General features: G+C 59.5%; 6 protein-coding genes across 12 annotated transcripts in view; 3 read left to right on the plus strand and 3 right to left on the minus strand.

Annotated features, from left to right (window-relative positions):
- The first annotated feature begins 1,103 nt into the window (after window positions 1-1,103).
- Window positions 1,104-6,764, plus strand: LOC102938145 (E3 ubiquitin-protein ligase TRIM69). 3 transcript variants are annotated; one of them, XM_037898695.2, is made up of 6 exons: window positions 1,104-1,677; window positions 1,981-2,076; window positions 3,447-3,680; window positions 4,177-4,199; window positions 4,293-4,441; window positions 4,610-6,764. In XM_037898695.2, the coding sequence occupies exons 1-6, from the start codon at window positions 1,273-1,275 to the stop codon at window positions 5,149-5,151; spliced, it is 1,449 nt and encodes a 482-aa protein (XP_037754623.1). In that variant the 5' UTR covers window positions 1,104-1,272; the 3' UTR covers window positions 5,152-6,764. The 3 variants fall into 3 exon arrangements, with proteins under 3 accessions (XP_037754623.1, XP_037754624.1, XP_037754625.1); XM_037898696.2 differs by having other exon boundaries at window positions 4,317-4,441; XM_037898697.2 differs by having other exon boundaries at window positions 1,292-1,677; window positions 3,421-3,680.
- Window positions 6,765-9,042: 2,278 nt separating this feature from the next.
- LOC102937918 (zinc finger protein 345) lies at window positions 9,043-12,683 on the plus strand. Its single transcript, XM_037898694.2, has 2 exons — window positions 9,043-9,197; window positions 10,126-12,683. Exon 2 carries the CDS (start codon window positions 10,134-10,136, stop codon window positions 12,567-12,569), a length of 2,436 nt encoding a protein of 811 aa, XP_037754622.1. The 5' UTR covers window positions 9,043-9,197; window positions 10,126-10,133; the 3' UTR covers window positions 12,570-12,683.
- An 11,116-nt stretch (window positions 12,684-23,799) lies between these two features.
- On the minus strand, window positions 23,800-29,823 carry LOC114018206 (zinc finger protein 497). The gene is made up of 2 exons (XM_037898690.2): window positions 29,685-29,823; window positions 23,800-26,156 (listed from the first exon to the last, which is right to left on the minus strand). Exons 1-2 carry the CDS (start codon window positions 29,752-29,754, stop codon window positions 24,274-24,276), a joined length of 1,953 nt encoding a protein of 650 aa, XP_037754618.1. The 5' UTR covers window positions 29,755-29,823; the 3' UTR covers window positions 23,800-24,273.
- Window positions 29,824-39,117: 9,294 nt separating this feature from the next.
- Window positions 39,118-67,125, minus strand: part of LOC114022270 (zinc finger protein 420) — a 48,282-nt gene continuing 20,274 nt past the window's right edge. Inside the window, exons 1-3 of one of the 5 annotated variants that reach the window (XM_037898684.2) lie at window positions 47,097-47,208; window positions 42,345-42,446; window positions 39,118-41,808 (exon numbers count right to left, since the gene is read on the minus strand). In XM_037898684.2, the coding sequence (XP_037754612.1) occupies window positions 39,182-41,808; window positions 42,345-42,411 (2,694 nt within the window). In that variant the 5' untranslated portion in view covers window positions 42,412-42,446; window positions 47,097-47,208 and the 3' untranslated portion in view covers window positions 39,118-39,181. Of the gene's footprint in view, window positions 41,812-42,344; window positions 42,447-43,246; window positions 43,739-47,096; window positions 47,252-57,467; window positions 57,471-67,125 lie in introns of those variants that run through there. The other 4 variants (XM_037898682.2, XM_037898681.2, XM_037898680.2 and 1 more) reach the window with 4 other exon arrangements.
- BCL7C (BAF chromatin remodeling complex subunit BCL7C) lies at window positions 54,156-61,230 on the minus strand. The gene is made up of 6 exons (XM_043550166.1): window positions 60,682-61,230; window positions 59,414-59,492; window positions 59,165-59,273; window positions 55,526-55,687; window positions 55,133-55,218; window positions 54,156-54,694 (listed from the first exon to the last, which is right to left on the minus strand). The coding sequence occupies exons 1-6, from the start codon at window positions 60,771-60,773 to the stop codon at window positions 54,548-54,550; spliced, it is 675 nt and encodes a 224-aa protein (XP_043406101.1). The 5' UTR covers window positions 60,774-61,230; the 3' UTR covers window positions 54,156-54,547.
- The window catches only part of CTF1 (cardiotrophin 1), a 4,808-nt gene continuing 1,263 nt past the window's right edge, over window positions 63,581-67,125 (plus strand). The window contains exons 1-2 of the mRNA XM_037898691.2: window positions 63,581-63,867; window positions 66,616-66,752. Coding sequence (XP_037754619.1) covers window positions 63,852-63,867; window positions 66,616-66,752 — 153 coding nt within the window. The 5' untranslated portion in view covers window positions 63,581-63,851. The remainder of the gene's footprint in view (window positions 63,868-66,615; window positions 66,753-67,125) is intronic.

Here is a 67,125-nt window from a genome sequence, read left to right on the forward strand (position 1 = left end):
GAGATTCTGGCTATTAGCCTGTGTGTGTGTGAGAGATTCTGACTGTTAGCCTCTGTGTGTGTGTGTGTGTGTGTGTGTGTGTGTGAGATTCTGGCTGTTAGCCGGTGGGGGTGGGTGTGTGTGTGTGTGTGATTCTGGTTGTTAGCCTGTGGGTGTGGATGTGTATGTGTGTGTGTGTGTGTGTGTGTGTGAGATTCTGGCTATTAGCCTGTGTGTGTGTGAGAGATTCTGACTGTTAGCCTCTGTGTGTGTGTGTGTGTGTGTGTGATTCTGGCTGTTAGCCGGTGTGTGTGTGTGTGTGTGAGATTCTGGCTGTTAGCCGGTGGGGGTGGGTGTGTGTGTGAGATTCTGGCTGTTAGCTGGGGTGTGTGTCTGTGTGTGTGTGATTCTGGCTGTTAGCCAGGGTGTGTGGGTGTGGGTGGGTGGGTGGGTGGGTGGGTGTGATTCTGGCTGTTAGCCTGTGGGTGTGTGTGATTCTGGCTGTTAGCCGGTGTGTGTGTGTGTGTGTGTGTGTGTGTGTGTGTGTGTGATTCTGGCTGTTAGCCAGTGGGAGTGGGGGAGGTGTGTGATTCTGGTTGTTAGCCTGTGGGGGGGGGGTGTATGTGAGATTCTGGCTGTTAGCCAGTGTGTGTGTGTGTGTGTGTGTGTGTGATTCTGGGTGTTAGCCAGTGTGTGTGTGTGAGTGTGTGTGTGTGTGAGATTCTGGCTGTTAGCCGGTGTGTGTGTGTGTGTGTGTGTGTGTGTGTGTGTGTGATTCTGGCTGTTAGCCTGTGGGTGTGTGTGATTCTGGCTGTTAGCCGGTGGGTGTGGGGGTGGGTGTGATTCTCGCTGTTAGCCTGTGGGGGTGTGTGTGTGTGTGATTCTGGCTGTTAGCCGGTGGGGGTGTGTGTGTGTGTGATTCTGGCTGTTAGCCGGTGTGTGTGTGTGTGTGTGTGTGATTCTGGCTGTTAGCCGGTGTGTGTGTGTGTGTGTGTGTGATTCTGGCTGTTAGCCGGTGGGGGTGGGGCGGGTGTTTTCTTGGCCGGGCTCTGTGTCTATCTCTGAGCATCTCTCTCTGGCTGGGTGTGTTGAGCAGAGATCTGGGGCACACACCCTGTGAGTGAGAAACTCCCTGTGGGGAGAGCAAAGGGAGCCTGGGCCGCACCTTTCCCTGGGCCGGCCTGCAGCGCGCACAGGCACGGCACCTCCTGGGATCTCCCCCGGCCCAGGGCGGGCAGTGGGGTCTACTGGTTAGAGCAGGGGGGCTGGGAGCCAGGATCTGCCCCCTACCCCATGGCCTCTTCTGCCCCCCAATTGGGGTCTCTCTCCAAGGACTTCTCCTGCCCCGTGTGCCTGGACTGGCTGCAGGATCCCGTCACCCTGCCCTGCGGCCACGTCTACTGCCAGGGCTGCATCGAGACAACGTGGGGCACCCTGGGCGTCCCCCCTGCCTGCCCTGAATGCCGGGAGCCCTGCCCCGACAGGAGATATGCCCCCTGCAGGCTGCTGAGGAAGCTGATCGACCAGGCCAGGGGCCTGAGCCCTGGTGGGGCAGAGGAGGGGGCGTGCCCAGGGGGCAGGTGCCCGGAGCACAGCGAACCCTGGGGGGTGGAGGGCGGGGAATTCGCCGCCAGGCAACCAGCCACATCCGAAAACCTCCCGTTCCTCCCCATCCACCAGGCCACTGGGCAGCATCAGGTGAGACCGGGAAGCCCCAGGACTCCTGGGTTCTCTCCCCAGCTCGGGGAGGGGAGTGGGGTCTAGTGGGTTAGAGCAGAGGGTGCTGGGAGTCAGGACTCCTGGGTTCTTTCCCCTGCTCTGGGAGCCCCAGGGGAGTGGGATTTAGTGGGTTAGAGCAGAGGGTGCTGGGAGCCAGGACTCCTGGGTTCTGTGGGCCGCTCTGGTTGGAGAGTGGGGTCTGGTGGGGTAAAGCTGGGGACGCTGGCCTGTGACCCCCCCCCCCGCCCCACCCTCGCCTCCAGCCTGTTTGCTGCCCCGCAGGAAGAGCTGCCCTCAGCCATTGCCCAGCTGGAGTCCAGCCTCGCTCGGCTCCGGACGCTGAAGACGGAGGAGGAAGAGAGGATTCGGAACCACCAGGTACCCGGGGCTGGGTGGATCGAGGAAGGGCGGGATCCCCGACCCCACCTCCCACCCCCACGCCGCTACCCGAGGGACTCTGGGGAGGAGGCAGGCAGCCCTCTGGGGGACAGCACGGCTGAGTCACCTGTGAGGGGTAAGGGTAGGGCTGGGGTGGGGTACCTTGAGTCTTACCATAGCTGGGAGAGAATGTGAGGTACTTGGTGTATAGTGAAGTTACTTCCTGGTTACCTGGGAGTATTAGCTCCATGGAGATATTGGGTACCTGGGGGTATTCGCCATGCACAGGGGTAGGTACCTGGGAGTATTAGCTCCATGGAAATATTGGGTACCTGGGGGTATTCGCCATGCACAGGGGGTAGGTACCTGGGAGTATTAGCTATATGGAGATATTGGGTACCTGGGGGTATTCGCTATCCACAGAGGGTAGCTACCTGGGAGTATTAGCTCCATGGAAATATTGGGTACCTGGGGGTATTCGCCATGCACAGGGGTAGGTACCTGGGAGTATTAGCTATATGGAGGTATTGGGTACCTCGGGGTATTCGCTATGCACAGAGGGTAGCTACCTGGGAGTATTAGCTATATGGAGATATTAGGTACCTGGGGGTATTCGCTATCCACAGAGGGTAGCTACTTGGGAGTATTAGCTCCATGGAGATATTGGGTACCTGGGGGTATTCGCCATGCACAGGGGGGTAGGTACCTGGGAGTATCCTGGGAACATTAGCTCTAGAAAGTTGCTGGGTACTCGAGTAGCTGGAGCAATGTGGGTACCAGGGAGTATTCGCTGTAGAAGGGTGTCTGGGGTATTCGCCATGCACAAGGGGGTAGGTACCTGGGAGTATTAGCTATATGGAGATATTGGGTACCTCAGGGTATTCGCCATGCACAGGGGTAGGTACCTGGGAGTATTAGCTATATGGAGATATTGGGTACCTGGTGGTATTCGCCATGCACAGGGGGGTAGGTACCTGGGAGTATTAGCTCCATGGAGATATTGGGTACCTGGGGATATTTGCCATGCACAGGGGGGTGGGTACCTGGGAGTATCCTGGGAGCATTAGCTCTAGAAAGTTGCTGGGTACTCGAGTAGCTGGAGCAATGCGGGTACCAGGGAGTATTCGCTGTGGAAGGGTGTCTGGGGTATTAGCTCAGGAAATGTTGGGTATCAGGGAGTATTAGCTGGACAGATGCTGCATCTCAGAGAGTACTGGCTATAGAAGGATCCTGGCAGGTACCTGGGAGTATTAGCTCAAGGGATGCTGGGTCCCAGGGAGTATTAGCTATCGACGATGTCCGGTACCTGCAGTACTAGCTCACGCGATGCTCGAGGGTACCTAGGGGGTGTTCGAGCTGCTGTTTTCCAGGTGACGGTGCTCAGCCTGGAAGATCACATCTCCACGGAGTTCGGGACGCTGCGGGGCTGGCTGGCCGCCCGGGAGGGGGAGTGGCAGGAGAGGCTGCGGCGGGCGGGCAGCGCCCAGCTGCGGGCGATGCAGAGGAACCTGCAGGAGCTGGCGGGGAAATGCCAGGCAGCCCAGGAGATGCTCACCGAGGCCCAGGCCCACCTGCCCCAGCAGAACACGGTGGAGTTCCTGACAGTGAGTCCAGCGCCCCCTAGTGGGGAAAGGCCCCGTCTCCCATTCCCCATCCCGCTGATCCAGCCAGCCCCCTGCCTTGGGGCCAGATGGGAGTCGGCGCCCCCTAGAGGGGAAAGGCCCCAAGTCCTGTTCCCCACCCCACTGATCCAGCCAGTCCCCCACTGTGGGGCCAGATGGGAGTCGGCGCCCCCTAGAGGGGAAAGGCCCCATGTCCTGCTCCCCACCCCACTGATCCAGCCAGTCCCCCACCGTGGGGCCGGATGGGAGTCGGCGCCCCCTAGAGGGGAAAGGCCCCGTCTCCCGTTCCCCATCCCGCTGATCCAGCCAGTCCCCCGCCGTGGGGCCGGATGGGAGTCGGCGCCCCCGAGCGGGGAAAAGCCCCGTGTCCTGTTCCCCACCCCACTGAGCCAGCCACTCCCAGCACCCCACAGTGTCTTAAAGAGACAGAATTCTACTAATTCCTTGTTTCTCTCTCTCCGTGTCCGTCCCCTCGCAGGACATAAAATCCTTCCTGGACTGGTAAGTCTGCCACTGCAGTAGCAGCTTCATTCCCTAATTCCCCCACACCTCCATCCCCATTGCTCAGTCAGTAACACACGCTATGGGGGGGGGGCACGGTTCTTCCCTCTCATATAGGGCGAAGAAGCAACCGGCTACCCCTTGTGGGCCGAATACAGGGTCCCGATCACAGACTCTGGGGCAATTCAAAGGGCCGATCCAGTATACGGCCTGGAAGGACATGAAATCCATCCTCAACATAGGTAAGAGATGGGGATCAGCAGGGGGCGCTCTCCCCTGGGAGTCAGGGCTGGCCCAATGCCCCAGTGCGGCGCTAGGGGGCGCTGTGCTGCAGGGAGTGGGGTGGGGCAGGGGGCCCCATGTTAAACCAACCCTGCCCCCCTACACCTCTGCTCCTTTTCCCTCCCCAGATCTCCCCCGGGTGACGCTGGATCCCGCCACGGCTCATCCCTGCCTGGTTCTCTCGGAGGACCGCACCCGGGTCCGGGACGGCCACGTCCGCCGGCCTCTCCCCGACACGCCCGCCCGCTTCGATTTCTGCGTGGCCGTGCTGGGCGCGGGGGCGTTCACCTCCGGGAGGCGCTACTGGGAGGTGGAGGTCGGGGAGAAGCCGGCGTGGACGCTGGGCGTGGTCCACGCCTCCATCAGCCGCAAAGGGAAGATCCATGCCTCCCCCAGCAAGGGATTCTGGGTCATTCGGCTCCGGGGCGGGGCCGAGCTCATGGCCAAGGACACGCCCCCAGTGGTGCTCCGCCCCCAGGCCCTGCCCCACAGGATTGGGGTGTACCTGGACTACGAAGGGGGCCAGGTTTCCTTCTATGATGCCCGGGGCATGTCCCACCTCTATACGTTCAGTGCCCGGTTTGCAGAGAGTGTGTATCCCTATTTCTGCCCCGGGCTCTATGATTCGGCGGGGAACACTACCCCCCTGAAAATCTGCCCCTTGCCCTGAGCCAGCCAGTCCTCTGCCCTGGGGTCGGATCAGAGCCGGCGCCCCTTAGAGGGAAAAGCCCCGTGCCCCATTCCCTGCCCCCATGAGCCATCCAGTGGTTTTATAAGCACCACCTTACCCATAGAAAAAAAAAACTCTCAAACCCCTCAACCCCAGCTATTTCATGCTCCAAAGCAAGAAGGAGCCGAGCGCCAGGCCACACTGTATCCTGCCAAGCGGGGACTCTGAAAAGGATCTAAAGATCCAGCTAGTGTGATCCTGGGATGCGCAAACAGGGGAATGGCGAGTAGGAGCAGAGAGGTTTATTTCCCCCCTGGATTTGGCCCTTGTGCGACCGCTGGTGGAGCCCTGTGTCCGGTTCCGGTGCCCACGCTTCAAGAAGGACGTGGATCGATTGGCGAGGGGTCAGAGAAGAACGGTTAAAGGACTGGACAACCTGCCTTAGAGAGAGAGACTCCCGGAGCTCAAGCTGTTTAGAGGAACAAAGAGACGGCTGCGGGGTGACTAGATCATGGTCTACAAGTACCTCCGTGGGGAACAGATGTGACCGTGGGCTCTTCAGTCTAGCAGAGAAAAGTCTAACATGATCCAACGGCTGGAAGTTGAAGCTAGACCAGTTCAGACGGGAAATAAGGTGCAAATTTGTAACAGGGAGGGGAATTCACCATGGGAACAATTTCCCGAGGGCCGTGGTGGAGTGTCCATCACTGGCAAATTTTCAATCAAGAGTGGATGGGGTCCTGGTGGCATCTTGGACTCCAGCCGCAGATTAGCCATCCTTGGTGGTAGGCCCTGGATCCTCTGAAACAATGCTGCAGACACTGGTCCTCACAGGAGACCGATTTCCATGTTGCCCCATGATCCATAATCGGTGGGCGAGTGATAAGAGGCGAAGACGCACTTGAGTTGAAGGTACCGGCGTGGGAGCCAGGACTCCTGGGTCCTGGCTAGAGGCGGTGGGAAAGTTTCCAAAGAGGGACCATGTTTGCGTAGGGAAAAAATGCCATGGAAACATTCTGATGACATTTCGGGGCGGAGGGAATGGCAGGGCCGGGGGAGAATCAGATCAGGGCATTTTGGTTTTTTTGCTTCAACGTGATGGTTCATTTTGATTTTTTTTTAATTTTACATTTATCATAATTCTCAACCCGACACTGTTTAGGCCTGGAAGGATTGGATTTGTATCTGCTCATTTGTATCCGTCAATGTCAATGTCACCCTCCACCATGGAAAAATATTTCCATTCGTAATCATTGAAATGGACAGATAATCAAAGAAGCGTTTGGCTTTGATGAGACGATCATTAAAGAACTAGCGGACTCTCCCAGAATTTCCTGCAACTCTGAAAGTTTTAAGTTGATAAAAATATCAAAAAGCTGACAAATAAACGTCACGATCAGTCCAAATTATAAATGACAAAGCTAGTTCTCCCAAGCCGAATATTCATAGAATATAAATTGAAGTGAAAACTAAATTGAGACCAGTGTGTGCTAGATAGAATACTTAAATACAATGATATATGTATACGTATACAATTAATATTTCATATGCAATATTTCATAGTCTGGCTTTTAAAAAATTATATAAAGAATTGTCTATTTAGTAGAACTATACATAAGTGTTTATAGGACATAATTTTTGGTAAAGGTTGAAATTGGAACATAACATTTTGATTGATGCAAAGTGATTCCCCCCTCCCCCCACACACACACGTCATTTTTCAAGACATTTCCCCAAAAAAGAATGGTTTGGGAACTGAAATGTTTTTGAAATCTTGGTGTTTCCTGCTCAACACAAAAGCTACTTCTTGCCCAACTTTTGTTCTCTCCCTAGGTGGAGGGGAGCGGGGTCAAGTAGGTTAGAGTCAGGGGAGCGGGGGCTGGGAGCCAGGACGCCTGGGTTCTATCCCCAGCTCTGGGAGGGGAGTGAGGCTGGTGGGTTAGAGCAGGGGGGGCTGGGAGCCAGGACTCCTGGGTTATATCCCCAGCTCTGGAATGGGAGTGGGGTCTGGGAGCCAGGACTCCTGGGTTCTCCCCGCAGCTCTGGGAGGAGAGTGGGGTCTGGTGGGTTAGAGCAGTGGGGGCTGGGAGCAAGGACGCCTGGGTTCTATCCCCAGCTCTGGGAGGGAAGCAGGGTCTAGTGGGGACTGGGAGTCAGGATGCCTGGGTTCTATCCCTGGCTTTCTCACAGACTCCCCATGTGACTTCTGGGGAGTCACTGAATTGGTTTGGGCCTCAGTTTCCCCATGTGTAAAATGGGGGAATGATCCTGGCTTTGTCTATTTGGACTGTGAGCTTTCAGGGGCAGGGGCTGTCTCTTTTGGCCTTGGTGTCTTCATCTAAACTGATTTTGCGGGGGGGGGGGGGGGGGGGGGGAGGGGGGTCAAGGAAATGTCTGCTCTAGCTAAAGTGATTGATTTTTCCATCAAACAAATTCAAAACATTGTGAATCTTTACAAAAAAAAACCCAACAACCCCAAAACCCTGACCTGCACTTTGTGTTGAGTCCGAAGGAAAATTGCTTTGAATTGGGAAAAGCTGAAATTTCAGTTAATTCAAAAGCCGGTTTTCTTTCGTTTGTGATCAGAAAGTCAAAATGTTTCCCTTTCTTGTAAAAAGGGCGCTGATTACCATGTTCACTTCGCGACAGAGAGGCCAAGTCCAGTATTTAACCATGTAAAAAGAGAAGGATTTCATTTAGTTTCATTTAGTCATCTCACTTTGTTTCCCCATTAATTTCCAGTCAATCGCCACCCGAAAAAGTGAGAGTGTTTCACTTTGTGCTTAAAAGACAATACATTCATCGCCATTTTCTGGGAGGAACAATGGAAGTGTAAAAATCTTTCCTCGTTACAGCAATATGAACTGGCATCTAGGTTGGCTCAGACAATGGCTTATATCTTGCAGACAGTGGGAAACAACTTCAGGGTGATCAGAATGAAATAAAAAACTTTGTTTTCTGTTCAGAGGGTGGGTGTTTTGTGTGGTTCCATTGGGTCAAAGGCTCCTTATGTTAAAAAAAAGCCCAGATCTGTTCGTTTTAATCCGGAATATAATCAAACTGGACGAGTTTTGCCTAGTTCTGAGTGGGGAAAGCGGAAATGTTTTGTCTCCTACCAGCTGTACTTGGCGAATATCCCTGCAAGGGAGCTTGTGTCTCTCCTGCCAACCCTCCGGGATTATCCTGGACTCTGCAGGAAGTAAAGATTAATCTTTAATGAAAGATGGTCCTCCAGGAATACCTCCAACCGAAACGGGCACCTCTAGCTATGGGGTGTGTGTGTGTGTGTGTGTACACACCTGGGCATAGAGGGGCTGTGTGTATGTATAGGGGGTGCAGAGAGGGACTGCATGTGTGTGTGTGTGCCGGTTGGAGGGGGCCATGGGGGTGCAGGGTGCATGCAAGGGGAGGGGGATGTCTGGGGGGGTTGTAGAGACTGTCGGGGGTTGCATGGGGGGCTGTGTGTAGGGGGCCGTGGGTGGGGGGCCCAGAGGGCTATGGGGCAGATGGGTGTGGGGGGGTGCAGAGGGGGGTGCTGTGCATGCATGAGGGGCCTGGGGGTGTGGGGCCCAGAGGGCTACAGGGCGGATGGGTGTGAGGGGTGCAGAGAGGGGCGCTGAGCATGGATGGTGGGGCCCAGAGGGCTATAGGGCGGATGGGTGTGGGTACAGAGGGGGGCGCTGTGCATGCATGAGGGGCGCAGGAGGGTGGGGCCCAGAGGGCTATGGGGCGGACGGGTGTGGGGGGTGCAGAGGGGGTCCCTGTGGGTCTGGGGGTGGCCCCTCCCGCTGGGGAAATCCGCCCCCCCACATCTCTGGGCGTGACTCCCCGCCCATCGCCCTGGCTTCGGGGCTCCGGCTCCAGCCCTCCCGGGCGCCAGTTCAAACCCCCCGCCTAGGAAGTGCGTAACCGGGAGCCGCTTTCACGCCGGGACCTTCCTGTTACCGGCCCCCGCCCACCCCCGGCCCTGGGCTCGGCGCCGGCTGGGCCCCAGGGGCCGGATCGGGGCCCCCAGCGGGGATCCAGCCCCCACCCTCCCGGCGCGGGTGAGTCGGGGCCGCCCGGGATCCAGGCAGGGAGCCGAGCCCAGCAGGGGCCCCCCAGCCCGGCCCGCTCGGGGGGTGCACGGGGAGGGGGGGCGGTGCAGGGCCCCCCCCCCCAGCCCGGCCCGCTCGGGGGGTGCACGGGGAGGGGGGGCGGTGCAGGGCCCCCCCCCCAGCCCGGCCCGCTCGGGGGGTGCACGGGGAGGGGGGGCGGTGCAGGGCCCCCCCCCAGCCCGGCCCGCTCCAGGGGTGCACGGAGCGGTGCAGGGCCCCCCCCCCCAGCCTGGCCCACTCTGGGAGGGTACACAGGGCGGGCGGTGCAGGGTCTCATCTCTCCCCTCCCCCCCCCCACCCCAGCCTGGCCCGTTTGGGGGTCGGGGTAGTTTTGCCCTTGGATTCCAGCTCGGGGTGTAGTGCTTAGCACCCAGGCTGGGGCTGTTTGGGGGCACCCCCTGGCTCACTTCCCAGCCCTGGTGCAGATTTCTCCTCTTCTTCCCTCCTCACCTCCTGGGCTGTGTGTCCCTTCCCCAATCCCCAGCCCTCCCCCTCGCCTTGTCCTGGGGAGAGCAGCACGGACCCCCCCCCCCCCCCCCCCCCCCCCCCCGTGTGTGTGTGTGTGTGTGTGTGTGAGAGTGAGGGCGCTACTCATGCTTGGCATTCATTGCATCCCCCAGCCTTTGCAGCCCAGGGGGATAGAACCCAGGAGTCCGGGCTCCCAGCCTCCCCCCATTCTACCCACTAGCCCCCACTCCCCTCCCAGAGCCAGGGAGAGAACCCAGGAGTCCTGGCTCCCAGCCTCCCTCGCTCACACACTAGCCCCCACTCCCCTCCCAGAGCCGGGGAGAGAACCCAGGAGTCCGGGCTCCCAGTCCAGGGGGGTCAGGTCCCCTCTTGGCCCGTCACTCCATGAACTCCTCTCTTCTCCCCCCAGTCCCAGCCATGAGCGAGGCAGAAGAGCACAGCCCCTCTCCGTGGGCCGAGGAAGAGGAAAAGCCGCCGAGCCCGGCTGGCTCGGAGCAGGGGATCTCGTGCGACATCCAGTGCTGGTCGGATAACGAGGAGTGGGGACCGGACAGCCCAGCCGGCAGCGGGGCAGTGGGGGACGCCTGCTCCCAGCCGGACAGCAGCCCCGCAGCCTACCGGAGGAGCTACTGTCGTGGCTCGCACGAGGACTGTGAGCTCGGGCTGCACGCCAGCTCGGGGGAAGACGGTGAGCTCGACTTCCAGCGTGGCTCACATGAAGATGGTGGGTTCAGGTTGCACGCCGGCTCGCACGAGGACGGTGAGCTCGGGTTCCACGCCGGCTCGGAAGAAGACATTGAGCTTGGACTTCACACTGGCTCGCACGAGGACGGTGAGCTCAGGTTCCACGCCGGCTCGGAAGAAGACAGTGAGCTTGGGCTTCACACTGGCTCGCACGAGGATGGTGAACGTGGGCTGCACGGCGGCTCAGATGAAGACGGTGAGTTCGGGCTTCACACTGGCTCGCACGAGGATGGTGAGCGTGGGCTGCACGGCGGCTCAGATGAAGACAGTGAGTTCAGGCTGCACGCTGGCTCGCACGAGGACAGTGAGCTTGGGTTGCACACCGGCTCAGATGAAGACAGTGCTTTCAGGCTGCACGCTGGCTCGCACGAGGATGGTGAGCTTGGGTTGAACTCAGACGAAGATGACGAGTTCAGGCTGCACGCTGGCTCGCACGAGGACAGTGAGCTTGGGTTGCACGCCGGCTCCGACGAAGACGGCGAGCTAAACTTCCAGCGGGGCTCCGACGAAGACAGCGAGCGGGGCTTGCCTGCTGGCTCGCACGAGGGCGGGGAGCTCAGCTTCTGCCGTGGCTCGCACGAGGACGGGGCACGTGGGTTGCACGCCAGCTCGGAAACCCCCCCCGCCTTCGACCTCACCGGCAATCCGGGCCCGCCGCCGTCCTCCCGCCCCGCCCCGCCGGCGCGCCCCTTCCAGTGCCCGGACTGCGGCAAGTCCTTCGGCTCCAACTCCACCCTGGCGCAGCACCGCCGCATCCACACGGGCGAGCGGCCCTACAAGTGCGGGGAGTGCGGGCGGGCCTTCAGCCGGGGCTCCACCTTCCTCCAGCACCAGCGCACCCACACCGGCGAGCGGCCCTACAAGTGCCCGGACTGCGGCAAGGCCTTCAGCCGCAGCTCCAACCTGCTGCAGCACCGGCGGGTCCACACCGGCGAGCGGCCCTACCAGTGCCCGGACTGCGGCAAGGCCTTCAGCCTCAGCTCCACCCTGCTTCAGCACCAGATCATCCACACCGGCGAGCGGCCCTACAAGTGCCCGGACTGCGGCAAGAGCTTCAACCGCAACTCCAACCTGCTCAACCACCGGCGCACCCACACCGGCGAGAAGCCCTTCCCCTGCGGCCTGTGCGGGAAGCGCTTCTCGGAGAGCTCCACCCGCACGCAGCACCAGCGCACCCACACCGGCGAGCGCCCCTTCCGCTGCACCGAGTGCGGCAAGGCCTTCAGCCTCAGCTCCACCCTGATCCAGCACCAGACCACCCACAGCGGGGAGCGGCCCTACCAGTGCCCCGACTGCGGCAAGACCTTCGGCCTCAGCTCCACCCTGCTGCGGCACCGGCGGGCCCACGCCGGCGAGAAGCCCCACCGCTGCCCGGACTGCGGCAAGAGCTTCGGCGTCCGCTCCCACCTGGCGCAGCACCGCCGGGTCCACACCGGCGAGCGCCCCTTCCGCTGCCCGGACTGCGGGCGCGGCTTCGGGCAGAATTCCCACCTGGCCCAGCACCGCAAGGTGCACCGGGCCGGCGGGGAGGCCCGCCCGCCCGGCACCCTCTACATCTGCGGCGACTGCGGCAAGAGCTTCCGGCAGAGCTCCCACCTGGCCCAGCACCGGCGCACCCACACCGGCGAGCGGCCCTTCCGGTGCGGGGAGTGCGGCCGGGGCTTCTCCCAGAGCTCCAAGCTGCTGGAGCACCGCCGGACCCACACCGGCGAGCGGCCCTACGCCTGCCCCGACTGCGGCCGGGCCTTCGGCCACAGCTCGGCCCTGGCCCAGCACCGCCGGACCCACACCGGCGAGCGGCCCTACGCCTGCGGGGCGTGCGGGAAGAGCTTCAGCCAGAGCTCGGCGCTGGTCCAGCACCAGCGCATCCACACCGGGGAGAAGCCCTACCGGTGCTCCCGCTGCGGCCTTTCCTTCCGGTACCTCCTGCAGTACACCCGCCACCAGAAGCTGCACGCCCGCGAGGAGCTCCTGGCCCAGGAGAGAGCCGGGGCGGCGCCCCCGGCAGCCGCGGCACCGGCGGCCTCCGCGGCTCTGGAGGTGGCCCCGGGGGCCGGGACGCCGGGGCTCTCCGCGGTGCTCGGGGTGGCGGTCGAGGAAGGGGTGTAGGCGTGGGAGTGGGAGAATCTGCCCCCCCCCGCCCCGGGGGGGGGCGTGGCAATGGGGAGGGGGGAAGCAGTGAGGGAAGGAGGGCTGCGGGGGAGACACACTGGGAACCCTCTGAGGTTGATGCTGATCAGCGTGGAGGGTTTGGGTCTGAACAAAATGTGTCTGTCTTTTGTGTACAGGCGTGGGAGGGGCAGGGGAGCAGTGGGAGCCTGGACTCCTGGGTTCTATCCCTGGATCTTGCAGGGGATTGGGGTCTGGTGGGTTAGAGCAGGGAGGGTTGGGAGCCAGAACTCCTGGGTTCTTTCCCTGGCTCTGGGAGGGGAGTGCGGTGTAGTGGTTAGAGCAGGGGAGGCTGGGAGCCAGGACTCCTGGGTTCTGTCCCTGGCTCTGGGAGGGGAGTGCGGTGTAGTGGTTAGAGCAGGGAAGGCTGGGAGCCAGGACTCCTGGGTTCTGTCCCCGGCTCTGGGAGGGGAGTGCGGTGTAGTGGTTAGAGCAGGGAAGGCTGGGAGCCAGGACTCCTGGGTTCTGTCCCCGGCTGTGGGAGGGGAGTGGGGTGTAGTGGTTAGAGCAGGGGAGGCTGGGAGCCAGGACTCCTGGGTTCTGTCCCCGGCTCTGGGAGGGGAGTGTGGTGTAGTGGTTAGAGCAGGGAAGGCTGGGAGCCAGGACTCCTGGGTTCTGTCCCCGGCTGTGGGAGGGGAGTGGGGTGTAGTGGTTAGAGCAGGGAGGCTGGGAGCCAGGACTCCTGGGTTCTGTCCCTGGCTCTGGGAGGGGAGTGCGGTGTAGTGGTTAGAGCAGGGAGGCTGGGAGCCAGGACTCCTGGGTTCTGTCCCCGGCTCTGGGAGAGGAGTGCGGTGTAGTGGTTAGAGCAGGGAAGGCTGGGAGCCAGGACTCCTGGGTTCTGTCCCTGGCTCTGGGAGGGGAGTGGGGTGTAGTGGTTAGAGCAGGGGAGGCTGGGAGCCAGGACTCCTGGGTTCTGTCCCCGGCTCTGGGAGGGGAGTGCGGTGTAGTGGTTAGAGCAGGGAGGACTGGGAGCCAGGATTCCCGGGTTCTGTCCCCGGCTCTGGGAGGGGAGTGCGGTGTAGTGGTTAGAGCAGGGGAGGCTGGGAGCCAGGACTCCTGGGTTCTGTCCCCGGCTGTGGGAGGGGAGTGGGGTGTAGTGGTTAGAGCAGGGGAGGCTGGGAGCCAGGACTCCTGGGTTCTGTCCCCAGCTCTGGGAGGGGAGTGCGGTGTAGTGGTTAGAGCAGGGGAGGCTGGGAGCCAGGACTCCTGGGTTCTGTCCCCGGCTCTGGGAGGGGAGTGCAGTGTAGTGGTTAGAGCAGGGAAGGCTGGGAGCCAGGACTCCTGGGTTCTGTCCCCGGCTGTGGGAGGGGAGTGGGGTGTAGTGGTTAGAGCAGGGAAGGCTGGGAGCCAGGACTCCTGGGTTCTGTCCCCGGCTCTGGGAGGGGAGTGCGGTGTAGTGGTTAGAGCAGGGGAGGCTGGGAGCCAGGACTCCTGGGTTCTGTCCCCGGCTGTGGGAGGGGAGTGGGGTGTAGTGGTTAGAGCAGGGGAGGCTGGGAGCCAGGACTCCTGGGTTCTGTCCCCGGCTGTGGGAGGGGAGTGGGGTGTAGTGGTTAGAGCAGGGAAGGCTGGGAGCCAGGACTCCTGGGTTCTGTCCCCGGCTCTGGGAGGGGAGTGCGGTGTAGTGGTTAGAGCAGGGGAGGCTGGGAGCCAGGACTCCTGGGTTCTGTCCCCGGCTGTGGGAGGGGAGTGGGGTGTAGTGGTTAGAGCAGGGGAGGCTGGGAGCCCGGACTCCTGGGTTCTGTCCCCGGCTCTGGGAGGGGAGTGCGGTGTAGTGGTTAGAGCAGGGAAGGCTGGGAGCCAGGACTCCTGGGTTCTGTCCCCGGCTCTGGGAGGGGAGTGCAGTGTAGTGGTTAGAGCAGGGGAGGCTGGGAGCCAGGACTCCTGGGTTCTGTCCCCGGCTCTGGGAGGGGAGTGCGGTGTAGTGGTTAGAGCAGGGAAGGCTGGGAGCCAGGACTCCTGGGTTCTGTCCCCGGCTCTGGGAGGGGAGTGCGGTGTAGTGGTTAGAGCAGGGAAGGCTGGGAGCCAGGACTCCTGGGTTCTGTCCCCGGCTGTGGGAGGGGAGTGGGGTGTAGTGGTTAGAGCAGGGGAGGCTGGGAGCCAGGACTCCTGGGTTCTGTCCCCGGCTCTGGGAGGGGAGTGTGGTGTAGTGGTTAGAGCAGGGAAGGCTGGGAGCCAGGACTCCTGGGTTCTGTCCCCGGCTGTGGGAGGGGAGTGGGGTGTAGTGGTTAGAGCAGGGAGGCTGGGAGCCAGGACTCCTGGGTTCTGTCCCCGGCTCTGGGAGGGGAGTGCGGTGTAGTGGTTAGAGCAGGGAAGGCTGGGAGCCAGGACTCCTGGGTTCTGTCCCCGGCTGTGGGAGGGGAGTGGGGTGTAGTGGTTAGAGCAGGGGAGGCTGGGAGCCAGGACTCCTGGGTTCTGTCCCCGGCTGTGGGAGGGGAGTGGGGTGTAGTGGTTAGAGCAGGGGAGGCTGGGAGCCAGGACTCCTGGGTTCTGTCCCCAGCTCTGGGAGGGGAGTGGGGTGTAGTGGTTAGAGCGTGTGGGGGCTGGGAGCCAGGACTCCTGGGTTCTGTCCCCGGCTGTGGGAGGGGAGTGCGGTGTAGTGGTTAGAGCAGGGAAGGCTGGGAGCCAGGACTCCTGGGTTCTGTTCCCGGCTCTGGGAGGGGAGTGCGGTGTAGTGGTTAGAGCAGGGGAGGCTGGGAGCCAGGACTCCTGGGTTCTGTCCCCGGCTCTGGGAGGGGAGTGCGGTGTAGTGGTTAGAGCAGGGAAGGCTGGGAGCCAGGACTCCTGGGTTCTGTCCCCGGCTCTGGGAGGGGAGTGGGGTGTAGTGGTTAGAGCAGGGGAGGCTGGGAGCCAGGATTCCTGGGTTCTATCCCTGGCTCCAGGAGGGAAGTGGGGTCTAGTGGGCTAGAGCCGTGGAGCTGGTGGGGTGAGGATGCCGTAATCCGCTCTGTTGGCAACATTAGCGAGTAGGCAGCGTTCCCCGTTGCCGTGGAGGGTGTTAGTTTAGTAGAGGCCGCGCCGTAGAGAAGCAGCGGAGAGGTGCCGAGATGGGGAATGGGACCGGGGGCCTTTCCCCACTACGGAGCCCCGGCTCTAGTCTGTGGGGTGGGTGGGGACTAAACAGGAAGTGAGTGGAGAGGAGTTTAGCACAACCCCACCACTACAGAGAGAAGAAATCCGAGGGTGTCTGAGTTCCACTGGGAGATTCAATACACCTCTGGGAGGGGAGCCGGGAGTCTAATGGTTAGAGCCGGGGTAGGGGCAGGACTCCTGGGTTCTCTTCCAGCTCTGGGAGGGGAGTGGGGGTCAAGTGGGTTAGAGCTGGGGGGGCTGGGAGCCAGGACACCTGGGTTCTGTCCCCAGCTCTGGGAGGGAAGTGGGGTCTAGTGGTTAGAGCACCAGGAAGGGGGGTTCAGGACTCCTGGGTTCTTTGCCCAGTCCTCCCTCTTTGCTGTCATTATGTAACCGTGAGGTGCATGCCACTCTGTGCCTCGGTTTCCCCATTTTTAGATCGGGGATCCGTAATGCTTCCGGGGGCGGGGCTTCTCCAGTTTAACCCATAAACATCTATGCAGCCCTTGGGGAAAATCTGTTAGTGAAGTCTGGGTGCGGTTGGGGAGTTATTCCCCCCACACACACTTCCTTGTGCGTGGGCAGAGGGGGATTGGGGAGTCATTGTGGGGGTGGGTCCGTATGTGTCATCCCAGCTTGGGGTGGGGGACAGCCGAGCGTGGTGGGGGCTGCTGCGGGTACCTGGGAGCGATCAGGCCCTGCTCTCAGCCGTGGTCCTGTGTTCCTCACCCTTGTAATAAAGACTTATTGGCATAACAGCCGCTGTGTTCTTCTGTCAGACTCTTGGCAGGTTCTCACCCTGCCCCGCTCTATCCCACTAGACCTCACTCGCCTTCCAGCGCTGGGGATAGAACCCAGGAGTCCTGGCTCCCAGCCCCCCTGCTCTATCCCACTAGACCCCACCCCCTTCCCAGAGCTGGGGATAGAACCCAGGAGTCCTGGCTCCCAGCTACCCTGCTCTATCCCACTAGACCCCACCCCCCTCCCAGAGCTGGGGATGGAACCCAGGAGTCCTGGCTCCCAGCCCCCCTGCTCTATCCCACTCGACCCCACTCCCCTCCCAGCCCTGGGGATAGAACCCAGGAGTCCTGGCTCCCAGCCCCCCCTCTAACCTACTAGACCTCACTCGCCTTCCAGCGCTGGGGATAGAACCCAGGAGTCCTGGCTCCCAGCCCCCCTGCTCTATCCCACTCGACCCCACTCCTCTCCCATCCCTGGGGATAGAACCCAGGAGTCCTGGCTCCCAGCCCCCCCTCTAACCTACTAGACCTCACTCGCCTTCCAGCGCTGGGGATAGAACCCAGGAGTCCTGGCTCCCAGCCCCCCTGCTCTATCCCACTAGACCCCACCCCCTTCCCAGAGCTGGGGATAGAACCCAGGAGTCCTGGCTCCCAGCTCCCCTGCTCTATCCCACTAGACCCCACCCCCCTCCCAGAGCTGGGGATGGAACCCAGGAGTCCTGGCTCCCAGCCCCCCTGCTCTATCCCACTCGACCCCACTCCCCTCCCAGCCCTGGGGATGGAACCCAGGAGTCCTGGCTCCCAGCCCCCCTGCTCTAACCCACTAGACCCCACTCCCCTCCCAGCGCTGGGGAGTGAACCAGAGTCCCTGTCCTCTCTCCTCTAACTACTGGGCCATTCTTTACTGAGTTCCACCCTGTATCATTTCCTCCTCTTCTTTCCAAAGTCAGCCTCCAGTTTTTACCACTCCCTGGCCTCAACTGAATCGTCAGTCGCTCGTCAGACCTGTCCTAGTTTGTTACGGGCCGGGGGGTATTTATTAGCCCTCTGAAACCCGCCTTGGGCACCGAGTTTTCTGGCATGCAGGTTCCTTGCTTGGCTTGCGAGGGAATCTCTGTATTTATCTCCTTCCGCCCGGCCAAGCGCTGGGCTCGCCCCTGGAGGGTAGGCGGAGCGGAGAAAACACCGAGGCCGGCGGCTCCGACGGCTAAGGCGGCCTAGTTGCCCGTGACTGGCTCCCCCGAGAGGCACACCCGGAGCCCGACAAAAGCAGCGAGACCTCCAGAACGGTACCGATTCCCAGGGCAGAAGCCACCGCCGTGGATATCTAGTCTGCCCCAGGCCAGAGACCTGCCTCACAATAACTCTTAGAGCAGATCTCGTCAAAAAACCCCATCCTCGCTTGATTTAAAAATGGTCCACTATAAAAACTCTCCTCGTTAAGAACTTACACCTTCTTTCCCGGCTGACGTTGTCTAACTTCAGCTTCCAGCCCTTGGATCGCGTTGGACCTTTTCTCTGCTAGAGAAGCCCCTTATTCAGTATTTGTTCCCGGGGGGGGCGGGGGGGTATTTTTAGACTGGGATCAAGTCACCCTTGGACCTTCTCTTTGTTCAGCGAAATCAACTGACCCCGCGGAGGCGATCCTTGTACAGCAGGTCTTCGAAGCCTTTAATCGTGCCCGGTGCTTTTCTCTAACCCCTCCCCAAATTAGCCGCATCCATAAGCTCTCTGCTCCTCCTTCAGATTCCCCTCTTTAGCCAGCCCGGGCTCGCATTAGCCCCTTTGGCCGTGAGTCACACATGTTGAGCTGCTTTGCCAGGATGACCCCCAAATCTCTCACCTTCTCACTGGCCCCTTTTGCCCCGGGGTCTCCAGTTCTGGGGTTCTCTAACTTCACTGCACTGCGACCCCCGTCTGACAACAAAAATTACTCCACGACCCTAGGAAGGGGGCCTGTCACCTGAGCCCCGCCGCCCAGGGCTGAAGCCTTCGGGCTTCGCTTTCAGCCCTGGGCAGTGGGACGCGGTCTAAGCCAGCCCTGGGCCCCCCAATAAAAAGGGGTCCCAACCCACTTTGGGGTCCCGAGCCGCCGTTGGAGAACCGCTGCTCTCGGGTATGCGGCTTCTTCCTGCGGCGTGAGCCGGTGAGAAACGGCTGGAGAGCCAGAGCCGATTGATTAGCTTCCCGACCCCGCGAGACCGAGCCCCTGCTAAACCTGCCCACCGGGGCAGAGCGCGGCTGTCTGAATTTCAGTTGAGGACCATTCGCTCTGGTCCAGGCTTGGCGGGAGTCGATTTTTTTATCCCTAATGGATTTCACTGGACCCGCGCAAGCCGACAAATCCACCGCTCGTCAAAAATTACAGCAAGGCGCCGTCAGACAAAGGTGCGGGTTGCTTGAAGGCTATTTATTGTGTCTATTTTGACCATTTGTGTTCTTAACAGTTATGAAGCTTGAATCGCGACCTCTCCTGTCATGCCATCATTTGAGTCGGCCGACCCCCGTAACTGCCCGCCATTGTGCCAGTTTACATCGACACACAGGGAACAAAACCCTTAAAATCCAGCGTGTCGCTCCACGGTGAAGCCTTAAGAAGCCAACCAGAGCAGAAATAAAATGCTAAAAAAACATCAAGATGGCTCTTCGCTGTCCAATGGCCACGAGACACGTTGAAGTCCGTCGAACCGAACCGACCGGGCCACGGAGTTTCAGTCCACCGCGGAGAGGAAAAGCTATTCCTCGCCCGGCCCCTACATCCGAAATGCAGCCGGACACAGCGGAGTGGCAACTGAAGGAAGCGTGGACGGGCGTCGTGATCGCCCCCCGGCAAGATCCAAATAGCCCACCGATTATTTCAGAGCCGTGAGCAACGTCTTGCCGGCTGGTTTGGCAACTTCCGACTGCTTAAGGCTGGGCGTATTGGAAAGGCAGGAAATCAGCTCATACCCCCAACCCATGCAGAGAGTGGAGCTGGTGTGATAGCCCCGATTACAAGTAAACGGGTGTGAATCCAGAGTGAGTCCATTAACTACTGTGCAGTTTCCCAGGGGGTAGCTCAAGATTTACAGCAGGGGAACTGAGATGATCTGGCCATGACCCCATTGCAGCCCAGGGGCACCGTTCCCTCTAATTTTTGACAGGCCCTGTGTGCAAATGGTGCTTCTGTGAGCAGTTTTGTGCGTGCGGTGTTTCGCCGTGTGCACGGGGTTTAGGATCTGTTAGAGGAAACAGTGCCCAGGAGTGACTCCCGATTCACCCCGGGGCTGGGGGCTGAGATGAGACTCTAGCTCCCACGGAAAGACCCAGCCCTATAACTCCCCTCAGCATTCTCCAGCCATGAGATCTTTGGAAACCCCTATGGGGCGACAGAAAGGGGGCAGAAAACCCCAGATAACCCAGTCTGATTCCCAAACCCCCTCCCCCCCCTCTAACCACTAGACCCCACTCCCCTCTGAGCTGGGGAGAGAACCCAGGAGTCCGGGCTCCCTGGCATTGCTGCCTTGCAGGCACTAAATACTATTAATTTCAGTCTCTGTTGAAGGAGAAATCCCCGCTCTCCTCCCAGAGCTGGAGATGGAACCCAGGAGTTCTGGCTCTCAGCCCCCACCCCAGCAGGGTGGGCTGAGTGTCCACCAAGGGAATGGGTGGCTGAACATGGGCACAGGGCATTGTGGGAATTGTAGTCCTGACCGCAGAAAGGAGAACAATTAGGATGTTGCCTCATCCCCAGGCCCACCTATGGAACCGCCAGGGATGGGCTGGAGCGAGCCCCCCCCCCCCCATCTAAAGCCCTGCCCCAGCCTAAAAGGAGGAGCCACTCGACCCAGGCACCAAGAGTTGGGGGGGTATTCCCAGGCCCACGTGAGAGACCAGACCCGCCATACGCCTCTGGGGTGACACGTTAATCCTGGAACCTAATAATGGCACCATAAACGCTGGGGTTTTCAATCATATTTCACTTCCAGATAGCCGGGACAGGACTGTGACAGATAGGGCGGGACTGGGAGTCAGGACTCCTGGGTTCTATTCCTAACTCTGGGAGGGGAGGGGAGTCTAGTGATTAGAGCAAACAGTGGCCACTAGAACTTAATTAGGGTTCTATCAGCCCCCCCCCCTGCAACCCACTCGACCCACTCCCCTCCCAGGGCTGGGGCTAGACCCCAGGAGTCCTGGCTCCCAGCTGTCCCTCCCCTGTCCTAACCTAACGTCCGATGGGAACGGTGCTCGCAGACAGGGGGTAGCTGTGTCGTTTCTCATTCCCGTCCCCCATGAGGCAACATCCCTGCTCGTGTCCCGCACTGGGCTCCTGATCCAAAGGCTGGGCAAGCCGGCCCCCCAGCTGGGCGAGTCTGTCAACCAGACTCCCCTGACCCCCAACTCCAGAGCGTGCGGATCCCCCCGGCTCGAGACCCAGAGAGGGGGAGAGCTGGGGTGGGTGGGTGAATGAGGAGCCCCCTGAGATGGGCATTAAGTGGCAGGCTGGGTGAGGGGGACGGGGAAGGGGGTAACTCAAACGGGACATGGACGGGGGGGTGGGGGGAAGAGGGATGATGACCCAGACCCCCACTGCCTAACATGGGCTACGTCATCCAGCGAGGGGAAGCTTCAGATACCACCTAATGGGCTGTGGAGTGTGACACCTGAACGAGAGAGAGAGAGAGGTGTATGGGGATAGATAGATGGATGAGAGTGGTGTATGGGGATAGATAGATAGATAGATAGATGGATGAGAGTGGTGTATGGGGATAGATAGATAGATAGATGGATGAGAGTGGTGTATGGGGATAGATAGATAGATCGATCTATCCATCCCCATACACCCTCATATCGATCGATTGATCTGAGCGTGTACAGGGATGGATGGATGGATAGATACAAGGGGGTATGGGGATGGATGGATGTATCTATCGATCGATTGATCTGAGGGTGTACAGGGATGGATGGATAGATACGAGGGTGTATGGGGATGGATGGATGGATGTATCTATCGATCGATTGATCTGAGGGTGTACGGGGATGGATAGATGGATGGCTGGATGGATAGGAGGGTGTACGGGGATGGATGGATATATCGATGGATAGATACGAGGGTGTATGGGGATGGACAGATAGATACAAGAGCGTATGGGGATGGACGGATGTATCGATTGATCAATCGATCTCAGGGTGTATGGGGATGGATGGATAGATACGAGGGTGTATGGGGATGGATGGATGTATCAATCAATCTGAGGGTGTATGGGCATAGATTGATATGAGGGTGTATGGGGATGGATAGATAGAGAGGGGGGGTGTTTGGGGAGAGATAGAGAGATAAGAAGGGTGTCTGGGGATAGAGAGAGATAGATGGGTGGGTGGGGGGGTGGGGATAGATTACATGGGAGGGGTGTACAGGGATGGACAGACAGACAGCCCATTAATCTCAGTGTAATTTACCCTTAGGCCCAGAACCTCAGAGCTATGCAGGCACCGAAATCCCATGGATGTCACTCACCCCAGGGGAGTTAGGTGCCTACACAACGCCGGGGCGCGACCCCAGAGGACAGGTTCCCAACGTGCCAATGGGAGTTGGGCACTCCAGGGCCCACGTGAGACCGGGCCAGTTCGAGGGCGTGGCCTGCTAGGCCAGGGGTGGGAAACCTTTTTTCTATCAGGGGCCACTGAGTCACAGAAAAAAAATCAGGCCCCACACAGCCCCGCGCGGGGAGCGGCACAGGGGCTCGGGGCTTTCCCGAGGGTTGCCAACTTTCTAATGGTACAACACTGAACATCCTTGCCCCGCCCCTCCTCAGAGGCCCCGCCCCTTCCCTGAGGCCCCGCCCCCCACTCACTCCAGCCCCCCCCTCACTGTCCTCCACCCTCACTCACTTCCACTGGGGTGGGACGGGGGTTGGGATCTGGGAGGGGGTGAGGGCTCCAGCTGGGGGTGAGGGCTCTGGGAGAGAGTTAAGGTGCGGAAGGGGGTTCCGACCCTGGGCCGGGTAGGAATTTGGGGTGCAGGCTCGAGCCGGGCAGCACTTACCTCAAGTGGCTCCCGGACGACGGCGCAGCAGGGCTAAGGCAGGCTCCTTGCCTGCCCTGGCTCCGCACTGCTCCCAGAAGCGGCCGCTATGTCCAGCCCCTCGGCGGAGGCGCCACCCCACTGCTCCCATTGGCCCCGGTTCCTGGCCAATGGGAGCTGCGGAACCGGCACTGGAGGCGGGGGCAACATGCGGAGCTTCCCCGATCGCCCCTGCGCCTAGGGCCCACAGGGACACGCCGGCCATTTCCGGATGCTGCACAGAGCCAGCTAGACTTCTGACGGGCTGGCAACCCTCGCTTCCCCCCGCAGCGGGGTGAGCCGGCGCTTGTGGCTACAGCCCCACGGAGGAGCGGGGGGCGACGAGGCTCGGGGCTTCCGGCCCACGGAGTGGAGACTTGCCGCGGGCCGGATTAAATTAAGCAGAGGGCCGGATCAGGCCTTCGGGCTATAGTTTCCCCACCCCTGTCCTAAGCCCTACAGTAACACAAACACTAAGAATACTGATTTTGAAACTGAGGCTTCTAAATCCCCTAGGCCAGTCTGCCACTGTAGCCTGGGCACCTCAGCATTTGGGGCAGTTTGCTGGGCGAGGGGAGGGGGGGGATTCCACTAGGGTGGCGCCTGGCTGCGGGGAGCCCAAGTCTGGACTGACTGCATCCCTTGGTGCATCTCAGGGACTGTCGCCCACGTCCCGCAGGGGCAATCCGAGCACGTATCACCATTTTACATTAGTATTCTGTTCCAGTCACGCCGGGCGCGGCCCAGGCCCCGGCCGAGCGCCGGGCCCCCCGAGTGCCGGGTGCGGCCCAGGCCCCGGCCGAGCGCCGGGCCCCCCGAGCGCCGGGCGCGGCCCAGGCCCCGGCCAAGCGCCGGGCCCCCCGAGCGCCGGGCGCGGCCCAGGCCCTGGCCGAGCGCCGGGCCCCCCGAGCGCCGGGCGCGGCCCAGGCCCCGGCCAAGCGCCGGGCCCCCCTCGTGCCGGGCGCGGCCCAGGCCCCGGCCAACAGTGCTCCACAGTGAGAGACCGGCCATGCCCTGCAGAGCCCACACACTAAACAGACCAGACAAAGAGCGGGAGGGAACCAGAGGCACTGACGGGAGAAGCTACATGCCCAAGGTCACCCAGCAGGACAGTGGCAGAGCCAGGGACAGACCCCAGGAGTCCTGGCTCCCAGATCGCCCCTATCCTTGCGCTAACCCACTAGACCCCAGTCCCTTCCCAGAGCCAGGGATAGACCCCAGGAGTGCGGGCTCCCAGCCCCCTTGCGCTAACCCACCAGACCCCACTCTCCTCCCAGAGCCAGGGACGGAGCCCACGGTCTGTATTTTTACGCCAGGCTCCTCATTAACCGATGGAGCCGCATGCCAGGGGCGCTGGTGGATTCTCTGGCGTGTGGAGGCCTTCAGTGCCAACCCGGCGTCTCGCTCTAGCTCGACCACCCGCTACGGGCTGGCAGCGGGAACCGCTGGGCGAGGGTCTCTGCTCTGCAAGTCAGATCGCGACGGTCCCTTCTGGCCGTGTAATCTCTGAACCCGCCATCGGTGCCCGGAGGGTCTCTGTGGCTCATACTCAGCTGCGGGAAGGTTCGACTCCATCTATGAACCCCCCGAACCCCCACCCACAGCTACGACCCACCCCCACTCATCGCCCCTTCGGAGCCTCAAGATCCATGAAACCGCCACCCCCCTGGCTCTGAAGACCCAGGACCCCCCCCCCCCGTCCAATACTTCCCCACTGCCCCACAGAGCCATGCTTCCTAAGCTACAACTCCCCCGCCTCCTGCCGTCCCCCTCTACCGCCGGGGCCGCCCGCTCAGGCGTGGAGCTTCTGGTGGGCCCGGAGGTGAGTCCGAGCCCGGAAGCTCTTCCCGCACTGGGCGCAGGGGTAGGGGCGCTCCCCGGTGTGGATCCGCAGGTGCTGCCGGAGGTTGGAGCTGACGGTGAAGCCTTTGCCGCAGTGCGGGCAGGGGAAGGGCCGCTCCCCGGTGTGGGAGCGCTGGTGGATGAGGAGGTGGGTGCTGACGGCGAAGGCCTTGCCGCACTGGCCGCACCGGTAGGGCTTCTCGCCGCGGTGGGTCCGCTGGTGCTGGGCCAGGTTGGAGGCGCGGCCGAAGGCCCGGCCGCACTGGCCGCAGCGGTGGGGCTTCTCGCCGGCGTGGGCCCGCTGGTGCCGCATCAGGTTGGAGCGCAGGCCGAAGCGGCGCCCGCACTCCCCGCACTGGTGGGGCCGCTCCCCGGTGTGGCTGCGGCGGTGCTGGGCCAGCTTGGCGGCCTCGGCGAAGCCGGCCCCGCACTCGCCGCAGCGGTACGGCCGCTCCTCCGTGTGCCCACGCAGGTGCACCAGCAGGTGGGAGCTGACGCCGTAGGCCTTGCCGCAGACGCCGCAGCGGTAGGGGCGCTCGTCCGCGTGCCGGCGGCGGTGCCGGGCCAGCTGGGAGCGGGCGGCGAAGGCCTGGCCGCAGTCGGCGCAGGCGTGGGGCTCGCCGGGTGCGTGGCAGGCCCGGCGGTGCTGAGCCAGCCGGCGGGCGTGGCGAAAGGCCCGCCCGCAGTCGGCGCACCGGTGCGACTCCGCACCGCCGTGGGTCTCCTGGTGACGTCGGAGGTTGGCCTTCTGGCTGAAGCCGCGGCCGCACTGGGCGCACCGGTGGGGCCGCTCGCCCGTGTGGGTCAGCAGGTGCTTCGCCAGGTTCGACCGCTCGCAGAACCCTTTGCCGCACTGCGGGCACCGGTGGGGCTTCTCGGCCAGGTGACTCTTGCCGTGCTGGGCCAGGGCCGAGGCGGTCCCGTAGGCCTTGCCGCAGTCAGCGCAGCGGTGCGGCCTGTCTGCCAGGTGGGCCTGGCGGTGCCGGTTGAGGGTGGAGCTCTGGCCGAAGGACTTGCCACAATCCGGGCACCCATAGGGGCGCTCGCCCGTGTGGGTGCGTTGGTGCTTGACGCAGGACGAGCTGCGGGAGAAGGCTTTGCCGCATTCCCCGCAGCGGTACGGGCGCTCCCGGCAAGCAGGAGCGGAGGGAGTTACCGGCCTGGTGGCTTCATCCTCCTCGGCCTTGGAGATAGGGAAAGGCCTCAGGGTCAAGGGTTCCCCTTGGGCTTTCACGTCAATGTCCCCATTGAGAGGCTCCATCTTGGCCATGGTCATCCATGCTGAATGTCCCTCTTGGGTCGTCACGTCAATGTCCCCATTGGGTGGCACCATCCTGGTGTCTTCGGCCTCCTCCTCAGTCCTAGGGACAGGCAATGAATCGGAGGCCACACGGCCCAGCTGGCCCAAACGAGGAACATCCATGTTTGGCGGCATCGTCTTGGCCGTAGTCATCCACGGTGAATGTCCCCCTTCTGCCTTCACGGCAACATCCCTGTTGAGAGGCTCCAACTTGGCAGCCTCTTCCTCCTCCTCAACCTTAGGGACAGTCAGTGAGACGGAGGCTGGACATGCCCATTGGCCCTTCCCAGGAATGTCCATCCTGGGAGTCAACATGTTGGCCACGGTCTTCCATATTGCATGCCCCTTGGTGGTCTCCACAACATCCCCACTGAGACACGCCATCTTGGCGACTTCCTCCTCCTCCGCCTTGGGGCCGGCCAATGACACGGAGGTCAGGCCCCCCTCTTGGGCCTTTCCAGGAACGTCCCCAATTGGTGGCGCCATCTTGGCAGCTCTGTTGTCCTCCTCCGGCTGACGTCTGGGCCCAGGACCTGAGGAACAAGCAAGGTGGTGCTGAGTACAAGGGCCGCCAGAGAACGCCGGCCACGCACCGACACCGTCATGGGAGCTTCCTGCCCCTCAGCCCGTTCACCAGAGTGTGGTGACAGAAGGAGAGACACATTGCACTGGGGATGGTTCCACTCACGCCCCCTGGCGACCCAAGACACACGCGGGGCTCTGTCTGGAGAGAGGTGGTACAAACCGGGGACCGCGTGCCTTAGAGAGGAGACGGAAAAGAAGGCATGATACTCCTTTGTCCATCCATCTTCCTACCCATCCGTCCATCCAGGTACCTGCCCATCTCACCTATCCCCATACACACCTCTCTATCCCCATCCATCCCCCCCATCTATCCATCCATCCCCACACCTCTCTATCTGCACATCCATCCATCCATCCACGTACGTGCCCATCTCACCTAGCCCCATACACACCTCTCTATCCCCATCCATCCCCCCATCTATCCATCCATCCCCACACCTCTCTATCTGCACATACATCCATCCACGTATGTGCCCATCTCACCTAGCCCCATACACACCTCTCTATCCCCATCCATCCCCCCATCTATCCATCCATCCACGTACATGCCCATCTCACCTAGCCCCATACACACTTCTCTATCCCCATCCATCTATCCATCCATCCCCACATGCTCGCTCGCTCTCCCCACATATACTCCTCTCTCTATCCCCACAAACCTTTTCATCTATCTGTCCACAGACAGGCACCCCTCGCTCTATCCATCCCCCCCACCCACGACCCTATGTAGCTATCCCATCCATCCCCACACCCCTCTCTCTCTCTATCCCCGCCCCACACACACCTATCTATGCCCATACACCGATCGATCCATCCATCCATCATCCCAATACACCCCCCTTTCTCTTTGTCTATCCATCCATCCCCACCCCTCTCAATATACACACACCCATACACCATTTATCTGTCTGTACTAATTCCTCTACCTACCAACCCCGCTGGGTTCTTCTTCTCAGCCCCCCAACCTTGGCACCTCCCCACTGGAGTGCCTAGGCTCACAGGCCCCTTCCCTGCCATCCTTCCCCCCGCACAGGGGGCTCCATACTCCAACACCCCCACACCCTGCCGGGACTCAGGGTTGCAGGATGGGTAGAGGGCGTCCACTGGGACGGACAGCGCGAGGCGGGTGTACGGGCACTCAGCGAAGCATGAACGGGACGGATGGAGAGATAGATCCAGGACCGGGTTTGGGGATGGACGAGGTGTATGGGCATGGGGGGGTGCAGGGATGGGGACAGGGGGTGCGGAGAGGGAGGGACAGGGACGGTGGGGTGCAGCAAGGGAGGGATGGGGAGAGAGGGCTGCGGGGACACAGTGATGGGGATGGGGGGTGCAGGGATGGGGATGGGGGGTGCGGCGAGGGAGGGACAGGGATGGGGGGGTGCGGGGACACAGTGATGGGGACGGGGGGTGCTGGGATGGGGACAGGGGGTGCGGGGAGGGAGGGACAGGGACGGGGGGGTGCGGCAAGGGAGGGATGGGGAGAGAGGGCTGCGGGGACTCAGTGATGGGGACTGGGGGTGCAGGGATGGGGATGGGGGGTGCGGCGAGGGAGGGACAGGGACGGGGGGTGCGGAGACACAGTGATGGGGACAGGGGTGCAGGGATGGGGGAATGGGGACAGGGGGGTGCGGGGACGGGGGAATGGGGGTGCGGGGAGGAAGGGATTGGGACAGGGCGTGTGGAGAGGGAGGGAACAAAGGAGTGCAGGGACGCAGTGATGGGGGAGGAAGGGGGGAACAGAGGGGGCGTGGGGAGGGAGAGATGGGGACGGGGGGTGCAGGCAGGGAGGGAGGTGAATGGGGACCAGGTGTGCTGAGGGGGTGGAGGGGGGAGATGGGGGGTGCAAGGAGGGAGGGAGTGATGGGGACAGGGGGTGCAGGGAGGGAGGGATGCAGATGGGGGTGAGGGTTGCGGACGGGGGGGTGTGGGGATGGGGAAATGGGGACAGGGGGGAGGGAGGAATGCAGACGGGGGTGCGGGGATGGGGATGCGGACAGGGGTTGCGGGGGTCGGGGGATGAGGTTCGGGGGGGTGCGGGGAGGGAGGGACGTGGATGGGGGGTTGGGGAAATGGAGACAGGGGGTGCAGGGATGGGGTTCAGGGAGGGAGGGATGCAGATGTGCGGGTGTGGAGGTGAGGTGCAGGAGGACGGGGGTGAGGGATGCAGATGGGGGTGAGGTGTGGGGGGACAGAGGGAGGGAGGGTTGAGGTGCAGGGGGATGTGGACTCGGGGTGCAGGGGAGGAATGGGAACGGGGGTCCAGGGATGGGGTGCAGGGAGACAGCAGGGATGGGAGGATGTGGACGGGGGGGTGCAGGGGAGGGATGGGGACGGGGGTCCAGGGGTGGGGTGAAGGGGGACAGAGGGGATGCAGATAGGGGTCCGGGGATAGGGTGCAGGGGGACAGCAGGGATGGGGGGATGCGGACCCGGGGTGCAGGAGAGGGATGGGAACAGGGGTCCAGCGATGGGGTGCAGGGGGATGGGGGGTTGCGGACCCAGGGTGCAGGGGCAGGGAGGGAACGGGGGTCCGGGGATGGGGTGCAGGGGGACAGCGGAGATGGGGGGTTGCGGACCCAGGGTGCAGGGGTGGGGAGGGAATGGGGGTCCAGGGATGGGGTGCAGGGGACGGCAGGGATGGGGGGATGCGGATGGGGGTCCGGGGATGGGGTGCAGGGGGACGGCGAGGATGGGGGGATGCAGACAGGGGTCCAGGGATGGGGTGCAGGGGGACGGCGAAGATGGGGGGATGCGGACGGGGGTCCAGGGATGGGGTGCAGGGGGACGGCGAGGATGGGGGGATATGGACGGGGGTGCAGGGGAGAGATGGGAACAGGGGTCTGGGGATGGGGTGCAGGGAGACAGCAGGGATGGGGGGATGCGGATGGGGGGTGCAGGGGAGGGATGGAAACAGGGGTCCAGGGATGGGGTGCAAGGGGATGGGGGGTTGCAGACCCAGGGTGCAGGGGCGGGGAGGGAACGGGGGTCTAGGGATGGGGTGCAGGGGGACGGCGAGGATGGGGGGATGCGGACTGGGGTCCGGGGATGAGGTGCAGGGGGACGGTGGGGATGGGGGGATACGGACGGGTGGTGCAGGGGAGGGATGGGAACAGGGGTCCAGGGCTGGGGTGCAGGGGGACGGCAGGGATGGGGGGACGCGGGGATGGGTGCAGGGGGACGGCGGGGATGGGGGGATGCGGACGGGGTTGCGGGGATGGGTGCAGAGGGACGGCGGGGATGGGGGGATGCGGACGGGGGTCCGGGGATGGGTGCAGGGGGACGGCAGGGATGGGGGGATGCGGGGATGGGTGCAGAGGGACGGCGGGGATGGGGGGATGCGGACGGGGGTCCGGGGATGGGGTGCAGGGGGACGGCGGGGATGGGGGGATGCGGACCCGGGGTGCAGGGGAGGGGTGGGAACGGGGGTCCGGGCTGGGGTGCAGGGGGACGGCGGGGGCTCACCCCGGCACCCACCGGCCCTGGGTGCCCCGTCTCCGGCCGGGCGGGTGGCAGCCGACTCCGTGCGCGGGGGTCCCGGCTCCATGCAGCGACCCCCCTCCTCCGCTGTGGTGGGGGGGGGGGGCAGGAAGCAGCAGATAAAGACCGGCCCTGTCCCCCCCCCCCGCCGCGCAAAGCACCATGGGGAGTGTAGTTTCCCAGGCACGCGAAGTGTTTGTGGGCGGGGCTGTCCCAGTGCTTGCGTCAATGAGACCCAGGAGTCCTGGCTCCCAGCCCCGCCCCCCCGTTCTAACCCACTAGACCCCACGCCCCTCCCAGGGTCGGAGACAGAACCCAGGAGTCCTGGCTCCCCTGTGTTGTCAGCCTTTCCCAGCACAGCCGCGCCGGGCACCCCATTGCTGCGAGCTTCCCTGCAGCAGTGCCCCAGGCCCAGCTCGGGCTTCCCTCCCCAGGGTCTATGTAGCCCGGTATCCCGCCGCCCCCTGCTGCCAGAATCAGCCCCACCGCCCTCGCTCCCAGCTGTCAGTACAAGATGCTGCCGAGAAAACTGCAAAGTGCCCCCTAGTGATCAGTCCGGGAAGAACCTCCCCGCCGGGGAGAATTTATTCCCAACCCCCATATTCCAAGCTTGGTTTAGGCCCAGAATTTCCCTGGGTGAAGCCTTGGCTGGTTTTCTAATCCTGACCATTACAAATGTGGCTGTTCTGGCTGCCTATATGAAATCCCCAGCCCTTCTGGGACTCTTGCTACGCCCATCATGGGGAGGTGAGTTCCGCAGGTTAACCACCTGCTCAGCTTCCCCTGGAATCTTCTGCTCAGGTAACACACACAGTCCTGCTTCCGTCTAGCAGAGGGCAGCCCTGCTCACGCACTCTCTTTTTCACACGCACACGCTCTGCAGGATATATACACATTGTGTCCTCTCTGAAAATCACTCCCCCCCCCAACTTTGTATCCATTTAAATTTTTACAGTTGGGGGAAATTATGGAAGAGATTGGGGCCGGAGGGTCAGAGAATAACGATTCACTGACAGGAGCGGGTGAGATTCAAAAAGTTAAAGCTTTATGACCATGACTCTGCAAACTGTCACCGTCGCGTGTCAAAATCTCCTGAAATCAAACGCTCATTAGTTCGCTGGCCGCGTTTTCCTTACGTTGCCTCCCTGCTAATTTTGATTCTCGCTGGAAGTGGTTTGGGGCGCTGGGTGGAGACGGTGAAATCGACAGGTAGCGATAAAAACCAAATCCTTGCAAAGTTTAGCCCGACGCCCTCCACGTTCTCATCACACACAGATACACCAGCTGGCAGGTTTCAGAGGAGCAGCCGTGTTAGTCTGTATCTGTAAAAAGAACGGGAGGACTCGTGGCACCTTAGAGACTAACCAATTTATTTGAGCATAAGCTTTCATGAAATCTCCCACTGTATTTTCCACTGCATGCATCCGATGAAGTGGGCTGTAGATCCCGAAAGCTTCTGCTCTAATAAATCTGTTAGGCTCTAAGGTGCCACAAGTCCTCCTTTTCGTTGGAGTCTGTTTTTGAAGTTTTTGTGTTGAAGAATTGCCACTTTTAGGTCTGTAATCGAGTGTCCAGAGAGATTGAAGTGTTCTCCAACTGGTTTATGAATGTTATAATTCTTGATGTCTGATTTGTGTCCATTTATTCTTTTACGTAGAGACTGTCCAGTTTGACCAATGTACATGGCAGAGGGGCATTGCTGGCACATGATGGCATATATCACATTGGTGGATGTGCAGGTGAACGAGCCTCTGAGAGTGTGGCTGATGTTGTTAGGCCCTGTGATGGTGTCCCCTGAATAGATATGTGGACACAGTTGGCAACGGGCTTTGTTGCAAGGATAGGTTTCTGGGCTAGTGGTTCTGTTGTGTGGTGTGTGGTTGCTGGTGAGTATTTGCTTCAGGTTGGGGGGCTGTCTGTAGGCAAGGACTGGTCTGTCTCCCAAGATCTGTGAGAGTGATGGGTCGTCCTTCAGGATAGGTTGTAGATCCCTGATGATGAGCTGGAGAGATTTTAGTTGGGGGCTGAAGGTGACGGCTAGTGGCGTTCTGTTATTTTCTTTGTTGGGCCTGTCCTGTAGTAGGTGACTTCTGGGTACTCTTCTGGCTCTGTCAATCTGTTTCTTCAGGGGACACCATCACAGGGCCTAATCCCATCAGCCACACTGTCAGAGACTCGTTCACCTGCATATCTACCAATGGGATCTATGCCATCATGTGCCAGCAATGCCCCTCTGCCATGTACATTCGTCAAACTGGACAGTCTCTACGTAAAAGAATAAATGGACACGAATCAGACGTCAAGAATTAGAACATTCGAAAACCAGTCGGAGAACACTTCAATCTCTCTGGTCACTCGATTACAGACCTAAAAGTGGCAATTCTTCAATAAAAAAAACTTCAAAAACAGACTCCAAGGAGAGACTGCTGAGTTGGAATTAATTTGCAAACTGGATACAATTAACTTAGGCTTGAATAGAGACTGGGAGTGGATGGGTCATTACACAAAGTAAAACTATTTCCCCATGTTTATTTCCCCTCCTGCTGTTCTTGTCAAGTGCTGGAAATGGCCCACCTTGATTATCACTACAAAAGGTGTCGTCCCCCCACCCCCTTACGCTCTCCTGCTGGTAATAGCTCACCTTTCCTGATCACTCTGGTTACAGTGTGTACGGTAACACCCATTCTTTCATATTCTCTGTGTATATAAATCTCCCCACTCTATTTTCCACTGAATGCATCCAATGAAGTGAGCTGTAGCTCACGAAAGCTTATGCTCTAATAAATTTGTTAGTCTCTATGGTGCCACAAGTCCCCCTGTTCTTTTTATAGACATACCATTGATATTTTTAAGCACACACGCCTTTTATAATCCTAATCTCTCCCCCCACACACACACACAAATAACTCACCTTTCGCACACAGACACAGTGTATTTTTAATCACACATCTGCACACTTCATAGGGCGATTCTCACGCAGGCCTGGGTGAGTCTAGCTATTGCGGGGGGGGTTGCCTGTCCATTTATCATGGCCCACTGCCTCTGGGTGCCTTCCGGGTAAAACCAGTTGCACTAGGAAAGCACCTGGCCGATTTCACACTGTCTCTGGCACATCCAAGTTTTGGGGGTGAAAGCTCTGCTCGCAGCACGCTTTGTGCGGGGTTTGGGGGTTGCTTGATTTACTTGCTTAGCGAGACAAGGTGGGTGAAGGAATCTCTTTTATTGGACCAGCTTCCACTGGTGAGAGAGAGACCAGCTTTCGAGCCGCCGCCGAGCTCGAGGGTAATTTGCTTGGGGTTAGTTTCAGGGAGCTTTTGAATATATGGGCCATCACGGTTGATGTCATATTCCTGTGTGGGAGAGAGAGCCAGAGAGACCACCACACTGCCCCCTACTGGTGGAGAATCCCAGCCGTGTCTGTGTGCACCTTACAGGTGAATCCTGCCCCCTTGCCCTCAATGGGAGCTTTGCCCTAGATCTCTGGGCACAGATACACACTAACACACTCCAACGTTCTTGACGTTTCTCTTAGAAAACTTTTACCAAACATCTCCCCTCTACCAACAAACAAACCGGAGTCCTCCGTCGTCACCCACAGGCTGGTTACATTCCTAGAACCCAGGGCAAAGTCATTTACAAGACACTGCTCATTCACAGAGCTAAAAGGGAGACAGTTACTAGGCGACAAATGCTACCATGACATGAAACACACACATAAATAAACCAGTCATTTCCAGCAGCTTAACCACACTTCTTCACGTGCTACGCGTGGAGGGTTATAGGCTTTACTGGGGAGAGGAGTGAGTGTTTAGCCCTGAGTCTATAGCGAATAAGTGCAAAAGACACTAGACTGTAAGGAGACAGACAAGTAGGCAGGTAGAAGGGTTTGTGTGGGGCTGGATAGGTAGAAACACCACAATCTAATGAGATAGATAATGAGAAAGTCAGACAGAGTGTACAGACAGACAAAGAGACCAGAATCTCATGAGACAGACAGACACAGAGTGTATTACTGATAGAGGGAGAGCATTCATGTAGCAATTGTAACCCATGGCTCACTGTCAGAGCAGCTGTAAAATGTCCAGATCAGGCGGGCGGCGTTGAAAGCCCAACGCAGAATCTCATTGCCCCAGAGCAACGTTGGCAAACGAGTCGTCACTGAGCACCCACCTCCTCCAGGCGGGACAGCGTGCCCTGGGCAGCAGTCTTGGCCCCAGGGAATGGAGAATCTCCTCGCCGGTCGCACACTTCCAAGCTACATAGAAAAGAAAACCCAGATCAAAAACCCAGCTTTGTTTTTGTTGACGCCCTTGCCATAACGGGCAAAAACCCCGTCAGCGTTGCTGCAAATCCGCCGTGTTCTCCTTTGAGGTTTTACAACGCTGGCCTCCGGCGGGCAACTTGCATTAGAGGGGCTCTGGCCCTTCAAGGCGCAGTACCCCTCCTGGCCACCAGTAGTGCTAGAACGGCCCCGCCCCTGGGAGCTGCAATACACGTGGGAGAAGGAGATCTGTCTCTGCAGAGCAGGGCTGTGGGTAGCGGAGAGAAAGCCTAGAGCAGGAAATATAGGGCTCAATTGGGGGTCATTCCATTGAGCCCCACAGAGGTAGAGAACTAGACTGATTTTGATGGTCCAGCTGGCTTCCTTTACCCCCAGCACATGCTTCAGGGCCAGGCTGGCCTCCAGTGATTTTCGGGAGGGGATGAAATTCTGCTTCCTTTTCGCATTAGACAGCACAAATTCCCATTGACCAGTTTATTGGCTGGAGGAAATTGGCCAATTTAGGTCGACCTGGCGTGGGGATGACATGAAAGGTCGTTCTCCCCAGACACTATCCATAACAGGGCATCATTCTCCTTGGCCCCTCTCCTCATGGGAGAGCTAGAGAGAGAAGCTGGGGGAAAGCTTAGCTCCATTGTCTTTGCTCTAACGATGCAAAAGCTGGAATCTCGACTGTTCTCCTCCAAACGTCTCGCCAACATTTGAAATGTCCACAAACAACTTGCAACATTTCGATCTTTTCCCATCAAAATGTCAAACGTGGTTGATTGCAATGTTCCCCCCACCACAAATTCAGACTCTCAGAACATCTCAAAAGTTCACAATTCTCATCCACCTTCCAAACATCCATCTTCTCGATGAGAATTTTGAATGTCATTGACTTTTTTCCCCCACACTCCATGGAAAACTGTCGTGAAATTTTTCATCAATTTCAAATTCCAAGAAAATATTTTCGACATTTCAAATTTTGATCTATATTTTCCATCCAGATCTCATTGTAACATTTTCAGCCGAAAATGAATTGACACATTTCCCATCAGTCCTTCGTATGTCAATAATAATGGTCCAAAAGGTCCAATTTCAGTAAAAATGTTCAATATTTCTACAAAAAAAAATTTCATCCATGTTTTGAATTTCAAAATTTCTCATCAGAACTTTTAATCGTATTGAAATTTTGGCTCAAAAATTTGAATCACACCATGTCTCATCTACAAGTCAAATTTCAGTGAAAACCTTCACCAGCACTTCAAATTCACACAAAAAACTTTCCCTGCCATTGCAAATTTCCGTTGTCCATCAGAATTTCAAATGTCGTTGAAATATTTTTGTCACAATTAAAATTCCAGTGCAGTTTTCATCGATTTCAAAATTTAAAACCATTTCAAACTGGGACATTTTTCATCAAAATTTCATCGCTCTGAAATTTTTTCACCACAGTTTGAATCCCAACATTCTCATTGATGCCTCTCACGAAAGCTTAGGCTCAAATAAATTCGTTAGTCTTTAAGGTGCCACAAGTCCTCCTGCTCTTTTTGCAGATACAGACTAACACGGCTGCTGCTTTGAAATCAAACATCGATGAGACGGTGCATCAAAATGTCAAGTTTCAGTGAAAACTTTTCAGCCACATTTCAAGTTTTGTTATTTTCCATCTCAATTTTGAGCACCGACAAAATTCCTCCTCAAAATATCACAAGCATTTCAACCCCAAAATTCCAGTGGCACTGCTCATTTGGATATTTTCCATCAGAATTTTGAATCTTATTGAAATTTGCCCCCTACAAAAATGAAAATTCCCATGGCATTTTTCACCAATTTCAAATTTCACCTCATTTGCATTGACATTTCAATTTTGATATTTTCTCCAACGACGGCAAATCTCATTGACATTTTTCCCCAGTCCCACTTTGAAATGCCAGTGAAGTTTTGCATCAGTCTCCAATTTTAACAAAACAGTTTCCGTCGACCCTTTGAATTTTGATATTTGCCAGCAGAATTCTGAATGTCTCTGAAATATTTTCTATCCGCATTTCTCAATACACGTCAATGGTTGTAAAACTTCATATCCCAGTAAAACCAGCCGTATTTCAATGAAAGTTTTCAACCAAAAAAAAAAAAAGTTTATTATAATTTCAAATTTCACTGGGGTTGGGGAGTGGAACAAATGTGGGAGGTGTGGAATTCCATCCCATTTCCCTAACAGCCCCCGAAACGGACTCAAATATTTTAAAGCAGAAATACAACCCTGATCTCTTCCGAGGGGAATACGTTTGTTCTGACGTCATCTCTATGCACCAAATGGGTCGTAAATTAATTATATTTATTATCCGGATTGTGGTAGCATCTCTGAGCACCAGCCATGGCCTAAGACCCCCACCCTGCTTGCTGTTAAAGGGACCCGATCCTTGATTTTAATATCCGGTCCTCCCCATGGCATCTCTGCCCAGTCCAGAGCAGTAGCAACGTCAGATTTCATGGGTCCTCTTCCATAGCTGGCAGAATCACACAATGTGGGACACAGGAACAGCTACCCCAGAGCAGAGCAGTGGGCCCATCTACCCTGGTATCCCACCTCTATCAGTGACCGTCCCAGCTGCTTCAGAGAAAGGCAGATCAACCCTCTCTTCCCCGGGGTGGACAATCCTGGAATAACTTGCCCCCAGGAAAAGGAAGATCCCACTCAAGCCCCAAGAGTTCAGACCCCAGACTAGTGTGGATTTCATTTCCCTTCCCTCCCCTCCAACTATTGCTTATTTCTGGGTGAATAATGGAGATTTCGGTTCACTGGCAGGTCTGAAAAATTGGAGGGGAAAAAAAGCAGGTTTTGTGATCAAAATTGAACGTTTATGAAATTTTCAGCAAATCAAAAGTTGAAAAAAAATCCTATCTGGGGTCAAAGAAAATGTTTTGTTTTGATTCTGAGCCTTGTTTGGTTTTTTTCACACCTTTGAGTCGTTATTTCAATCAAACCCAGGGAGATTTTGAAACACGCCGCCCTTTTCAATCAGAGCTGTGAAGCATTTTCACTTTTTGGGGGGATTGATTTTAGGGTTTTTTCCAACCGAAACCATCTTCTGAAACTGACAAGAAACTGCAAAAGGTTTCACGGAATCGGTACGTTTCACCCCCCCAAAAAAACTTTTGGCCGAAAAACGTCTCCCAGCTCTAGTTGTTCCAAAAGCCCCATTGACGGTCACAACTTCGAATGCCCGCATTAACCGTAGCGATGTTCAGTCCTTATTTTATTTTAATTCTCGGCTCTGCTGTTCTGTAGTTGCAGGTTAAGCAGAGACTGGGGTGAAAACAATCCCTGGATCAGCTCTCAGATCCCAGCCATTGCAGGTCAGGGGAAGGTTCCCAGCTGAGTTCCTCCCAGGCCAGGAGATGAAATACACGTGTAAGCGAGTGGCCTGCATGGGAAAGGATTGGGGGATGAGATCTCAAAGACCTTCACCAAGGATGTTGGTATATGTAGCCCCATTTTACAGATGGAGAGACTGAAGCACAGAGCAGTGACGTGATCTGACCCAAGGTCACCGGCAGAGCTGGGGACAGAACCCAGGAGTCCTGGCTCCCAGCCCCCCTGCTCTAACCACTAGACCCCACTCCCCTCCCAGAGCTGGGGAGAGAACCCCGGAGTCCTGGCTGCCAGTGCACTACCCATTAGGCCACACTGACTCCCACGATTGACTCGAGGCCTGGAAAGGCTCCCATGCAGAGGAAGAGACTTCAGCTGACTGGAGGGGTGACGTGATCCCAACCTATAAGCACCTAAATGAGGAGGTTTGTGAGAACAGAGGGCTCTTGGAGCGAGCAGACAAAGGCCAAATGGGAGCCAGTGGCTGGGAGAGGAGCCAAGATAAATTCAAAGTGGATAGAAGAGGAAGTATTTTGTCTCTGGGGGAGTTGGGTAACAGCCACATGGGGCTGACTCACCCAGCACTGAGATGCAGCCACCTCTGAGGCGGGGCAGCTGGGGAACAGCCGCAAAGCGACACCACCCGGGGACGGCTCACAGTCCCCCATAATGAAACCGGATCCCCCAAACAGATCCCAACATGATCTAAGTCACGTCCGTCTATTATATCTCAGCCCAATCCCCTGCAAAACCTGCCACCGCCCCCAGATCCCAGCACGACCCCCTGCAACCAGCCCCCCCAGATCCCAGCACGAACCTCCTGCAAAACCAGCCCCCCTGGATCCCACCATGACCCCCTGCAAAACCAGCATGACCCCCTGCAAAACCAGCCCACCCAATCCCAGCACGAACCCCCTGCAAAAACTAGCCCCCATCCCATCCCTGCCCCCTGCAAAACCAGCCCCCCCAATCCCAGCACGAACCCCCTGCAAAACCAGCCCCCATCTCATCCTCTCCCCCTGCAAAACCAGCCCCCCCAGATCCCAGCACGACCCCCTGCAAAACCAGCCCCCCCAATCCCAGCACGAACCCCCTGCAAAACCAGCCTCCATCCCATCCCTGCCCCCTGCAAAACCAGCTCCCCCAGATCCCAGCACAACCCCCTGCAAAACCAGCCCCCATCCCATCCCCGCCCCCTGCAAAACCAGCCCCCCAGATCCCAGCACGACCCCCTGCAAAACCAGCCCCCCAGATCCCAGCACGAACCCCCTGCAAAACCAGCCCCCCAGATCCCAGCACGAACCCCCTGCAAAACCAGCCCCCCAGATCCCAGCACGACCCCCTGCAAAACCAGCCCCCCATCCCATCCCCACCCCTGCAAAACCAGCCCCCCCAATCCCAGCACGAACCCCCTGCAAAACCAGCCTCCATCCCATCCCCGCCCCCTGCAAAACCAGCCCCCCCAGATCCCAGCACGACCCCCTGCAAAACCAGCCCCCCATCCCATCCCCGCCCCCTGCAAAACCAGCCCCCCCAGATCCCAGCACGACCCCCTGCAAAACCAGGCTCCCCCAGATCCCAGCATGACCCCCGGCAAAACCAGGCTCCCCCAGATTCCGACACAATCCCCACAAAACCAGATCCCCTAGAGCAACCTCTCCCATTGCCAAACCGATCCCCAGACCAGCCACCCCCACATCCTCCAACCTCCCCAGCCTCGCCCCCAGCCTCCTGCCCCAGGGCCCTCAAACCTTCACACCCCTCCAGCTACCCATACTCCAGCAGGACATCCCTCCCCCCCTCTCCCCCCAGCCCAGTCTCTATCTATGAACTGGCCCGGTGCCCCCGGGGGCCTCACACCCTGTCCCCCACGTGGTTCTGGAGGTGCTGTAGGAGCACAGAACCCCCCTGGGAGCCTTTGCCACATTCCGGCCGCGCCAGAGACATCCCCCCGCCCCGGCGGCTGGCCACGGCCAGGCCGCGGCCCGAGGGCTGGAGGCGTGGCCGAGCCGGAGCCGAGCCGCCGGGAGGAAGGGGGTTGTCTGCCGCGTGGCTCCTCAGGCCGCGCCCGGCCACGTGGTTTCCCTGGCGCAAGAGGACGGCGGAGATCTCGGCACAGCTTTTGCGGCTCTTCTCCCCGGGCCCGGCCGGCTCCCCTCCAGCGTGGGCCTCCCGGTGCTGGGCCAAGGCTGGCGGGTCCGGGAAGCCGCGCCCACACTCCGGGCACCGGAAGGGCTTGGGGTGGGAGGCCAGGTGGCGGGAGAGACCCACGCCCTCGGCAAAGCTCTGGCCGCAGTCGTGGCACTTGTAGGGTTCGGTGGCCGGGCGCCGGATGAGGCTGGCCATTTCGCCCGAGCCGGGGCGGCCGCCGCTGGCTGAGCCGTCGGGGAAGGGATCTGCCGCCGGCCGGCCTCTTCCACGGACGCCCAGAGCCACGTGGGACGGTTCCGCCACGGGGTGGCCTTTTTCGTGGACCCCAAGCTCCGAGCTGTCACGGACGGGCTCCCCTTCGGCGCGGCTTCCTTCGTGGGCACCGGCAGCCGAGCAGTCGTGGACGGGCTTGGCCGGGGCGCGGCCCCTCTGGTGGGCCCCCGGAGCCGAGCTCGCCCCGAGCCCCTGCCCGCAGTCCGGGCATCTCAGCTTTTCCCTGATATGGTTTCTCTGGTGCTGGGTGAGGGCAGAGATGTCGCCAAAGCTCTGCCCGCAGTCGGGGCACTTGTAAAGCTTTTCACGCATGTGGGTGATCTGGTGCCGGGTCAGGGCCGCGCTGTCCTTACAGCTCTGCCCGCATTCCGGGCAGATGCAAGGGGCATGGAGCTCCCGGTGCTTGGCCAGGGCGGAGCTATCTCCAAAGCTTTCCCCGCAATCGCTGCAGATGCAAGACCCATGGATCTCCTGGTGCTTGGCCAGCGCGGAGCTATCGCCAAAGCTTTCCCCGCAATCGTTGCAGATGCAAGACCCATGGGTGATCTGGTGCTTGGCCAGGGCGGAGCTATCTCCAAAGCTTTCCCCGCAATCGTTGCAGATACAAGGCGCATGGATCTCCTGGTGCTTGGCCAACGCGGAGCTATCTCCAAAGCTTTCCCCGCAATCGTCGCAGATGCAAGTCTCCCGGCTCTCCCCGAGCCCCCCGCCTCCCGCCCCGCCGCTATGCCCTTCCTCCTGGTGCCGCCGCAGCCCCTCCTCCTCAGCAAAGCGCTGGCCACATTCGTGGCACACGTGGGGCCGCTCCTCCATGTGGATGCGCTCGTGGGTGATGAGGTTGGAGCTCTGGCTGAAGGCCTTGCCGCACTCCCCGCAGCGGTAGGGCTTCTCGCCGGTGTGGGTGCGGCGGTGCTGGATGAGGTGGGAGCTGCGGACGAAGCTCTTCCCGCACTCGGCGCACTGGTAGGGCTTCTCGCCGGTGTGGATCCGCTGGTGCCGGATCAGAGTGGAGCTCATGCCGAAGCTCTTCCCGCACTCCCCGCACCGGTAGGGCTTCTCTCCCCGGTGGATCCGCATGTGCAGGGTGAGGTTGGAGCTGAGGCTAAAGCTCTGCCCGCACTCGGGGCAGGCGTAGGGCCGCTCCTCGGTGTGGCAGCGCTGGTGACGGGCCAGGGCCGAGCTGAGGCCGAAGGTCTTGTGGCAGGTGGGGCACTTGTAGGGCTCCACCCCCATGTGGAGCCGCTGGTGCTTGACCAGCGTGGCGCTGTGCCCGAAGCTCTTCCCGCACTGCAGGCATTCATAGGGCTTCTCGCCGGTGTGGGTGCGCTGGTGCTGGATGAGCTCGGAGCTCTGGATGAAGGTCTTCCCGCACTCGGTGCACCGGAAGGGCTTCTCCCCGGCGTGGATCTTCTGGTGCTTGACCAGGTTGGCGCTCTGGGTGAAGCCCTTGCCGCACTGGGCGCACTTGAAGGGCCGCTCGCCCGTGTGGGTGATCTGGTGCTGGATGAGGTCGGAGCTGCGGTAGAAGCTCTTCTTGCAGTCGCCGCACTGGTAGGGCTTCTCGCCGGTGTGGGAGCGCTGGTGCTTGATGAGGTTGGTGCTCTGGCTGAAGGCCTTGCCGCACTCCCCGCACTGGTAGGGCTTCTCGCCGGTGTGGGTGCGCTGGTGCTGGATGAGGTTGGAGCTCCAGCTGAAGCTCTTGCCGCACTCGGAGCAGCGGTAGGGCTTCTCGCCGGTGTGGGTGCGCTGGTGCTGGACCAGGTGGGAGCTCTGGGTGAAGCTCTTCCCGCACTCGCTGCAGGTGTTGGGGCGCTCGCCGGTGTGGATGCGCTGGTGCCGCACCAGCTTGGACCACTGGGTGAAGCTCTTCCCGCACTCGTTGCAGATGTAGGGCCGCTCGCCCTTGCGCTGCAGCGGGGCGGGGGGCCGGGCGGAGGAGGTGGGGGGCTCGAGGCGGGGCGGGCGGCCCGCTTGGGTCCAGGAAAGGTTCTCCCACGGCCACTTGGGGCCGGCGAGCTTGGAGTCCTGGGGAGGTTTGTCCTCCGGCGACGTCCGCTCTGCTGGGGGAGAGAGAGAGAGATGATAAGAATATGTCAGGACTCCTGGGTTCTCTCCCTGGCTCTGGGAGGGGAGTGGGGTCTGGTGGGTTAGAGCAGGGGGGCTGGGAGCCAGGACTCCAGGGTTCTCTCCCTGGATCTGGGACAGGAGTGGGGTCTAGTGGTTAGAGCAGGGGGGCTGGGATCCAGGACTCCAGGGTTCTCTCCCTGGATCTGGGACAGGAGTGGGGTCTAGTGGGTTAGACCAGTGAAAGTTGCACCCCCCCTACAGGTATAGAACCAAGGAGGTCTGACTCCCAATCCCCCTGCTCTAACCCACTAGACCCCACTCCCCTCCCAGAGCTGGGGAGAGAACCCAGGAGTCCTGGCCCCCAGCCCCCACTCCCACTCCCACTCCCCTCCCAGAGCTGGGAAGAGAACCCAGGAGTCCTGGCCGCCACTCCCACTCCCCTCCCAGAAAACCAAGGAGCCCAGCCTCAGTTGATTCCCAGACAGTCTCCAAGCCGGTCTCTCCCATTCCTTATGTGTGTGGGTACCTCCTGAGATCTCCCTTTCCTCGGAGCCCTGGAGATCCGGGACGCTCGGCTCTTCCCCTCTCTCCATCCGGGAGGTCACAGCGGGGGAAGAATCGGGATAATCTGCACATGGAGAAAAGAAAAACAGGTAATTGCACAGGGAGGAGAGAACCCAGGAGTCCTGGCTCCCAGCCCCCCTGCTCTAACCACAGATCCGCTCCTCCCCAGCCGTGGGCACCTAGAATGACAAGGACACCTGGGTCAGGACCTGACCTCATGGGAGGATCCCACCCTTGGAGCGGGAAGCAGGGATGGGGAGTTCCTAGGCAGGGATCAGATTAATCCTTTGCTCGACCATGTAGCTCTTTCCCTGGCTGGATCTCAAAGCACATAACCCGGGCGCAGGAGGGGCCTGTTAATCCTATTTTATAGCCGAGGAAACTGAGGCACGGAGGGCTCATTTGTGTCAGAAACTAAACCCAGGAGTCCCGGCTCCCAGTCCCCCCTGCTCTAACTCACTAGACACCCCCCCCCCCCCAGATCCCTGTCCCCACAGGTGTTGCTCCAGATTTACACAGAGGTCACCGAGATCCGAATCCGTCCCGACACCTGATCCCGGTGAGAAGTGGAGTAGGTTCCCCGCCATCAGCCCCAGGAATCTGCCCTCCCGGCCTGGGTTATTCAGACGAAATTTACAGCCCTTGTCAAGTTTCCATGCAGGTTTTTTTTAATCTTCAAAGCAATTAGAGCGCATTAGCTAATTAATCCTCCCAACAGCCCTGTGAGGTAGGTATTCTTAGCCCTGCCTGACACACCAGGAGCTGAATTAGAACGATGAAGTAATTTGCCCGGGGGTCCACGATGAGTCAGGGGAAGGGTTGAGATTTCGGGCTCCGAAATCCCTGGCTGCGAGCCCAGCTCACCCTGCGTAGAGCCAGGGTCACGGAGATCAGAACCCAGCCATGACTGCATTGGGGTCGCTCCGGATTTGCACCAGGATCGCCCAGATCGGAATCCAGTCCGGACTTCCTTCAACATGGATGCAGCTGCCTCGCTTTAAATCCTCAGCTCAGGAACCTTGGGTCAGGTGCTTGGTTTTTATCCCTTTAAAAGCCCGGCAAAAACTTGGCTTTTTTTTTTTTTTTGGCCCTTGTGTCTTCAGCAAATTTAAAGCCACCTTACAGCCTGTGGACTCTTGAGTCAATGACTCTTGTGATTTAAATTACAGTAACACCATTCTGCTGGGGTTGGACGGACCCTGACTGAGATCAGGGGCCCCTGTCGTGCCAGGTACTGCCCTATGTAAGACCCCACTTTTCTCCCAGAGCTCAACATAGGAACCAGGAGTCCTGGTTCCCAGAGCCCCTGCTCTAACCCACTGGACCCCACGCCCCTCCCAGTGCTGAGGATAGAACCCAGGAGTCCTGGCTTCCAGCCCCCCCCCGCTCTAACCCACTAGACCTCACTCCCCTCCCACAGCTGGGGAGAGAACCCAGGAGTCCTAGCTCCCAGATGCCCCTGCTCTAACCCACTGGACCCCACTCCGCTCCCAGAGCTGGGGGAGAACCCAGGACTCCAGGTCTGGGTCATATAAAGAGTGAGGGACACAAAGAAAAGAGTTAAATGTACAAAGAGCTGGGGAAAGAACCCAGGAGTCCTGGCTCCCAGTCTCCCCCACCCCTCGAACCACTAGACCCCACTCCCCTCCCAGAGCTGGGGAGAGAACCCAGGAGTCCTGGCTCCCAGCTGCCCCTGCTCTAACCCACCAGACCCCACTCCGCTCCGCTCCCAGAGCTGGGGAGAGAACCCAGGAGTCCTGGCTCCCAGCTGCCCCTGCTCTAACCCACCAGACCCCACTCCGCTCCCAGAGCTGGGGAGAGAACCCAGGAGTCCTGGCTCCCACCCCCTGCGCCCCAGCTAGAAAGATAGGTAGGATAGATAGATAGATTTGGGCGAGCGCAGATTTTTCACCCCATCTCTGCCAGTTTCAGGACGGCTCCTTCCCGGACAGCCGTCTACTATTTTGGGGGAGAAAAAGGGGGAAATCTGTTGCTGGTAAGAACAACGACAACCCCGCAGCCCGGCTCTGCGGCGAGGCTTTGAGCCGCGCCTAAGAGCCTAAATCCCAGAAGATCAGCCGGACAGAACGCTGGCCGGCAGCAGGGGTGGCCTGCTGAATGGTGGTTGGTTTCGTGACAATCATTATTTATTATCATCGAAACATCGGGCGGGAAGGGAAGGGCTCTCCTGGGTCCCGTGGTCCGGCACAATTGAAGCCCAGTGCTTCTTGCCCCGTGCTCAGTGGAGCAGGAGAACAATTTATCACCCCGGTTTTTGTCACCATCTGTCACGGGCTTGAAAACTGCCCTCGCCTCCCCGTTCGGTCTTCTCTCCTCCAGCCTGGAGAAAGCCCCGTTTTTCCAACCGCGCCCGGTAGGTCACGGGGTTGGGGTTTTTCTTTGCAACGGCATCACCTTGTTGACTCATATTTCGCCCCGGGGGCCTTTTCTGCAGCAGTCCCTCCTAGGCCATCGTTCCCCGCTTTGTGTCTGGGCAAGGGGTGGCTCCTGCCCGAACTTCGCACTTGGCATCAGTCCTTACTGAATTTCATCCTATTTAAGGGCCGGGCCGGGGACACGTCTGCCTTCCTGTATAACCCAGGCAGGAGAATTCCCCTGCTATGGAGCCCAGGCCCTTGTGTTTGGTTCAAGCATCTCCCGGGAAGGCAGCCAGTCTGGACTGGAAGGCCTCAAGAGATGGGAAACCCACCCCGGCCCATAGGAGTTTGTTCCAATGGACAGTCACCCACAGCGTTGAAAACGTGCGGTCTTATTCCCCGTGGGGACTCGTCTGGGTTTTAGCAGCCGCCCACGGACTCGTCAGCCGTCTTTCTCGGCTCAGGAGCTCGTCAGTAGCAAGGAGGGTCTCGGGTCGCCTCGAAGTCTCTCGCTCTCGGAGGCTTTCTCCCGCCCTCGCCTCGTTTTGGGGGGTCCTCGACAATTCACCCACATCCCCTAGGGTGACCAGATGTCCCGATTTTGGGGGCTTTTTCTTATATAGGCACCTGTTACCCCCACCCCCACCCCCACCCCGATATTTTACACTTGCTGTCTGGTCACCCTACTGCCCCCAGGACTGCCCGCACGATTCTGCCAGCAGCATGGACGCTCTCGTTAATGTGGCCGAGGGTCCAATTTGTATCACGGGGAGCTCAGGTTGAGTTGTGCGGCTGTTACGAACCCCAATCCTTTCCAGAGTCACTGCTTCCCACGATTCAGTTCCCACTCCCCTCCCAGAGCTGGGGCAAGAACCCAGGCGTCCTGGCTCCCAGCCTCTCCGCTCCCCCGCACCAGACCCCACTCCCCACCCAGAGCCAGAACCCAGGAGTCCTGGCTCCCAGCCCCCCCTGCTCTAACCACTAGACCCCATTCCAGTCCCAGAGCCTAGGAGAGAACCCAGGAGTCCTGGCTCCCAGCCCCCCCTGCTCTAACCACTAGACCCCACTGCCCTCCCAGAGACCCAGGACTCCTGACTTCTGGTCAGGCAATTTTGTGCGGCCCCTCCGAAGCCACCCCAAATCTGGAACTGTGGACACAAGCCCGGGACAGGGTGCGCCTGGGACAGTCTCGCCAGCCTCACACGGAGCGGGGAAACCAGCTCCCTGCCCGGCGCGTCTCCGTCCACCCACGGACGCCGCTCGCTAGACGCCGCGCCATGGCACAGAAGACATCGGGGTGTATTTTAACACAGATCAACCCCTCGTTCACCTAGGGATTAGCAATGACTCCCCCCCCCCCCCCCCCCCCGTGGAGCAACGGAAGAGATGGGCAAAGTTTCAACCTGCACATTTCTGGGGGAACCAGCACCTCGGACCCCCGCTGACTGGGTTGGGGGTCCCTGCTGGGCTCAGCTGCACTGAGCCCCCACTAATATTGCTCGGGGGGGGGGGGGGCTGGGAGCCAGGACTCCTGGGTTCTATCCTTAGTTCTGGGAGGGGAATGGGGTCTGGGGGTTAGAGCAGGAGGGCTGGAAGCCTGGACTCCTGGGTTCAATCCCCGGTTCTGGGAGGGGAGTGGGGTCTCTAGCACTTAAAGCAGGAAGGGTCTGGGAGCCTGAACTCCTGGGTTCTTTCCCCAGCTGTGGAAGGGAAGTGGGGTCTAGTGGGTTAGAGCAGGGTGGGCTGGGAGTCCGGACTCCTGGGTTCTATCTCTTGCATTGGGAGGGGACTGGGGGCTAGTGGATTAAAGCGGGGGGGGGCGCTGATAGCCAGGATTCCTGGGTTTCCCCCCCAGCTCTGGGTGGGGAGTGGGTTAGAGAAGGCCAGGGGAGCTGGGAGCCAGGACTCCTGGGTTCTATCCCCAGTCTGGGAGGGGAGTGGGGACTAGTGGGTTAGAGCGGGGGGGGGGGGCGGGGCTGGGAGCCAGGACTCCTGGGTTCTTTCCCCTGCTGTGGGAGAGGAGTGGGTTAGAGAAGGCGGAAGGAGCTGGGAGCCCAGACTCCTGGATTCTCTCCCCAGCTCTGAGAGGGGAGTGGGGACTAGTCGGTTCGAGTGGGGGGGCTGGGAGCCAGGACTTCTGGGTTCTTTCCCCCACTGTGGGAGAGGAGTGGGTTAGAGAAGGCGGGGGGAGCTGGGAGCCCGGACTCCTGGGTTCTCTCTCTTGCGCTGGGAGGGGAGTGGGGACTAGTGGGCTGGGCTGCGTCTCCCTCTGACCCGCCCCCCCTCGCTCACCCTCTATTGTTCCCGCTGGCTCCCCCCCGCCGGGCCCCACTCACCGCTCCGGCCGGCGCTGCCCGGGGCGGGGAGGGCTATGCCCCCAGGCTGCCCGTGCGCAGAGCGGCCCCCATGATCCGGGCTCCCCCCGGGGTGGCCAGGCGCCGGGCCCGGGGCTCAGGGTGACTGGCTGGCGAGCGGAGGAAGGTCCCTTTACGTATCCTGTCCCCAACCCACCCACCCTGTTACGCTACTTCCCGCTCCCGCCTGCTCCCGGAGCCAGACAGGAACACGCTCTATGGTCCTCGCCAGCTGGGCGCCGGGTTCTAGCCCCGCCTCCGCCCGGACTCCTGGGTTCTCTCCGCGGCTCTGCGAGGGGAGTGGGGGCTAGTGGGTTAGAGCAGGGGGGGCTGGGAGCCTGGACTCCTGGGTTCCCTCCCCAGCTCTGGGAGGGAAGTGGGGGCGAGTGGGTTAGAGCAGGAGGGCTGGGAGCCCGGACCCCCGGGTTCTCTCCCCAGATCTGCGAGGGGAGAGGCATCTAGAGTGTCCACTCACAGCGAATAATTCCTGCTTCCCCACTATCTTGTCTGTCTCCTCTTCTGGTTCAAATCCTCCTGTCGGTTACACATGTGCCACCGATGGGGTTGGCCTGGTGTGTAGGAGAAGGAAGATAGACATATGTGTTTTGGGGGCACATGGTTCTGATTCCTAGATTACCCCCCTAGGCCCCACTCCCCTCCTGGACTCAGGGATAGAACCCAGGAGTCCTGGCTCCCAGCCCTCCCCCCAGATCTAACCACTAGACCCCACTTCCCTCGTGGAGCAGGGGAGAGAACCCAGGAGTCCTGGCTCCCAGCTCCCCCAGATCTAACCACTAGACCCCACTCCCTTCGTAGAGCTGGGGATAGAACCCGGGAGTCCTGGCTCTCAGCCCCCCCAGATCTAACCACTAGACCCCACTCCCTTCGCAGAGCTGGGGATAGAACCCAGGAGTCCTGGCTCCCAGCCCCCACTCTAACTATGAGACCCCAATACCCCCCCCACCCCAAGTCAGGGACAGAACCCAGGCATCCTGCCTTAAATGCAAGCTGAGCTTGTTAGCCCATCTCCTGGCTGCACCACGTGGGGCTTGAATTCAAACACCCCCAAGTGTCAGGAGACTGAAGATAAAAAATGGCGAGCATCGGTGCGAGCGTCTGAAATCGCTCCAGTTACGCAGCGGAGAATTGCCGGGCTCAGGAAACCCCAGCCCAGAATCTGCTGCATAAGGGGATCCTTATTCGGCACTGGTGAGGCCACACCTGGAGTACTGCGTCCACTTTTGGTCCCCCCACTACGGAAGGGATGTGGACAAATTGGAGAGAGTCCAGCGGAGGGCAGCAAGAATGATCAGGGGCTTTAACACATGAGTTATGAGGAGAGGCTGAGGGAACTGGGATTGTTTAGTCTACAGAAGAATGAGGGGGGATTTGATAGCTGCTTTCAACTACCTGAAAGGGGGTCCCAAAGAGACTGGAGCTAGACTGTTCTCAGTGGTGGCAGATGACAGAACGAGGAGTAATGGTCTCAAGTTGCCGTGGGGGAGGTTTAGGTTGGATATTAGGAAACACTATTTCACTAGGAGGGTGGTGAAGCACTGGAATGCATTACCTAGGGAGGTGGTGGAATCTCCATCCTTGGAGGTTTTTAAGGCCCGGCTTGACAAAGCCCTGGCTGGGATGATTTAGTTGGGGATTGGTCCTGCTTTGAGCAGGGGGTTGGACTGGGTGACCTCCTGAGGTCCCTTCCAACCCTGATCTTCTATGATCCAGAGCTGGGGGCCGGCCAGGGTGTCGTGCTGGGAATGGGGGAGTCTGGGCCTGGGTCGGGCCTGGAGGTCTGTTGCCTCAGGAAATATCTCGCCTTCCCTGCCCCTTGGCTGCTCCCTGGTAGCCAGTTCTGATCTGAGCACTGAAGGTGCTGCCCCCTAGCTTGAGGGGCATCTGTCTGGGCTCAAGCTCACCTCCCGCCCCCTCCTGCAGCCACGAATCCCCCTCTGAACTGAGCGGGGGGAGGGATTTCCTTAGCTCTGCTGGTGTCCAGTGGCTGCTCTGCTAGAGGGTACCAACCTGCAACCGCTGGCAGATGAGGGAGTCACTCCATTAGCTCAGCTGCTCTCCAGTGGCTTGTGTGCTAGAAGGTAACAACCTGCTGCCACTGCCAGATAATGGAGTCACTCCTTTAGTAGCTGCTTCAGTTGATGGCGCTACTCCTCCAGTGTCATGGCTCCTCTGAGCGGCTCATGTGCTGGAGGACAACAACCTACTACCAGAGCCGGAGTCCACATCCACTTAGGGATATAAACTGAGCGCTCCAGATTTCCTTCCTTCCCCCATCCTGTCCCCACTGGCATCACTCCCACTCCCTCTCCAGCCACTGCAAGGATCAGCAAGGGAATAGTGAATGCCAAAGTCGGCAGGCAGAGATCGAGAGGCGCAAGGAAGTTGATGCTCAGAGAAGTGGGCTCAGGCTCTCTGCAGGCCGAGGCCGGGTGGCTGCATTGGTCACAATCAGAACAGCTCCCCCATCTCAAGGCAATCGGCTCAGGCAGGAGTCAGTTACCCCTGGAACTTTATCTCCCAGGGTTGAAGGAGAAACTGATGATACCAGTCTGGTCTTTCTTTGAAGGAATCCTGTTTCTTTACAAAGGGCAGACTCAAAGTCCTGTCTTCCTGACCCTAACGAGATTCAAAACAGCAGGAGACAGTTTCTTTGCTCACAATCCCACGCCTCCTTCCAGCCAGCACTCTGCCCAAAAATCTCACCCTGAGCTTTTTCTCAGGGGTCCCGCTGCCAGTGCTTTTGTCAAAATGAAACACTTTGATCGCCCTGAAACCAAATGTGCTTTCGGAGAGAATTCCAAAAGTGTAGACACCTGGTGGAATCTCTCCCTCCTTCACAGGAATCGCATTTCTGTGCCCACATAAACCCCTTTCTGCAGTGGCAGCACTAGAGGGGAGGGGGGGTCTCTCCACATTGGTGTCTGTAGTGGGATCCCTTGCCACTCTGGAGCACCATGTGGTGCGCTGTCAGTTCTGAGCCCTGGGTGAATCCCGAGCCATAGTCGGGGCAGAAATGGGGTTCCCCTGCAGCCTGCCGGTGGCTGAGATATCGTTGGTGCTGGAGGAGGTTGGAGGGACGGGGGAATTCATCGGTAGGCATCCCCCACGATCATGGGACATGCATGCCAAGCATGCTGCCATGTACGTCTTCCTGGATCCCCAGAACGTCCCACACTGCTGCTGCTCCCTCGGGATGCTGGGATACGTCCTCTTGGGCTCTCCCCAAGAACGTCTGGCGCAGATCCTTCCCCCCGCACCATGCAGAAATGCAAAGGCATCAACACAGACTCTTTATTGGCAACCCCACTGACACCAATAGAACCAGGCCAGAATCTGATCTCGGAGACTCCGGCATGAAGCCGGCGCGACCCCACGGACGCGAGGGGGGCCGGGGCCAGACTCTGATCTCCACCGATGAGCCCAGCATGGTTATCCCACCCCTGCACGGGCCACAAGGCCCATCCGCTGGGCACAGATGGCTGAGTGGAAGGGGAAAGCGGTGGTTTTGTTTCCTACGTTCAGGCAGGGTCGGCCGACAACATCCCAGGAGGTGTCTGAGCCACGGGGAGGATATTCTGGACTTGTGCTTAGCCGAGCTCAGCGGATCTGCTGACTTAGGAGAGGGAAGACGCGGGGAGAGCTGAGAAGGCGTCAAATGAACTGGGGAGCAGGAAAGGGGAACCCCAAGCCCAGGCTGGCGGCCGAGACAGGGCCACAGGCAGTCATGCCTAGTGGCTAGAGCAGACCTCAGGCCCAGGGGTCAGAGCAGGCGGCGGTAGCCAGGAAGAGGCACCCAGGGCCAGTGGCCAGATGCCGGAGCCGAGGAATGGGGCCCGACAACAAGGCACCTCCCCAGGCTGGACTCAGGAGACGGGTCTGACGTCCCTGGGGAGGAGCAGCGTCCAGCTCTTCCCTGGCCCTGATTTCTGCTGACGAGGTGCCACTTGGCTAGAGAGGGGAAGGATGGTTTTGATGCCTTCTGAGACCCCAGCTAATTCTCTCCTCTGACCCCCCCCCCCAACCCCATCCAGCCCCATAAGCCCTTCAGGCCCCTTGCAGCACATCTCCCCAACCCATATACCTCTCCGAAATAGTTGGACTCCTCTCCTAGAGCTAATGATAGAACCCAGGAGTCCTGGCTTCCAGCCCCCCTTCTCTAACCCACTAGACTCCACTCCCCTCCCAGAGCCGGGGAGAGAACCCAGGAGTCCTGGCTTCCAGCCCCCCTGCTCTAAACCACTAGACCCCACTCCCCTTCCAGAGCTGGGGAGAGAACCCAGGAGTCCTGGCTTCCAGCCCCCCTGCTCTAAACCACTAGACCCCATTCCCCTTCCAGAGCTGGGGAGAGAACCCAGGAGTCCTGGCTCCCAGCACCCCCTGCTTCAACCCATTGGACCACACTCCCCTCCCAGAGCCAGGGATGGAACCCAGGAGTTCAATCCCAAGCTGCAGGAGGGAGTGGGGTTTTCCTCAATCCAGGGGGGAGGGAGTCAGTACAGCACCTGATGTAACAGGGCCCCCAATCTCAATTGAGGGGGTCAGTGCAGCTCCCAATGTGCCAGGGCCTCTGATTTTGGTTGGGGGTGGTCAGTGCAGTGCCCAACACAATGGGGACCCTGATCTCAGTTGGAGGGGGCCAGGGCAGCACCCGGCATGATAGGTCCCCCAATCTCAGTTGGGGGGGGGGAAACAGTCCAGCACCCACCACAATGGGGCCCTGCTCTCCAAATATTATAACACACTTAACAAATTAAAACAATGTATAAAAGAATTTACAATCAATGTATTCTTTTAGCAGAGCTTTTCAAACACTTGCACCAGGTTGGCCTGGGAGGGTGTGGGGTGCCTCCTGGGGGGACTCAAAGCCTTAGAACTCAGGGTGTGTTCTCCTGCTTTTTTCAGGCAGCTAGACAACAGCCACTAAAATTAGATATTTTTAAATCAGCACCTCTGGCTAACTTGCATCGAAGAGTTTTAAAAGAGCTGGCTGAGGAGCTTGCTGGATGGTCAATGCTGATTTTCAATAAGCCGGAGGACACCAGGGAAGTTCCAGAAGACTGGAAGAAAGCTAATATTGTGCCAATATTTAAAAAGGGTAAACGGGGAATTGTAGGCCTATTTTCCTGACATCGATGCTGGGCAGAATTATGGAGCAGCTGATAAAGGAATCCATTCATAATAAATTAAAGAAGGGTCCTATAATTAATGCCAATCACCATGGGTTTACGGAAAATAGATCCCGTCAAACTAACTTGATATCTCTCTTTGTGATGAGCTGGGAATACTGGTGCCATTCATAAAGACCTCGGACCACACCGTCGTCACCCCGACCGCCAGAACGATGCTGGAAAGGACCCTGAAAGACGCCATCCGCTGCCACTCTGCTGAGACCCTCAAGCGGAAGCCGGACCAGGGAACATTTGCTTGATAAAGGTAATCATGTTGATGTAACAGACTTTTGTAAGGCATTTGACTTGGTACGGCCTGTCATTCTCATTAAAACCCAGGCTGATATAAAATGACCATGACTCAGGTTAAATGGGTAAAAAACTGGCTAACTGATAGGTCTCTAACTGTAACCAGGGAATCGCCAGCCAGCGGGCATGCTTCTAGCGGGGTCCTGCAGGGAGCCGTTCTTGGCCCTACGCTAACATTTTTATCACTGACCTGGAAGCCGACATCAAATCATCCCTGAGAAAGTTTGCAGATGCCACACAAATTGGGGGAGTGGTGAATAATGACGAGGCCGGGTCACTGCTCCAGAGAGATGTGGCTCGCTTGGTAAGCTGGGCGCAAGCAAACAATGGGTGTTTTAATACGGCTCGACGTCAATGTATCCACCGAGGAACAAAGCATGTCGCCCGTGCTTACGGGCTGGGGGAAGCTCTCCCGGGAAGCAGCAACCCTGAAAAAGATTTGGGGGTCATGGTGGGTCATCAGCTGGACATGAGCTGCCGGGGAGCCTGTGGGGTGCACAAGCCAGGGACCCTCCAGGAGCAGGGAGGTTATTTGACTTCTGGATCTGGCCCTGGTGCGAGCGCAGCTGGAATCCTCTGTCCGGTTCTGGTGCCGTTCAAGGAAGATGTTGATCGATTGGAGAGGGGTCAGAGAAGAGTCACGAGAATGATTAAAGGATTAGAAAACACATCTTACAGTGACAGACTCAGGGAGCTCCATCTATTTAGCTTAACAAAGAGAAAGTCCAGAGGTGACTTGATCCCAGTCTAGAAATACCTACATGGGAAACAAAGGTTTGATAACGGGCTCGTCAATCTAGCAGACAAAGATCTAACACACTCCAATGGCTGGAAGTTGACACTCGACAAATTCAGCCTAGAAGTACGGGGAAAGTTTTGACCAGTGAAGGTAATTAACCACGGGAACACTTTACCAAGGGGTGGCAGTGGATTCTCCATCCCTTACCATTTTAAAACCAGAAGTGGATGATGTTCAAAAAGCTCCGTGCTGGGAATGATTTGGGGGGACGTTCTCCGGCCCGTTGCCCAGGAAGTCAGGCTGGATGATCACAATGGTCCCTTCTGGCTTTGGAATCTGTGACTAGAACCCAGGAGTCCTGACTCCCAACCCCGCCCCTGCTCTGACCCTCACGACTTCACTTTCCTTCCAGAGCTGGGGATAGAACCCAGGAGTCCCAGCTCCCCCTGCTCTAACCCACCAGACCCCAGACTGGGGTACAGCCTTCCCTCGAACCTTGGTAGTATGAGGGCAGAGGGGGGCCCTGTTCATGGAATTGTAGGAGGCCTCCGTTATAGTCCAGATACAGCCCCATCCTCTGGCCCATCACCCCAAAAGGAACAGACCTGGATGGGGACACCAGAGCTGTGTTTTTAAGCAGCGGGGGAGTCATCCCCCTGCTCCATCGCTGTGTGGCTGTTTCCCAGCTGTCCCACCCCAGAGGTGGTTGCATCTCAGTGCTGGGGTGCAGAGGAGACGTTCGCCTGGTTGAAGAGGGCTGAGGCTGCGTGGGGGTTGCTGTTAAATGACTGGCACAGAGCCACATTCGCAGTTTAATAGCAAAGTCTATTGTTCAGACCAAAAAAATACGTATATACACAGAGAATGTAAAATTCACCCAGGCCCCCTCAAAGTCTGGCATCAGGGGATGCTGCCCATCTTTCCCTAGCCACGTCCCATCTCCTCCCACTCCCTTCTCAGAGCAAGGGATAGAACCCAGGAGTCCTGGCTCCCAGCCCCGCGTCCGCCCCTGCTCTAACCCACCAGCCCCCACTCCCCTCCCAGGAGTCCTGACCCAACACCAACACCCTCTTCAACATCCTCTTCAAAGTGTCTTTGGTCCTTTTGCATTTGGCAAGCATGATTCACTTCCTGCCCCGCTCCCCCTCTGCCCCCCATGCTCTCCAGCCGGGAAGAAGGCAGGGACGAGGCTAGGTCTATGGGGAGTGGGGGGCACCCACTTCCTGCTCCTCGGAGCAGATGCGCTTCAGGGGAGGTGCCCCCATGGACTCATCATCCTCTTCTTCCAGCACCGGCTGCGGGAAGGTTGGGGCCGTCTCAAAGGGGGGTGCATCCTCTTGGCCCTTTGGGGAAACAAGGAAGGGGTATTATACTTCGAGAGGGAGCAGCCTGGGGGATGGACACCCCCAGCAACCTTGGTATGCCAGCCTCGATCCCACCCAGAGATCCCCATCAACCTCCCTACTCTCTCCTGTGCCACGGGTAAGCACCCACCCCAACATAAGCAATGAGACCTGCGGGCCAATGGCCCCACCTCCACCCAACCCAACCTCCACCCAACCCAACCACTGCCAATGGGCCAACTTCCACCCAACCCACCTCCCAATCTCCACCCCACTCAACCCACCCCCACGTACCCTTCACCCCCATGCACCTGACCCAACACCTCAACTCCATACATCCTTCAATTCCACTCCTCCATGCATTTTCCCCCACCATGCGCTCCCCAGTCTACACTCAACCCACCTCCATGCCCCTCACCCCTCAATTTCCCCCTGCACCTGTGACTCCAGTAGGCCTGGAACAGGGTCCTCCTTGGTCAGCATGGGGGGCTCATCCGTCCCCTCAAGCAGCAACACCCCAGAGTCTGCACCCAGATAGGAATGAAGACAAGGGAGTACCCTGGGGTTATAGGTCCTTGGTGCCAGCTCACCCCCAGTAACCCTATGGAGCACCCCTCTGCTGTAGCCCTCCGGGAAGCACGGCCATCCGGCTGCCTGGGTCCCATCCCCTCACTCCCTTGGGCCTTGAAGTGATGCCATCCTGGATTCTGTCACGCCCGAGAAGTGCTGGGGGTCCCGGGCTCCTGGGTTTCACGCGCTCCCTCCCTCCTTTGGAGGCTGGGAACATGGCCTCCCTCCTCCCCCTCCCCCCACCACCACCATGGCACTTACCCCCTTCCTGCCCCAGCATGGGGGGCTGCGAGTCCTCCGCTTTCAGTTCCCCCAGCGGGGTGGGGGTCGCCGTCTGGCTGCGGTCGGGGGTGGGGCTGGAGCTGGTGTCTCCCCCCTTGGCCAGGGAGGTTTCAGACAATGAGCTCTGGTTGCTGTTCTCATCTGAAAAGGGGAGAGGGTTACAGGTGGGGGCCGTCTCGGACGCCTGGGTCCCATCGCTCACTCGTCTGGGGGCGTTGTCATCCCAGATGCCTGGTCCCATCCCCTCACTCCAGACATGCTGGACCCACTGCCATCCCAGAGGCCTGGGTCCCATCCTGTCATCTCCTCAGGGCTGGGAGCACGGACTTCCCAGATGCCTGGGTCCCATCCCCTTGATCCCCAGGGCCCCTTTGAGGTGAACTCTTACGATGCCATGCCAAATGTTCACTCCCATTCTGGACACCTGGGTCTCATCTCCTCAGTCTTGGGGGGTCAGAGTCCTGCCCTGCCCTCCCGGATGAGGGCACACCTGAGCTGGTATTAACGGGGGATCTTAACTCCCCTGATATCCTGCAAATTCTTCGCGTGGGAAGGGGACAGCTTTCCGATCCAGACGGCTGAGGAAACAACAAGGGGGGTCCACCCTGTTTGGAGCTGGCTTGGACCCAGGGGGACGAATGAGTTGCCTACGTGAAGGTGGCCGGGAATTTGGGAGGAAGCGATCAGGATCCAACAGATTTCAAGATCCTGTGGAAAGTCGGGCCTGAGAACAGCAAAACAAGGACACTGGACTTCAGAAAGGCAGATTTCCACCGATTCGGAGAACTAGCAGGCGGTGTCCCATGGAAAGACCAATTCGGAAGAAGAGGAATCGAAGGGGGCTGGCAGTTCCTAAAAGATTTAATATTAAAGGCTCGACATCAAGCTGTTCCGAAGCAGAGGAAAGAGAAGAGCCCAGGTGGCTGCACGAGGAGCGTTTTAGCCACCGAAAGCCCCAAAGGGATACAGCCAGGAGGGGCACGTCACGCAGGACGTCTACATGGGAACCACAGGAGCGTGTAGGGACAAAATCAGGCAGGCCAAGGCAAAGAATGAGTTCCAGCTGGCAAGGAATGCGAGAGACAAGAAGAGGTTCTTCAAATACGTCAGACAAAAAAGAAAGACCAAGGACGGCGCGGATCCGCGGCTCAATGGAGACGGCGAGCTGGCAAGGGAAGACGATAGGAAGGCAAAGCTGCTCAAGGCCTACTTTGCTGCAGTCCTCACACACAAAATGACATGTGACCGGGCGACTCGCAAAGTTACCACAGCCCAAACCGGGGAAGCGCTGCAGATCGGGACGAGGAGAATTAGCAGAAGACCTCTCGGAGCTACTGGCAATAATATTTGCAAACTCAGGGATGAGTGAAGAGGTCCCGGAAGGGCTAGCGCAGCGCCCATCTTGAAAACGGAGGAGCCGGGGATCGAGAGACCAGTCAGCCGGAGTTCGATACCTGGGAAGCTGCTGGAGAAATGTGTAAACCCTTCAATCTGTGAATACCTGGAGGATGAACGGGGTGATCGCCGGCAGCCAGCATGGCGTGACCAAGAACCAAGCCTGCCAAACCAGCTTGATTTCCTTCTTTGACAGGGTAACGGGTTTGGTGGATATAGGGTGACCAGATGTGACGGAGAAAATATCGGGACACATGGGGGAAGCAAATACAAAAACAAAAAACCAGTCGGAGTTGCCAAAGCTAAAAAAAAAACCCCAAAAAACCCCCACTGAAGTGGCCAAAGCCGCAATATCGGGACAAATGGTGTCCCAACCGTGCATCAGTCGGGACGCGGGACAAAGACCTAAAAATCGGGACAGTCCCGATTTTATCGGGACGTCTGGTCACCCTAGGTGGATGGGGGGAATGCAGTGCGCATAATATAACCGGATTTCAGCCAGGCTTTTGACACAGTCCCACGTGACAGTCTGATAAGAAAGCTGGGAAAATGCACACTCAACACAAATACCATGAAGTGGATACATAATTGGTTGAGTAGCTATTAACGGAATGAAGTCGGGTTTCCGTAGAGATCCGTTCTGGGTCCGGCATTGTTTAACATCTTCACTAATGACCTGGCTGTAAAAATAGAGAAAATTTGCAGATGAGACAACGCTGGGGGGCTTGCCAACACTTTGGAGCGTAGAGGGATCTTGATAAATTGGAAAACTGGGCCACAGACAGAATGAAATTCAACACACAGAATGGGCAATGACTGCCCAGGAAGGAGTGCTGTGGACAGGGATCCGGGGGTCATAGTGGATCACAAGCTAAGTGTGAGTCAACAGTGTCACGCTGTTGCAAAAAAAGGGAACATCCTTCTGGGCTGTATCAGCAGGAGTGTTGTCAGCAAGACACGAGGAGTAATTCTTCCGCTCTAATTAGGCCTCAAGTGGAGTATCGGGTCCAGTTCTGGGCGCCACATTTCAGGAAGGATGTGGATAAATTGGAGAGAGTCCGGCGAAGAGTGACAAAAACGATTCAAGGTCTAGAAACCATGAGCTGTGGGGGAAGATTGAAAGAACTGGGTTTGTTTAGTCTGGAGAAGAGAAGACTGAGAGGGGACGTGAGAACAGTTTTCAAGTCTGTAAAAGGTTGTTACAAGGAGGAGGGAGAAAAATTGTTCTTCTTAACCTTTGAGGCTAGGACAAGAAGCAATGGGCTTAAATTGCAGCAAGGTGGGTTTAGGTTGGACATCAGGAAAAACTTCCTACCTGTCAGGGTGGTTAAGCCCTGGAATAAATTGCCCCGGGAGGTTGTGGAGTCTCCATCATTGGGGATTTTTAAGAGCAGGTTGGACAAACCCCTGTCAGGGATGGTCTAGATAATAGTCAGTCCTGCCGTGAGTGCAGGGGACAGGACTAGATGACCTCCCGAGGTCCCTTCCAGCCCTATGATTCTAAAGACAAATGTAGGGTGCTACACCTAGGGAAGAAACACCAAATGCACAAAGAGAAGGGGGGGGGTAACTGGCTTGGCAGCAGCCCTGCTGGGAAGGATCTGGGAGTCGTGGTGGGTCACAACCTCCGCATGAGAGTCAGCAACGTGCTGCTGTGGCAAAAACTACAAACGAACTAACTAAAGCAAATGCAACGTAACAGAAGCATAGCATGCCAGTCACGGGAGGGCATGGTACCGGTTCGGCCTCGGCTGGAGGGCTGTCCAATTTTGGGCACCGGCGTACAGACAGGATGTGGAGAAACCGGAAAGGGTCCAGCGGCGAGTGACAAAGATGATCAAAGGAATGGGAGGCAAGCCACCTGAGCAAAGGCCGGAGGACCTGGGTACGTTTGGAAAAGAGGAGCTGGAGGGGGACCCATGAGGACGGTCCTCAAATACTTGAAAGGCTGCCATGAAAAGGATGGAGAAAGTTGGCAAAGAGGGCAGGAGAAGAGGCCGCGGGTTCAAACCACAGCAGAGCAGATTGAGATGAAATCTCAGGAAACCCGTCCTGACGGTAAGAACAGGAGGACCGTGGCACGGACCTGCCTAGGGAGGGTCGTGGGTTTTAAGAGGAGGCTGGAGCCACCTGTCTGGGATGGTTCAGACACAGCAAACCCTGCATCTCGCCAGGGGGTTGGACTAGATGACCCCGGCGGGCCCTCCCCAGCCAGCAACGTACCGTTCAGGTCCAGCATGAGGAGGGCGGGGTTGGCCCGGGGGCTGGGCACGCGCCCCCTCCTCTCCCGGCCCTTGTGCCGCTCCCCACTGCTAGCCAGTCGCCGCTTCTCCTGCAGGGAAGGGAAGAGAGCGGGGAGTAGAGATGGCCTCCAAACGGGGGGTGTTGGAAAGGAGGGGCGAGAGGAGCACAGGAGGGACAGACAGATGGGGGGTGGGGTTGGGGCAGACCAGCGCTCAGCCCCTCTCTCACCTCATCCCGGGGGTCCACAATCGGCACCCACTTGTAGATCCTCAGAGACGTGTCGCCCACGGTCACCCAGCGCTTCTCCCTGGGTGGGGGGAGACGAGGAGTTCAATGGGATGGATTATAGCCCTCCAGAGATCCCCCCCACCCCCAAAATCTTCAGAGATCCCCCCCCACCATCGACCTGATTGTAAGGCCATTCACTAGCAGAAGTAGTAGGTTATTATCTGCTAGGCAGTGCTAAAGGACTGATGCCGTTAGCTAGTTGCGTTGGGAAGTTGCTGTCCTCCATGCAGAGCTAAAGAGGCCAGGCCTTGAGCTAGGAGCAGTGGTAGCTTATCACCCTCTGTCATGAGGGATGAAACCCTCACACTGCATCCTTCCACCCCCTGAGTTAAAGCAGAGACTCCTTTAAGCAGCAGCAGTAGTAAGCTGTTATCTTGATCCGTGTCACACATATCATCTAGGCCAGGGTAAATAATTTGACAGCCACTCATGTCTCAGGAGCAATTTCCATAGAAAAAAGGAGGTGAACGATCAACCAAATAATTAATAAAACCATGGAATAATAATTAATTGTTCTCATTAAGAGCCTGATCCTGCATTTAGTCACAGGGAGTTCCTTTAAGCACGGGGATGGCTCGCCCGGCACTGAGATGCAGCCACTTCTGGGGTGGGGCACTGGGGCACGGCCGCCATCAACGCCGCAGGGGCGCTGGTTTACCTGGCACTGAGATGCAGCCACTTCTGGGGTGGGGCACTGGGGCACGGCCGCCCATCAACGCCGCAGGGGCGCTGGTTTACCTGGCACTGAGATGCAGCCACTTCTGGGGTGGGGCACTGGGGCACGGCCGCCATCAACGCCGCAGGGGCGCTGGTTTACCTGGCACTGAGATGCAGCCACTTCTGGGGTGGGGCACTGGGGCACGGCCGCCCATCAACGCCGCAGGGGCGCTGGTTTACCTGGCACTGAGATGCAGCCACTTCTGGGGTGGGGCACTGGGGCACGGCCGCCATCAACGCCGCAGGGGCGCTGGTTTACCTGGCACTGAGATGCAGCCACTTCTGGGGTGGGGCACTGGGGCACGGCCGCCATCAACGCCGCAGGGGCGCTGGTTTACCTGGCACTGAGATGCAGCCACTTCTGGGGTGGGGCACTGGGGCACGGCCGCCCATCAACGCCGCAGGGGCGCTGGTTTACCTGGCACTGAGATGCAGCCACTTCTGGGGTGGGGCACTGGGGCACACACCCACCCACCCCCTTGCCCGCTCACCATCTGCGCACTTTCTCGATGGCCGCCATCACCTTCTTGATGTCATCCTTGGCCCGGCTGCGGGTCTCGGCCCGCACCGTGCGCCCTGACATGGGGACGGCGCCCGGGGCGGGGAGGGGGGAGAGAGGGGGGCAGCGGAGGGGAACGACACCGGGGGGGGGGGGAAGCCGAGAGGAGGCTCACTCGGAGTCTGTCTGTCTAACAGGCCACCCGTCCATCCAGCCCCCCACACGCCTACCCCTGTAACCAGCGATCGCCCACCTCTGCCCCGCTGGCTGCCTGGCTGGGACCTAGCGCTGCGGCCCCACAGACACCCCCCCCCCCGGCTCCTATCGCCCCCCCCTTCCTGTCTCTGCCCCCCTTTGCCCCCCGCCTCTATGGATCCCTGCCCCCGCAGCCGCCCTCCCGCTCCCCCTGTCCGGACGGCTGGGTCTGTCGGGCGGCCCCGGCGCCGGTGGCCAGGCCGGAGCGCAGCGCGGCTCGGCTCGGCTCGGCTCAGCTCGCTGCGAAAGGGTGGAGCGGAAGCAAAACTCCCCGGCTTCCGCGAGCCGAGCTGGGGCCTGCCGCGGGGGGGGGCAGAGGAAGGCGGAAAGGGAGGCGGGTCGGAGCCAGGACTCCTGGGTTCTCTCCCAAGCTCTTATCGGGGAGGGGAAGGGAGTGGGTTCTAGTGGGTTAGAGCAGAGGGGCTGGGAGCCAGGACGCCTGGGTTCTCTGGCACTCGATACAACTCCCCTCCCCAGGAGAAGCATAGAACCCAAGCATTCTGGGTCCCAACCCCCACTCCCCTCCCAGAGCCAGGGAGAGAACCCAGGAGTCCCGGCTCCCAGCCCCCCCGTGCTGTAACCCGCCAGACCCCACTCCCCTCCCAGAGCCAGGGAGAGAACCCAGGAGTCCTGGGTCCCAGCCCCCCGCCCCTGCTCTAACCCACCAGACCCCACTCCCCTCCCAGACTTGGGGAGAGAACCCAGGTGTCCAGGCTCCCAGCCCCCCCTGCTCTAACCCACTAGACCCCACTCCCCCCCCCCCAGAGCCAGGGAGAGAACCCAGGCGTCCCGGCTCCCAGCCCCCCACCCCTTTCCCACGCCCACCCCCACAGTTAATCCTGGAAGCGGCTTGGAAGGGATTACAATGGAGGGGCTCGGATGTCTACACTGAGCTCATTGTGCCGTCGCTGACTCACACCGGAGGTGTGTGGTGGGGGGGGATCACCATGACCTCAGCCTCACAAGGGAAGGTATCTCCAACCTGCTAGGGACCGAAGTTGGGGAGGGGGGGTCGGGTCGGGAGTGAGGGGCCCGGGCAGAGCTGGGTGTGCCGGGAGCTTAGGTGGCCCTTGTGTCTTTCTGCCCCTCGTCCCTGCACGTTTCACAAATAAAGAGACGTAGAAAAGTCATGAAACATCTTGCAATAGCTGGCGGGGGCGGGGGGGGGGTGTCTCTGTGATATTACACAGGTCTGGGTCATATAAGGAGTGAGGGACACAAAGAAAGGAGTTAAATGTACAAAGAGCTGGGGAAAGAACCCAGGAGTCCTGGCTCCCAGTCTCCCCCACCCCTCGAACCACTAGACCCCACCCCGCAGCTGGGGAGAGAACCCAGGAGTCCTGGCTTCCAGCCTCCCTGCTCTAACCCACTAGACCCCACTCCCCCCAAAGGTGATAGATGGGTGTATGGGGCTGGCTGGCTGGGGGGATTATTGGGCGGGGGTTAGCTAGAGAGTGGTGTGTGGGGGTGGATGGATGGGGTGGGGTAAGGTAGAGAAGGGGTGGGGGTGGAGGGGGAGGGGGTTAGCTAGAGAGCGGTGTGTGGGGTGGATGGAGGGGGAGGGGTAAAATAGAGAGGGGTGAGGGGTGGATGGAGGGGAGGGGGTAAGATAGAGAGCGGTGTGGGGTGGATGGAGGGGGAGGGGTAAAATAGAGAGGGGTGAGGGGTGGATGGAGGGGAGGGGGTAAGATAGAGAGCGGTGTGGGGTGGATGGAGGGGGCAGGGTACGATAGAGAGGGGTGGGGATGGATGGGGGAGGGGTACGATAGAGGGGGTGGGGGTGGATGGAGGGGGTAATATAGAGAGCGGTGTGGGGGTGGATGGAGGGGAGGGGTACGATAGAGAGGGGAGTGGGAGGGGGAGGGGTAGCTAGAGAAGGGGGGTGGGGGTGGATGGAGGGGAGGAGTACGATAGAGAGGGGTGGGGGAGTGGGAGGGGGAGGGGGTAGCTAGAGAAGGGGGGTGGGGGTAGGGGTGGATGGAGGGGAGGGGTATGATAGGGAGGGGTGGCGGAGGGGTAGCTAGAGGAGGGGTGGGGGTGGATGGAGGGGGCAGGGTACGATAGAGAGGGGTGGGGATGGATGGGGGAGGGGTACGATAGAGGGGGTGGGGGTGGATGGAGGGGGTAATATAGAGAGCGGTGTGGGGGTGGATGGAGGGGAGGGGTACGATAGAGAGGGGAGTGGGAGGGGGAGGGGTAGCTAGAGAAGGGGGGTGGGGGTGGATGGAGGGGAGGAGTACGATAGAGAGGGGGAGGGGGGAGGGGTAGCTAGAGAAGGGGTGGGGGTGGATGGAGGGGAGGGGTACGATAGGGAGGGGTGGGGGAGGGGTAGCTAGAGAAGGGGTGGGGGTGGATGGAGGGGAGGGGTACGATAGAGAGGGGGAGGGGGAGAGGTAGCTAGAGAAGGGGGTGGATGGAGGGGAGGGGTACGATGGGGGGGGAGGGATAGCTAGAGAAGGGGGTGGCGGGGAGGCCCAGAGGGGCGCAGTGAGGGACACCCAGCGCCTGCCCCCCCGCCCCCCCCCGGCCCGGGCGCACCGCGGCCCCTTTAAGCCGGCTCAGGAATGTGTTTATGCCCGAGGCTGTCCCCTCTCCCCCCCCCCCCCCCGCCCGCACATGGAGGGACGGGGCCCGGGCGGGGGGAGCGGAGCAAAGAGCAACCCCCCGCCCGTTCCCCCCCACCTCCAGGGGCTGCTCACCCCCGCCTCCCCCCCCACACACCCCCGCTCCGGGCTGGGGCTGCTCCAGGCCGGGCTAGCGCTGAGCTCAGCCTCCTGGCACCCACGCGGGTCCGGGGCGGGGGCGGGGTGGGGGGGAAGGGGGGGCTGGGAGGGGATATAAACCCAGGGCCCCCGCCCCCAGCCTGGCCTCTGCGGGACAGCAACAAGTGCGCACGGCTGGGACAGCATGGAAGTGCTGACAGGTAGGGGAGCCAGGACTCCTGGGTTCCTTCCTTGGCCCTGGGAGGGATTTGGAGTCTAGTGGGTTAGAGCTGGGGTAGCTGCAGGAATCCTGGGTTCTTTCCCTGGCTAGGGGAGGGGAGTGGGGTCTAGTGGGCTAGAGCAGGGGGGGCTGGGAGCCAGGACTCCTGGGTTCTGTCCCCACCTGTGTATGACTCAGTCCCCCCTTATTTGGGGGACATTCCTGGGTCCCGGGACATTCCTGGGTCAGCTTGCACCGTGGAAGTACTGAACTGGGGGTGGGAGTAAGGGTTTAGATGGCACGGGGTGTGGGCTGGTGAGGGACCTGGCTTCCCTGAGGAGGGCTCCGGGCTCAGGGGGGGCTAAGAATTGGGGAGAGTTGGAGATAGTTTGGGGGCAATGGGGGCTGGGGTACATGCCAAGAGCTGAGGAACCCCAAGAGGACCCCGTCCCCTGTAGAAACTTCTCCAGATCCTTGCCACCACTCTATACTTCTGGCCGCCAGCCCCAGGTCTTCTTCTACCGTCCTCCTCATCTTCCCTTCCACAGAGCTAACCCACTTCTGTCCACCCACCAGCTCCTGCCCTGGAGATGTCTCTGCGGGGCAAGCCAGAGGGGCAGCGTGGACTCTGCTGTCCGCCCAGCCACCTGCCTGGTTGGCGGCTCCTCCGGGCTCCATCTCTAGGGTGGGGTGGCCCCTAGCTAATGATTGACTGGTGGAGCTTTGGGCGCCAGAGGAATCTGGGTAGGGACAGAGCGTGACGCGCGCGGCCAGGTCTCGAACCCAAAGCCCGTGACGTGCTCATCGAGACCCACCAACGTGACCACCCAAGGCTGGGGGTCAGGACTGAGGGGCATCTGCAGAGCTGTGGCTGGTGGAAGACCCACTCGACCGCTCTGTTTCTTCCATCCTGGGGGGGAGGGCACAGGGGGTGTTGCTTATATATGCTCTAACCAGGAGGCCATATTCCCTTCCTGAGAACCCAGGAGTCCTGATATGCAGGCCCCCCATCACTAGACCCCACTCCCCTCCCAGAGCTGGGGATAGAACCCAGGAGTCCTGGCTCCCAGCCCCCCTTGCTCTGACCACTAGACTTCGCAGAGCCGGGGATAGAACCCATGACGTGGTGGCAACACCCCCCAGGAGACTGGCGTCACCCAAGGTGGAGAAGGGTCCCAAGCGATGGTGCTTCCACAGGAGTCCTCTTCTCTGCCTTGGCCAGCTCCTCCGGCCTGGGCAGGTACCCACTGTGATGCCCGCGTCACCCTCCTGCAGGGCTGGGGCTGGCAAGGTTCTCGGGCCGTTGGGACATCCCCGTAGCTAGTCGGGCTGGGAACCTGGCCGGGCGGGGGCTGACAGCTGGGACGTGACCAGCTGCCTGAGAGTGGGGGCGGGCATGGGCACTGCCTGGCACAAGCTCATCATGCTCTGAGATCAATGAAAGGGGTGGGGGGTTAGACAGGGGGGCTCTGGGAGGGGAGTGGGGTCTAGTGGGTTAGAGCAGGGGGGCTGGGAGCCAGGACTCCTGGGTTCTATCCCAGCTCTGGGACGGGAGTGGGGTCTAGTGGGTTAGAGCAGCGGGGGCTGGGAGCCAGGACTCCTGGGTTCTATCCAGATCTTTGGGACGAGAGTGGGGTCTAGTGGGTTAGAGCAGGGGGGTCTGGGAGCCAGGACTCCTGGTTTCTATCCCAGCTCTGGGACGGGAGTGGGGTCTAGTGGGTTAGAGCAGGGGGGTCTGGGAGCCAGGACTCCTGGTTTCTCTCCCCAGCTCTGGGAGGGGAGTGGGGTCTAGTGGGTTAGAGCAGGGGGGGCTGGGAGCCAGGACTCCTGGGTTCTCTCCCCGGCTCTGGGAGGGGAGTGGGGTCTAGTGGGTTAGAGCAGCGGGGGCTGGGAGCCAGGACTCCTGGGTTCTATCCAGATCTTTGGGACGAGAGTGGGGTCTAGTGGGTTAGAGCAGGGGGGTCTGGGAGCCAGGACTCCTGGTTTCTATCCCAGCTCTGGGACGGGAGTGGGGTCTAGTGGGTTAGAGCAGGGGGATCTGGGAGCCAGGACTCCTGGTTTCTCTCCCCAGCTCTGGGAGGGGAGTGGGGTCTAGTGGGTTAGAGCAGGGGGGGCTGGGAGCCAGGACTCCTGGGTTCTCTCCCCGGCTCTGGGAGGGGAGTGGGGACTAGTGGGTTAGAGCAGCGGGGGCTGGGAGCCAGGACTCCTGGGTTCTATCCACAGCTCTGTTGTGACTTTTCCTCCCCTCCAAGGGAGCTGCTGCTCGTTCTGGTGCGTTGGCTCAGGACAATGGGATCTCTGGTGCTTGCCTGGGAGGTAAAATATTGAGGACAATATGGGGTGGGGTGCATCTGACACCTGGCGGGGGAATGGGTCAGCAGGGGGTGTTCTCCCTGGACAATCAGAGCTGGCCCGAATGCCCCCGAACAGTGCTAGGGGTAGCTGTGCTATGGGGCAGGAGGCTCAGTAGGGGGTATCCCCCCCCCGGACAGTCAGTGCAGGCCCCAGTGTCCCCGTGTGGCGCTAGGAGGCGCTGTGCTGCAGGAGATGGAAGGAACCGTTGCGTGGGGCTGGTCCCCAGCTGCCCCACCCCAGAGGTGGCCGCATCTCAGAAGTATTTTTCCAAGCGGGCGGAATTTCCCAAGATGAATTTTCTCTCGAGGTGGCTTCTGAGCCCAGGAGCGCGCCCCAAAGGCTTGTGGCTCGGGGCGTGAGCGGAATTAACCCTTGGTTCACTCCCTCTCTCCAGTGGATCGCGCCAACCCGCTGTCTTCCGCCTCCTCGCCCTCGTCCCTCTCCCAGCAAGAGGTAGCCACCAAGATCAAGCAAACACACAGCCTGACGGTGCTTCTGAAGCACCGCTCTGAACAGCTGCTGGCAGAATATGTGAGCATTGGGGGGGGTGGGGGAGGTAGTGCTGCCCCCTGCTGGAGGGGTCAGAGTCCTCTGTGTGCGTGTCCCTGTTACACAGTGGCCTGCAAGGTTTTCTTCTACTCCCGGGCTTCAGTCCCAGGGGAGACCATCTCCTTCTGTCCCCTGCTGGTGAGGCGCCCTTTGGGCTCCTGCGTGAAACCATGACATCCGCCTGAGTCTGCGGACAGCCTGGCACGATGGGTGTGAGTGGGGGAAGCTGCCCCATGCAGCCCAAAGAGCGGTTAACTCTTGAACCTAATGATGGCAATTCAAGTATTAAATTTGTCACAGATTTCACTGCTGCTCCTACCGCTCAAATGCTTCAGACAGCTTCCTGGAGCCCCAG

Source organism: Chelonia mydas, chromosome 6 (assembly GCF_015237465.2).
Source record: "Chelonia mydas isolate rCheMyd1 chromosome 6, rCheMyd1.pri.v2, whole genome shotgun sequence".
NCBI lineage: Eukaryota > Metazoa > Chordata > Testudines > Cheloniidae > Chelonia > Chelonia mydas.

Bases quoted from the DNA above. Each gene is read 5' to 3' on its own strand.
- LOC102938145 (XM_037898695.2), top strand. From the start codon at position 1,273: ATGGCCTCTTCTGCCCCCCAATTGGGGTCTCTCTCCAAGGACTTCTCC. The intron at 2,077-3,446 runs GTACCCGGGGCT...GCTGTTTTCCAG, and splicing joins AGAGGATTCGGAACCACCAG to GTGACGGTGCTCAGCCTGGA. The intron at 4,200-4,292 runs GTAAGTCTGCCA...TATGGGGGGGGG, and splicing joins ATAAAATCCTTCCTGGACTG to GCACGGTTCTTCCCTCTCAT.
- LOC102937918 (XM_037898694.2), top strand. From the start codon at position 10,134: ATGAGCGAGGCAGAAGAGCACAGCCCCTCTCCGTGGGCCGAGGAAGAG.
- LOC114018206 (XM_037898690.2), bottom strand. From the start codon at position 29,754: ATGGAGCCGGGACCCCCGCGCACGGAGTCGGCTGCCACCCGCCCGGCC. The intron at 26,157-29,684 runs GTGGGTGCCGGG...CTTGTTCCTCAG, and splicing joins AGACGGGGCACCCAGGGCCG to GTCCTGGGCCCAGACGTCAG.
- BCL7C (XM_043550166.1), bottom strand. From the start codon at position 60,773: ATGTCAGGGCGCACGGTGCGGGCCGAGACCCGCAGCCGGGCCAAGGAT. The intron at 59,493-60,681 runs GTGAGCGGGCAA...CCCCCCACCCAG, and splicing joins ATCGAGAAAGTGCGCAGATG to GGAGAAGCGCTGGGTGACCG. The intron at 54,695-55,132 runs GTGCAGGGGGAA...GTTTCCCCAAAG, and splicing joins CAGGCCTACTGGAGTCACAG to GGCCAAGAGGATGCACCCCC.